Raw genomic sequence first — 72,089 nt, 5'->3', positions numbered from 1 at the left:
AGGCTTATAGCAATACAGAATTATGATGCATATGAAAACATTTTTCTTGTTCAATTTTTTCCTACTGTTGATTCTTCACCCGAATAGGGCCCCTGTTCTGGTGGGCAATTATCCACATTATTTCCTCTTGAAAAAAATCAGTGAATCTATCGTTGAAAAAAAAGTTTTGGATCAATCTGATCTTTCTATTTTCCCATCATCCAGATCTTTTTTACAATACAAACAGATTGGATTGCAAATATGCATCACGAAAACATTACGATGGGCCCTTTGCAATTTTTAATAGTGAGGCATTCAATCACCATTGTTTCCTGTGGTGTGGTCCACCTGAGATTCTGATTTCGAGAGAGCAACCAGCAGCATCACCACCACCAGCGCACTACTCCATGCATTCCTCATTCTTCTTGGGATGAGAAGGTAGCTGATGGAGTTGCTGCTCTACAACTCTCAAATACCTTACCAACCTCTCTCACTATTGTATACAATTTCAAGAGTCCTCAAATCCCCAAAATCCTAAAATCCCTAAATCCCCCATTTTGGGGTCCACATTCAAATCGAGAATCTACAAACTACTAACTCCCAATTTCCTAATTCGGCATTAATATTGAGAGAGATTGAGAGAGAGAGAGATATACCTCACTGTCATGAATGAACTTCAACCGAGCTGACGGAGAGAGAGAGAGAGAGGGCGTGCGTGGGTAGGGCGCTCGGCAATGGTCCGCAAGAGAGATCAGAGCGAGAGGAAGAGATAGACAGAGAGAGAGAGGAGGCGAGAGAGACAGAGAGAGGAGAGGGCAGAGAGATCAGAGAGAGAGGAAGAGAGAGATGGAGGGCGAGAGGACGGAGAGGGAGTGAGAGAGAGAGATAGAGAGGAGACTGCCGCAGATTAAGGCAGCCTCTCTCACGCACGCTTTCAAAAGCAAGGGGTTGAGTAGCGAGTTGGCTAATGAAGTGACGTCACCAAGTTCTGTGGGCCCCCCTATGATGTATGTGTTGTATCCACACCGTCCATCCATTTTGAGATATTATTTTAGGACATGAGCCAAAGAACGAGGTAGATAAAAAGATGTATTGGACCTCAACACAGAAAACAGTGGGGAGAGTGATTCCCACCATTGAAACTATCCTAAGGCCCACCATAATTTTTATTTGAAATCCAACCTGTTCAAAAGCTAAAAAAAGGCATGAAATAAGGCAAAACATGAATATCAGCTTTATTTAAAACTTTCGTGGCCCTTAGAAGTTTTTAATGTTGGCTGTCACTGTTCCCATTGTTTTCTGTGTTGTGTTCACTGGAGCTTTAGATTTATCTTTGGATATTTCCCTAAAATGATCTCTCTAAATGGATGAAAGGTGTGGATATAAAACATACATGTCGTCATGAGTTTTTAAACACTTGGATCTGTTCTTCTCTTTAGATGGTCTTCTATGAATACATGACAAATGAGAGTTCTTATGTATGTCATATAGTTACTAGCATCAACCTGTACCCTCAGACCTTTTTCTGATGTCTTATCTGAAATGATTTTAGGAAACAGGATGGGTGCCTCAATATCTTATTGCTCAGGATAAATATATATGAAAATATTGTAGGTGTTGTTCTGCTTTATCTTAAAAGGTTTAGCATCTGCAATTCTGTCCATGTTCTGTTCTCGTTACTTTTTCTTATTTAAATGGTTATCTTTAACTTTTACAATTAGCTTTTAATTGCTTTTGTTTGATAGTAGCTGAACTATATATTTTAGTTACTTTGAATTGCAGTCACTTGTATGGAGAATTTATCTTTGACTATTCTTGGGTTGATGCCTACTACAGGTTTTTGGCGCTCAATATTATCCAAAGTTATAATGTTGTGTTCTTTTCTCTTTGGTAGATGCAAATGATTGCGATGGGAGGCGCGCCATATTTTGTGTTTGCCATACAATCTATTTATAAGACGCGCTCCACAAAGATGGATTGACATCCAAGAGATCAGACCATTCCAAAACTCAAATAAGCCACACTACGTAATTTTAGCGGATTTGGGCATGCATGATGATTTTATATAGTGTGACCCACCCGAGTTTTGGGACCTGCCTAATTTTTATCCCCACTGTTTTCGGTGGTGGGGCCACTTGAGATTTGGATTTGACTTGTTCTTTTGATCATCCCATAAAATGATCTCTCCAAATGAATGGATGGTGTTGATATAATACATATATCATGGTGGGGCACACAGATCTGACTCCTTTCTTGGATCAACTATTAAAATAATCCGTTTAAATGAATGGACGAAGTGGATAAATAACATACATCACAGTGTGCCCCACAAGACTTAAAAACTAGGAGACAGATTGGCTACTCCATCATTAAAAAGAGCTCATTGGAAGAAGAGCCCCAACTTCGACCAATCACCTGAGTAATGAGCGCGAATTGACTGAATAGACAAACAATCAAGCATACAACCAAACCTCACTCTATCTGGATGCCAGTGGTCATGGTCACGGTTTGAATCAGACCCAATCAATTGTGACATGCCTGCAATATACACATATTTTGTGTAGCCGAATTCCATACCAACACATATTTTATAGAAAAATCACACTGATTGGATCAACGGTCATCCTTGATTTGGATTTATTTTCTATAACCATCCTTTTTTCTAAGCCACGAATCTGATGGCTACCATTGCTTAAGGAAAGTTCTTTAAAATCACGAGCACTCCATGAGGGGCTCTAGTAAATAGATGGACCAACTTCTTGATTGGACTTTTTCGTGTAAACAATCTAAATCATCCATGTTAAAGGCCATTAACCGAATGATTAATATTTGTGGGATTGGTCTAATGTTTAGCATGCTAGATGCTGAAATGTGTGTGGGACCCAGTGGATAGTTGGGATCAATGGATTATACTATGAAATGTGAGTGGGACTCAATGGACAGTGGATTTGACTAAGTGTCCCAATACAATTAGGCGTGCTATACCTTACACTGCTCTTGTGAGCTATCCGGATCCAAGCTATTTAACAATGGGCTATAACGGCTACAGTAACAGTAATTAAAGAAAAGTTAATTTAACAAGTTAAGAGAAGAAATTTTTCCTTCTTAGTTTATTTTATTTTCATGTTGTTGCATATGGATACATACTTCTGAAAAAGGAAAAAAAAAAAAAAAAAACCAACAACACCTTCTAACTGGTCCTGAGTAGAAATTAATTCGTAAAAATAAAAAAAAAAATTATGGATTTAACAAAAACTATACTTTTCTTTCTTCATCCTTATTCTTTTTCATTAAATATAAATCTTGAAAATATCAAAAGGAAATTACCGAGGATTTTAATGATGGATATCCAATCACTATTGTTTTCATGTGGTGTGGTCCACCTGATATTTATATACCTCTCATTTTTAGGCCCCACCATGATGTATGTTTTATATCCACACCTTCCACCATTATTCCACACTGTTTCGTGTGGCATGGTCCATCTGAGTTCTGGATTTACCGAAAATTCGAGATTAACCCACATTGTTCATGAATTTTTCGAGATCATTTTAGAGATTTATCCCAAAAATGATTCATATCCAAAGATTAATTAAATGAACCACACCACAAATAAGGGGAACAATTAAGGAGGGTTTTAAACTTGGTGACGTCACCGTAGGGCGTCCAAGAGGGAAACAGAGTGGCTGGTGGTCAGTGCTCTGTGGGTCCCACCATGATGTATGTGTTTCATCCATGCCATCCATCCATTTTTACATATCATATTAGGGCTTGATACCAAAAATGAGATGGATATAAATCTCAAGTGGACCACACCACATGAAAACAATAGTGATTGGATATCCACCATTAAAACCCTCCTAAGGCTCACTGTACTTTTTGTTTGACATACAATCTGTTGATTAGGTCATACAGGCCCAGATGATGGGAAAAAATAAAAACCAACTTGATCCATTCATTAATGGTGGCAAATAAACCTTACATTGGACCCTAGGAAGTTTTTAATGGTGTGGTCCACCTGAGATTTATGTGATATGTCCATACCTTACAAGATCCTCCAAATTTCCAAGAATATTTGATATTATTAGTCTTAATTTCATTTTTAAATCCCAATTAAATAATTTTATTTAGTATCATTTTTAAATCCTAATTTCATTTATTCCGTGGGGCCCACATGATGTATGTGTTTAATCCATGCCTTCCCCATGAGGTCAAGTTGTGTGGGCTCAACCATGACGTGTGTCAAACATCAACACCATGCATTTGATGGGTCCCCTTTAAATTATGGGATATCCCAAAAATCAGCCATATACGGAACTCCAGTGGGCCATACCATCTAAAATCATGTGAAGACATGCCTAAAACATATAAAAGCACTTGATGGGCCCCACCTGAAATTTGGATGCATCTTAAACTTGGTATGACCCCTCGTCCAAGTGGCACACACATAATGGATGGGCTGGATTTGTGGACCACATATCTGTGGGCCCAAAAAATAATTATGAACCTTTTAATGGAGGGTAATCCCTCTCAACTTTTGTATGTGGTGTGGCCCACACAAGTCATAGATTGATTTGATTTTTAATCCTTGGGCCCAACATAGGATGATGCATCTGACTGATGGGGTAGATGTTTGACACGCATCATGGTGGGGCCCACAGAGCCATACCAGACCCCGCCCCAAATTTGGGCGCGCTCTGAAAACAGAGGCCGGCCCAAAAAAAACCCCCAAATCTCTCTCTCTCTCTCTCTCTCTCTCTCTCTCTCTCTCTCTCTCTCTCTCGCCCGCGCGCGCGCACGCTCCGTTCCTTAACCCTATCTCTCTCCCGATCTTGCTCCAACTCTCTCATCTTCCTCCCTCTCTCTATTCAGTCCCCAATCTCTCTCTCTCTCTCTCAGATTCAGCACCTCAGAAAACCTCAGAGGACCCTTCATCATCTCGATTGGAGTTCCATCATTCACTTGTCTCGGTGCATCTGGAACTACTAGTTTCCCTCTTTGTTGCTAGATTGAGAGGCGTCATTGCAAGAAAGAACTCCAAGAAAAAAAAGGTATATGCTTCTTTCTGACATTGGATTTTCTGTTTTAGATTTGTTTTCTTCATGAAATGCATGGATTTGGTTTCATTTGTGGTGGTTTCTGTCTCTATTGGCGGTGAGATCTGGATGATTGGATTCGTGTTGTGGTCTGATATGAGTGGATTTGATGTGATCTGGTATGAAATTTGTGATTTTCGTTTGTTTTGAGGGAAAAATCTGAAATGTGCTTCAAAAATGCTGGACTTTGTATGGAAATATGAAATGAGCTGATGGAACTGAGTAGTGTTTTTTGTTTGGGTGGTAAATGTACTGGTGGGCCCACATTTCTGGATCCCAGGCTGTTCTCTGAAAGAGGTTTCTGTTGGAGAATTGAATTGGAAAGGCTTTTTCTCAGTGTTGGTGTTTGTTACCAGCACTGAGGAGCTGCTATGAACACTATCAGCATATGAAAATTCTGATTTGTCAAAAAATTCCAAGCTAATTTCAACACTATCAGCACTGAGGAGCTGCTATGAACACTATCATGATGTATGGTATTATGTGGATATATGACTCGTCCGAGTCAACTTGGGCTCGGTAGAGTCCAATCCAGTTTGGCACTGCTAGTCAGTATTGAGAACAGCAACAATATCATCAAAAGCAGATTGTTTGGCCTTTTTTCAATGTGAAGCATGAATTATTGTTGTATTATCTTTCTTAACAGGGTCTTTGGTTGCACCAAATATCATCAAAAGCATCCTTAACCTATTGAAGGATCATGATTTCATCTTCCTGTGTGAGAGATTTTAGGTGCATTGGCCACGGATAGTCGGCCAAACAATATCAATGGCAAATAATTTATAAACTAGTTAATGCATGACTTCTTACTTTATTGTGGCGGTATTTTGTTGGGTCACAATTTATGGATTTTGTTCATATTCGAAGCCATGTTAGTCTGCATTTATCATGGAAGCCATTACTTCCAAATCTCACAATTAAGGAGTAAGATTTATCCACACTACTTGGAACATTTTCAAATATGCTGCCAAAGGGTTTTTATGTAGAATCTAGGAACATGTGTTTATGATACTTAAATCAATCCACTTGGATGTGTGGTAATGATGCAAATATCAGCCCACTAGAACATGTGTTTGTTTCTAATGCTTAAATCAGTCCACTTGTCCACTAGGAATATGACACCCATACACATATACTCCAATTGTACACGTGGCATAACATATAAACACAAATTAACCACAGACTGCTTAATAAAAAATTTAGTGTCATGCATGCATTGGATGTGCAAATATTGAATTCTTAATAACTAACTTAGCATTTGTGTTTAGCATGAGATATGTTTGCTATTACATGTGACGTAGTTCGAAATTGATTGTTTAATTTGACTAATATGGATTTGCTTTGTATCTAAATTTGAATTTACATTATTTTTCATTCGGTTATTGTTGATATGAAGAATGTATTTCTTGTAACAGAATTTTTTTAGGATAAATTATTCATATATCATTTTTTTATCATAAATTATTCATATTACAGTTTATAGTTGTGACTTGTAATTTATAGATTTGTAAGTTAGATAATTAGTTACTCGTTTGAGGATTTCTATGTGGCCATACATATATATGGTGTGTTTTTGGTGGCATAGAAATTGCTCAAATTGTCCCATTTTGGACAGTTCAATGTTAGATGGATAGTATGCTTTCATATAATATATTTAAATGTTCATGCCTGATCCGCGGTTCATCTCCTCGTTTCTCTCTAGATATGTTTCTTTCGTTCTGTATCCAATGCCAAATATCTTTACATTGTTTTAGATATTTAGCAACAGAATGTAACGTAAGATCAACTTATCTGGAGAGGCATGGGGAGATGCTGCCGGATTTTCGGCATGGACGTTTAAGTGAGAATATGAAAGTATTACAATCTATCTAACCTTGGACGAGTAACTAATTTAGGATTTAATTGTATCATCTCGAAATTGATGGAGTAGACCCGGATGTGCGTTGAGCTATCCGGATGTTGAGCGGGGGTCCCTGAAAGATGGGAACTGTTGTTATGACTATGATGAAGCTGTCCATTTCCTATGGACAACATTAGAAGGGCCTGGTAAATTGGAGACGGCCGTGTTTATATCTGTATTTGCTTGAAATTAATGGAGTAGACCCGGATGTGTGTTGGAGTTATCCGGATCTTGAGTGGGGGTCCCTGGAAGATGGGAACTACTGTTATGACTATGATGAACTGTCCATTTCCTATGGACAGCATTGGAAGGGCCTGAAAAATTGGATACGGCCGTGTTTATAGCTGTATTTGCTTGAAATTAATGGAGCAGACCCGGATGTGCGTCGAAGCTATCCGGATCTTGAGCGGGGGTCCCTGGAAGATGGGAACCACTGTAATGAATATGATGAAGCTGTCCATTTCCTATGGACAGCATTGGAAGGGCCTAGAAAATTGGAGACGGCCGTGTTTATATCTGTATTTGCTTGAAATTAATGGAGTAGATCCAGATGTGCGTCGGAGCTATCTAAATGTTGAACAACCGCTGTTATGACCATGATGAAGCTGTTCATTTCCTATGGACAGCATTGGAAGGGCCTGGCAAATTGAAGACGGCCGTGTTTAAATCTGTTTTTGCAGGGACCACACCCTGAACCTATTCTCAAATCCGTAAACCTAAACCTAAACCTTAATGTATTCTCAAATCCCTAAACCTAAACCTACACCTAATCCTAATCTCAACTCCAATTCCCTAAACCTAAACGTAAACTTGAAAACCCAAACCTAAACCTGGTCCCGAACCCCAACCCGATTTCTTAAACATAAACCTTGACTTATTCTCAATTCCTTAAAGCTATAACCTATAACCTAACCTAAACCTATAACTATAACCTAAACCTAAACCTACACCTAATCCTAATCTCAACTCCCTAGCCTAAACCTAAACCTAAACTTGAAAACCCAAACCTAAACCCGATCCCGAACCCGAACCCGATTTCCTAAACCTAAACCTTGACCTATTCTCAATTCCCCAAAGCTATAACCTATAACCTAACCTATACCTATACTTATAACCTAAACCAATCCTCGAATCCCAAAACCTATAACTAAAACCTAAACTTTAACCAAAAACCTATAACCTAACCTAACCTAAACCTATAAACTTCACCTAAACCTAAACCTATTACCTTAACCTAAACCTAAACCTATAACCTAAACCTATTCTCAAGTCCCTATCCCTAAACCTAAACCTATAACCTAAACCTATTATCAAATCCAAAAACCTAAACCTAGACCTTAATGTATTCTCAAATGCCTAAACCTAAACCTACACCTAATCCTAATCGCAACTCCCTAGCCTAAACATAAACCTAAACTTGAAAACCCAAACCTAAACCTGGTCTCGAACCCAAACCCGATTTCCTAAACCTAAACCTTGACCTATTCTCAATTCCCTAAAGCTATAACCTATAACCTAACCTAAACCTATTCTCAAATCCCAAAACCTATAACTATAACCAAAACCTTAACCAAAAACCTATAACCTAACCTAACCTAAACCTATAAACTTCACCAAAACCTAAACCTATAACCTTAACCTAAACCTAAACCTATAACCTAAACCTATTCTCAAGCCCCTATCCCAAAACCTAAACCTATAACCTAAACCTATTCTCAAATCCCAAAACCTAAACCTAAACCTTAATGTACTCTCAAATGCCTAAACCTAAACCTACACCTAATCCTAATCTCAACTCCCTAGCTTAAACCTAAACCTAAACTTGAAAACCCAAACCTAAACCCGATCCCAAACCCGAACCCGATTTCCTAAACCTAAACCTTGACCTATTCTCAATTTCCTAAAGCTATAACCTATAACCTAACCTAAGCCTATACTTATAACTTAAACCTATTCTCAAATCCGAAAACCTATAACTATAACCTAAACCTTAACCAAAAACCTCTAACCTAACCTAACCTAAACCTATAAACTTCACCTAAACCTAAACCTATAACCTTAACCTAAACCTAAACCTATAACCTAAACCTATTCTCAAGTCCCTATCCCTAAACCTAAACCTATTATCAAATCCCAAATCCTAAACCTAAACCTTAATGTATTCTCAAATGGCGAAACCTAAACCTACACCTAATCCTAATCTCAACTCCCTACCCTAAACCTAAACCTAAACTTGAAAACTCAAACATAAACCCGATCCCGAACCCGAACCCAATTTCCTAAACCTAAACCTTAACCTATTCTCAATTCCCTAAAGCTATAACCTATAACCTAACCTAAACCTATTCTCAAATCCCAAAACCTATAACTATAACCTAAACCTTAACCAAAAACCTATAACCTAACCTAACCTAAACCTATAAGCTTCACCTAAACCTAAACCTATAACCTTAACCTAAACCTAAACCTATAACTATTCTCAAGTCCCTATCCCTAAACCTAAACCTATAACCTAAACCTATTCTCAAATCCCAAAACCTAAACCTAAACCTAAACTTGAAAACCCAAACCTAAACTCGATCCCGAACCCCAACCCGATTTCTTAAACCTAAACCTTGACCTTTTCTCAATTCCCTAAAGCTATAACCTATAACCTAACCTAAACCTATCCTCAAATCCCAAAACCTATAACTATAACCTAAACCTTAACCAAAAACCTATAACCTAACCTAACCTAAACCTATAAACTTCACCTAAACCTAAACCTATAACCTTAACCTAAACCTAAACCTATAACCTAAACCTATACCCAAATCCCTATCCCTAAACCTAAACCTATAACCTAAACCTAATCTCAAGTCCCTATCCCAAAACCTAAACCTAAACCGTCATGTACTCTCAAATGCCTAAACCCAAACCTACACCTAATCCTAATCTCAACTCCCTAGCCTAAACGTAAACCTACACTTGAAAACCCAAACCTAAACCTGATCCCGAACCCGAACCCGATTTCCTAAACCTGAACCTTGACCTATTCTCAATTCCCTAAAGCTATAACCCATAACCTAACCTAAACCTATTCTCAAATCCCAAAACCTATAACTATAACCTAAACCTTAACCAAAAACCTATAACCTAACCAAACCTCAACCTATAAACTTCACCTAAACCTAAACCTATAACCTTAACCTAAACCTAAACCTATAACCTAAACCTATTCTCAAGTCCCTATCCCTAAACCTAAACCTATTCTCAAATCCCAAAACCTAAACCTAAACCTTAATGTATTCTCAAATGCCTAAACCTAAACCTACACCTAATCCTAATCTCAACTCCCTAGCCTAAACCTAAACCTAAACTTGAAAACCGAAACCTAAACCCGGTCCCGAAGCCGAACCCGATTTCCTAAACCTAAACCTTGACCTATTCTCAATTCCTTAAAGCTATAACCTATAACCTAACCTAAACCTATACTTATAACCTAAACCTATCCTCAAATCCCAAAACCTATAACTATAACCTAAACCTTAACCAAAAACCTATAACCTAACCTAACCTAAACCTATAAACTTCACCTAAACCTAAACCTATAACCTTAACCTAAACCTAAACCTATAACCTAAACCTATACCCAAATCCCTATCCCAAAACCTAAACCTATAACCTAAACCTATTCTCAAATCCCAAAACCTAAACCTAAACCTTAATGTATTCTTAAATGCCTAAACCTAAACTTACACCTAATCATAATCTCAACTCCCTAGCCTAAACCTAAATGTAAACTTGAAAACCCAAACTTAAACCCGGTCCTGAACCCGAACCTGATTTCCTAAACCTAAACCTTGACCTATTCTCAATTTCCTATAGCTATAACCTATAACCTAACCTAAACCTATAACTATAACCTAAACCTATTCACAAATCCTAAAGCCTATATCTATAACCTAAACCTTAACCAAAAACCTATAACATAGGCTAAACCTAAACCTATAAACTTAACCTAAACCTAAACTTAAACCTATAACCTTAACCTTAACATATAACCTTAACTTAAACCTAAACTTATAACCTAAACCTATTCTCAAATCCCTAAACCTAAACCTAAACCTATAACCTAAAGCTATTCTCAAATCCCAAAACCTATAACCTAAACCTTAATGTATTCTCAAATGCCTAAACCTAAACCTACACCTAATCCTAATCTCAACTCCCTAGCCTAAACCTAAACCTAAACTTGTAAACCCAAACCTAAACCCAGTCCCGAACCTGAACCCGATTTCTTAAACCTAAACCTTGACCTATTCTCATTTCCCTAAAGCTATAACCTATAACCTAACCTAAACCTATAACTATAACCTAAACCTAAACCTATAACCTTAAGCCTAACATATAAACTTAACCTAAACCTAAACCTATAACCTAAACCTATTCTCAAATCCCTAAACCTAAACCTAAACCTAAACCTATAACCTAAACCTATTCTCAAATCCTAAAACCTATATCTATAACCTAAACCTTAACCAAAAACCTATAACATAGCCTAAACCTAAACCTATAAACTTAACCTAAACCTAAACCTATAACCTTAACCTTAACATATAACCTTAACTTAAACCAAAACTTATAACCCAAACTTATTCTCAAATCCCTAAACCTAAACCTACAACCTAAACCTATTCTCAAATCCCAAAACCTATAACCTAAACCTTAATGTATTCTCAAATGCCTAAACCTAAACCTACACCTAATCCTAATCTCAACTCCCTATCCTAAACTTAAACCTAAACTTGAAAACTCAAACCTAAACCCGGTCCCGAAACCGAACCCGATTTCCTAAACCTAAACCTTGACCTATTCTCATTTCCCTAAAGCTATAACCTATAACCTAACCTAAACCTATAACCTTAAGCCTAACATATAAACTTAACCTAAACCTAAAACTTTAACCTAAACCTATTCTCAAATCCCTAAACCTAAACCTAAAACTAAACCTATAACCTAAACCTATTCTCAAATCCCAAAACCTACAACTATAACCTAAACCTAAACCTATAACATATAACCTAACCTAAACCTAAACCTATAAACTTAACCTAAACCTAAACCTATAACCTTAACCTAAACCTATAACTATAACCCAAACCTATTCTCAAATCCCTAAACCTAAACCTAAACCTATAACCTAAACTTATTCTCAAATCCCAAAACCTATAACCTAAACCTTAATGCATTCTCAAATGCCTAAACCTAAACTTACACCTAATCCTAATCTCAACTCCCTAGCTTAAACCTAAACCTAAACTTGAAAACCCAACCAAAACCCGGTCCCGAACCCGAACCCGATTTCCTAAACCTAAACCTTGACCTATTCTCATTTCCCTAAAGCTATAACCTATAACCTAACCTAAACCTATAACTATAACCTAAACCTAAACCTATAACTATAACCTAAACCTAAACCTATAACCTTAAGCCTAACATATAACCTGAACCTAAACCTAAACCTATAACCTAAACCTATTCTCAAATCCCTAAACCTAAACCTAAACCTAAACCTATTCCCAAATCCCAAAACCTATAACTATAACCTAAACCTAAACCTATAACCTATAACCTAACCTAAACCTAAACCTATAAACTTAACCTAAACCTAAACCTATAACCTTAACCTTAATATAAACCTATAACTATAACCCAAACCTATTCTCAAATCCCTAAACCTAAACCTAAACCTATAACCTATACCTATTCTCAAAACCCTAAACCTAAACCTAAACCTTAATGAATTCTCAAATGCCTAAACCTAAACCTACACCTAATCCTAATCTCAACTCCCTAGCCTAAACCTAAACCTAAACTTGAAAACCCAAACCTAAACCTGGTCCCGAACCCGAACCCAATTTCCTAAACCTAAACCTTGACCTATTCTCATTTCCCTAAAGCTATAACCTATAACCTAACCTAAACCTATAACTATAACCCAAACCTATTCTCAAATCCCTAAACCTAAACCAAAACCTATAACCTATACCTATTCTCAAATCCCTAAACCTAAACCTACACCTAATCCTAATCTCAACTCCCTAGCCTAAACATAAACCTAAACTTGAAAACCCAAACATAAACCCGGTCCCGAACCCGAACCCGATTTCCTAAACCGAAACCTTGACCTATTCTCAATGCCCTAAATCTATAACCTATAACCTAACCTAAACTTATACTTATAACCTAAACCTATTCTCAAATCCTAAAACTTATAACTATAACCTAAACCTTAACCAATAACCTATAATATAGCCTAAACCTAAACCTATAAACTTAACCTAACCTAAACCTATAACCTTAACCTTAACATATAACCTAACATAAACCTATACTTATAACCTAAACCTATTCTCAAATCCCAAAACCTATAACTACAACCTAAACCTATACCTATAACCTTAACCTAAACCTAAACCTATAACCTAAACCTATTCTCAAATCCCTAAACCTAAACCTAAACCTATAACCTAAACCTATTCTTAAATCCCTAAACCTAAACCTAAACCTAAACCTTAATGTTTTCTCAAATACTAAACCTAAACCTAAACCTATAACCTAAACTCAAATCCCTAAACCTAAACCTACACCTAATCCTAATCTCAACTCCAATTCCCTAAACTTAAACCTAAACTTATACCTAGTCTCTATTCCCTAAACCTAAACATATAACCTAAACCTATAACCTAGCCTAATCTTAAAGCTATTTCCGTAAACTGACTTTAGTCATTTCATTGTAGACATGGATAAGAGTTGGATGCGAGCTAAGAACAGGTTTGGCCCAGAGTATAAGCAAGGGGTTCAAGAGTTCATGAAATTTGTGTGAAATCGGGCAGATTCAAGGAATAGGATTAGGTGTCCATGTCGAAAATACAAGAACATGATATATAAGACTTTAGACAAAGTAGAGGATGATTTGTTCATAGTTGGGATTGACCAGGGTTACACTTGGTGGATCTATCATGGTGAAGATATGACCCATAGAGTTGAGCCCTCCAAAGTCCTTGCTGACCCAATTGTGTCGGATGACGAGGATGAAGTCGTTGACGAAATGCAAGATATCATAAGGGATGTGTTCAGGGAAATAGCTGCAGATACTGATTTTGCAGCGACAAGCAGTAGCCAAGATATTCCTCCAATGGGTGATGTCGAATCAGAAAAGTTTAGTAGGTTGTTGAGGGAGGCAGAACGTCCACTTTATCCGGGGTGTCAAAACTTCTCCAATTTGAATTTTCTTACAAAGTTACTTCATTTGAAGACTAAATTGTTGGAGTAACAAATCGTTTGACATGTTGCTTGAGTTGTTGAAAGAAGTGTTACCGGACGGTGAGACATTGCCAAAGTCTCATTACGAGGCAAAAACATTGATGCGAGACTTGGGCCTTGGTTATAAACTCATACATGCATGTATAAATGATTATTTATTATATTGGAAAAAGCACGATAAGGCTGAAGAGTGTCAAGAATGTGGAGAGTCTAGGTGGAAGAATGACAGAGCCAGGGGTAAGAAAATCCCGCGAAAGGTGTTAAGATACTTCCCATTGAAACCCAGATTGCAAAGATTGTTTATGTCTCGTAAGACGGCTAAAGATATGAGGTGGTATAAGGAGAAACACGTTCATGATGATAGTACATTGAGGCACCCTGTGGACGCTGAAGCCTGGTAAAATTTTGACAAGCAACATGGCTGGTTTGCAGAAGATTCTCGCAATGTTCGACTAGGCCTTGCAAGTGATGGTTTTAATCCATTTAGTAATATGAGTAGCTCGTATAGTATGTGGTCAGTGGTACTTATGCCCTACAATTTACCTCCTTGGTTGTGTATGAAGGAGTCATTTTTCATGATGTCATTGCTTATTCCTAGACCCAGGTCACCTGGGAATGACATTGATGTGCATTTATGACCGTTAGTAGATGAGTTAAACGAGTTGTGGAGTCAAGGTGTACAAACGTATGATACATTTGCAGGACAGACATTTCGATTGCATGCAGCAGTCTTGTGGACAATAAATGACTTTTCGCATATGAAAATTTATCTGGGTGGTGCACGAAGGGCAAGTTGGCTTGTCCTACATGTGGTATTGAGACTTGTTCATTGTCATTGAAGCATGGTAGGAAAACATGTTATATAGGCAATCGTCGCTTCCTTCCGAGCGATCATAGTTGGCGTAGGAAGACGATGATCTTTGATGGCAAACAAGATCATAGGCCACCTCCGAAAGAGCTATCTAGAGAAGACGTGATGCAACAACTGAGTAACATTTCACAGGTTAGATTTGGTAAGACATCGCACTTGAAGAAGAGGAAACGTACAGTATTGGACTATAATTGGAGAAAGAAGAGCATCTTTTTTGAGTTGCCCTATTGGAGTGATCTGAAATTGCGACACAACTTGGATGTCATGCATATTGAGAAAAATATATGTGACAATGTCTTTGGAACATTGATGAACATAGAGAAGAAAACAAAAGACAGTTTAAAGACTCGATTGGATCTACAAGAAATGGGTTTAAGGAAAGAGTTGCACTTGTAACCACATGGAAATTCGTATACTATACCAGCAGCCTGCTACACGTTGACAAAACTAGAGAGAAAGCGTTTATGTGAATGGTTGAGATCGGTGAAGTTTCCCGATGGGTATGCATCAAACATATCTCGGCGCATAAACGTTACGGACTGTAAGGTTACAGGAATGAAAAGTCATGATTGTCACGTCCTTCTGCAACGCCTACTGCCGGTTGCGATTCGTAGATTCTTGAGCAAGGATATCAGTGCGGTACTGATTGAGTTGGGGATATTCTTTAAGGATTTGTGTTTGAGATCATTGAATGTAGATGTTATTAAACGACTGGAGAGGGACATTGCCGTAATCCTTTACAAACTTGAAAGAATATTTCCACCTACATTTTTCGATGTCATGGTACACCTAGCGATACACTTACCGCACGAGGCGAAGCTTGCAGGCCCAGTACAATATCGTTGGATGTATCCAATTGAAAGGTGGTACCAATATGTTAAAATTTTTATTCATTCAATAAACTACATATATCCATGTTTTCATACGTATAACATAGTGGTTTTGTGTATAGATACCTTCACACACTGAAACAATTTGTGAGGAATAAGGCACGACCGGAGGGGTCGATAGCTAAAGTGTACATTGATAATGAGTGCCTTACATTTTGCTCCATGTATCTTCGTGGCATAGAGACTAGATTCAACTGAGAAGATCGGAATGCCGATGAAGGGCATGAGCATGAACAAGGACCCATATCTGTATTTCCACATAACGTTCGTCCTTTAGGATCCCCGACGTTTCGGGATATGGACCTTGGGGATCTAGCAAAGGCGCGGTGGTATGTGTTACATAATTGTGAAGAAATAGAGTCGTACTTGGAATAAGTCTTCCCTCGATTATTATTTTCTCTACATACGATGATCTTAATGTTTCTTGCTGATGACGTGCCATTTATGTGTAGCGAACACATAGACGAGATGAAATCCAAATTTCCCACAAATTATGATCGAATGCATCAAGATCATTTTCTAGAATGGTTCGCCAACCGTGTAAGATTTCACATTGTATCTCACCACACTTAGCATTTTCGTTGTATTGCACATTATTTCAACTTATGAAAATCCCTAAACAATTATATTCTGTACATGATAATAGATGAAGATATTGCGCACAAGCAACTCTGCGGATGCGTCTGATGCGTTATACTCACTGGCATGTGGCCCTGATAGACGTGTATCTAGATATACAGGTTGTATTGTAAATGGGATTCGATTCCACACCGAAGAATGTGAGAAGTACATGACCACACAAAATAGTGGGGTGGTTGTGAAGGGAATAAATGAGGAGGATGAAATTGACTTTTATGGCATTTTGACGGATATTATTGAGCTGAGTTATTCTATAAGAAAGCAGGTGTACTTATTTAGATGTGATTGGTGGAACATTAGAAATAAGAAGTTGGGAATTCAGACTGACAACTACTTTACGAGCGTAAATTTATCTCGGAAGTGGTTTAAGGACGACCCATTTGTCCTCGCCAGCCAAGCCGAACAAGTATTTTATCTCGTTGATACCAAGTTAGGCACGTGGTGCAGAAAATAAAGCCCAGGAACGTATTTGACGTTCCCATACCAGAAGTTGAAGATAGCGAGTGTAAGACCCGTAACCTAGCCTGTACCATTCCATAAACTTCTACGGTTCCCTCTAGTCGAGTTTCGGCGACCCGGGACGAGTAGATAACATTGGCGCATGCTCTTGAGTCACATCCTGTAAACCCGAGCCGACTCAAAATGAGACCTATGTCATTTTGATCGTGCCGTCGCCGCGGTTCCGACGATGCGTCTTGTGCGTCAATACGATGCTCAGATTATAAGATCCGGCCCGTGCATTATCTAGGACGTTGATCGCTTGATTGTGGGACCCACCTATCCCTATTGTTGTACTTCCCTAAAAACATTAATTACTATGATGTCACCCTAGGGGTGACATCACCCTACCATACCACCTTACCTTCCCTTTTCCCCATAAGTCAACTCATTAATTCCCATTACCTCACCATCCCTCTCTCCCATCACTCCCTTACATCATTTCTCTCTTTCACTTCTCTCCATTCCAAGCAATCCCTCCATGGAGCAACCCACGTCCATGGCTCCCATGAGAGAGCTAGTGTGGCCCACCTCCCTATCTCCCATCTCCACCATCCAATGATCATCTCCGCCATTGAAATTGTTTCTTTGGGGCTCTATCATGCATTGGCGGAAGAAGGAAGAAGAGATTTCGAGGTGGGTGCTCCTTTCTTTTCCTCTCATTTTTTTTGTGATGTGTGGCCCACTTGGATGAATCCCATCTTGAGGTATGTTTTATCCCAACCGTACAAGTCATGTGGACCCTACTTTATAGTGATGGAAACACACAAATATCAAGTTGATTTAAATATGGTGGGCCACGTTCATGTGGGACCCACCTTGGTGACACGTGGACCACCTACACGTAGGACCCACTATGATGATTGTGTTATACCTATGCTGTCCAACGTCCAAGGGACGCTGGACAGAGAGTGGCTAAAGTGGTGTGCGTGCACTGAAATGGTGGTGTACTAATAAGCAAAGGAGAGGAAGAAGAATAGTATTTGGAGGTGGGCTGCTCATGCAGGCCCCACCTTGATGTATGTATAAAATCCACGCCGTCCATTTCACTTCTCATCTCATTTTAGGCGTTGAGCCAAAAGATGAGGCTAATCTGACAATCAAGCGGGCCATACTGTAGGAAATGGAAATTTTTATCGTTGAAAACTCACCCAACGATTCTACATGCTGAAAAATACTCAATATTGGTCTTGTTTGGTCAATATTGAGCCGTGAGATGCAATGGTCAGGATAGATTTTCCTGATGAGGGCCCCACCTAAGAAATTCCCTAGAAAAATTGGATTTAGAGAACAAAAAACGCAGGCAGCGCCTGCGGCTGCATGGGCGGGCGGATGGCCTGGTTGGACCTCATGGCTCCAGCCGTGGGCCTCACGTGATGCATTTTGAACATCGAAACCGTGCATTTGATGGGTCCCCATGGACCAGCCGTCCATCCCAAAAATTAGCTGTATACGGAACTCAGGTGGGCCATACCATCTAAAATCATGTGATAACATGCCTAAAAATATAAAATCATCTGGTGGGGCCTCCTTGAGTTTTGGATGTGATTGAAACTTGGTTTGGACCCCTAACTTTATGGGACAGATATAATGGACGGAGTAGATCTGGTTAATGTGGGTCCCACCTAGGATTAAAAAAAAATATAAATATATATGCATGCATGTACATTGACGTCCAGACTCTCTGGACGTCCAACGTTAAGTAGGGAGGATCCCATTGGCCCCAATGGTGGACCCTACCATGATGTATGTTCTACATCCACGCCATTCATTTGATAGGTCCCTTTATTTGATACGTTGGTTCTAAAAATCAGTTATAAAACGTTCTCGTATGGCCCACACCATCATCTTTCATGCGGTGGTATGTCAAGCCACATGGAATCAACTGCTGGGGTCCACATGCAGCTTGGATCATGAAACTCGGTTTGGACCCTTAAATTGGTGGGACACACACAATGAATGGGTTGGATTTGTGAACTACATCATGGTGGACCCCAAGATCACATAATCGTACCAAAAGTTTGGTGGACAAATAAATATTACAGTGGCTTAGTCCACGTGACTTTATAAAGAGGTTGTATGGCAAGTAAACATTGCGGTGGGCCCTTGGCCCATGTGACCCTATCACCAGATTGGATGCAAGTAAATGTTGTAGTGGGTCCAATGTCGTGTGACCCTATCAACAGGTTAAAATAATAATAATAAGAATAATAATAATAAATAAATAAATAAATATTGTAGTGGGCCCCGTGTCTATATGACCTTATTAACAAAGTTGGATGCAAATAAATATTACGGTGGCCTGTTGAATGCAAATAAATATTACAAAGGGCCTAGGTTGGATGCAAATAAATATTATAATGGGGGCCCTATGCCCATGTGACCCTATCACCACATTAGTTTGGAGGGACAATAAACATCATGTTGGCCCTAGGGTGGATGGACAGTATGTTGGGCCCTAGGATGGGTGGAAAATAAACATTTTGGTGGGTCTTACTTAAGACCCATTTATGCATGTGTTGTGTCCACAATTGTGGACCTCCATAGCGGGATATGTGACTTATCTATGCCTTCCATCCCAATGGGACGCACCACGATGCATGTGTTTCATCCAACCGTCCAACCATTTTTGGAAAAATGATTTTAAGGTTTAGGATGAAAATAATACGATTTATTTATCAAGTGGACCATAGTGCACGGTGAGGATTGAACGGCTATCTTTGAAATCTTGAGACCTTATGATTAGATTAGATGGGAAATAAATGTTATGGCGGGCCTTGAAAATTTTAGTAGTGAAAATCATTATCACCACTTATATTTGAGTGTGGCCCATTTGATATATATGGGGCCCATTGGTGTGGCCCATTTGATGTATGTATGACCATGTTATGAGGCCTACTTTGATGTATGTTGTGGCCCATTTGTCAGGCCCACTTTGATGTATTTTTATCCACGCCATCCAGGGTAGGCACCCCATTATGATATATATCAGGGCTCAAGGGTCGAGGCCCATTAGTGCTGCCTATTTGATACAACCCACTTGATGTGTACGAGGCCCATTAGTGCGGCCCATTGATGCAAGGCCTATTGTGACATGTATTGGGCCCATGACGCGTGACCCATTTGAAGCGTATAAGACCCATGGGTAGGGCTCACATATTATGTATTTGAAGCCCATGAGCAGGGCCCACCTGAGGTTTATATATGGGCCCCATTAATGTGGCCCACTTGTATTTGAGGCCCACGGGTTGCGGCCCATGGGTCGTGGCCCATTGTGATATATACTCGGCCCATACGTCGTGGCCCATTGAGATGTGTTTCCGACCCATTTAGTGAGGCCATTGTGAAATATTCCTACTCTTGTGATAAGGCCCATTAAGATGTATTTCTGGCTCATTGATGCGGCCCACTTGTTGAATTGAGGCCCATTGGTGTGGCGTGCGGCCCAATGTATCGACCCACCGTGATGTGTAGGTCCACGTGCTGTATGTGTAAGGCCCACCTGTGATGACTATTTGAGGCCCACTTGTTGGATATTTGGGCCCATCTTATGTTTGACTCTATGTGGACCACTCCTTGGGAGCAATGTTGGTTAAATGTCCACATTGCTGGGCAGTGATGGTTGGATGTCCACATTGTGACCCTTCCTTAAGCCTTATCAAGCCCATTCTCATCATTCTCTTAGTGGGTTAACCCAAATAAGTGGGCCCCATTTACCATGGACGGATGGCTCCATGCTACCAGATTTGATAAAACCATGGTCGAGGGCTGATCTTTATATTATGATTGATCAGATGTTCATCTATGGACCCAGTCTTGTCTATGTGACCGGTCGTCGGTGTTGATTATCGAAGCTGATTGTTGGTGCTAATTATCGATGTAGATTATCGGTGTTGATTTGTCGAGGTCGATTGTCTTGGCCGGTTCCGATTGTCGAGGCCGATTCTGAGTATCGAATTCGATTGCCATGGCCGATTGTCGAGACCTGCATGATGTATATGTGACCCGTAGTTGAGGGCCATTGTGATATGTATTAAGCCTATGATGCATGGTCCATTTAATGAATTCAAGACCCATGTGTAGGGCCCACATGTCCTGTGTTTGAGGCCTATGGGCAAGGCCCATTGTGATGTATTCATGGCCCATGGGCAAGGCCCATTGTGATATGTATTAGACCCATGAGCAGTGTGTCCACCTGTTGTGTATATGTGGCCTTTGAGTAAGACTCATTGTGTTGTATATTAGGCCCTTGTGTGAGGCCGTGGGCCCATTATATGTTTGACTCTATGTAGGCCATTCCTTGGGGGCAATGTTGGTTAAGTGTCCACATTTTCGAGGTCTATTGTCGATGCTGGTTGTGGATACCGGCTATGAGTATGTGACAGCATAGCATCATGATACATGCCCATACGTATTATCTGCATGTTTGTTATGAGAGGTGGTTGATCATTGCATATGTCATTGAGCGTGTTGTTATGAGACTCCCTGATAGGTGGAGGTTATCTCACATGAGCACACGGTATGTGCAGGACTGATGCATGACTGGATTGTATGACTCATGCATCTCGTATTATGATTACTTATGCCCTAGCGACATCAGGGTTGTAGCCTCCACAGGCATATCATGGATGGCCAAATAGGACACCGAAAATGTTTGGTTCTAATATATGGGCGCCATAGATGTCCCTGGGTGAAAATTCCTAAACCTCCGTAACCAGGAGACGCCCCAACGTCGAGACCGAGTGGATACATGAGTGCCCGAGTGCCGAATACCAGGGGGCCGCGTCTCCCACTATGTCGTGGTCGGTTGGGAGGGGGTGTGGCCTTACTCGCCCGAGGGTAGGGGGCAATACTAGGCTGAGTTTGACCAGCTCATGAATGGGTCCGCTATCGACGTGCCGGATAGGTATTGACAGACTATTGGCAAGGCAGATAGTGAGGTTTCTTATACTCACTTGGACTGTGCGGCTGGGAGAGCGGCAGTGCCATTTGGAGTGTACTAAACTCCGATGATGATCCTAGAGATGAACTATACTGATATGTGGATTTAGTGAGTAGGAGTTGCATACTCATTCATGCATTCATTCATTCACTATCCACTCGGGTTGGTGGTATGCAACTAGTTGTTACGTGTGCCTTCGCACTGGCCAGGATTTCGGTTGGGGCGCGCGACTAACCTGAGATCAGGAGTTTACCACTGTGAGTCTGACTATCCAAATTTAGGTATGGGACTGGTTTGGATAGAAGTCCCTTGTGATAGACCCCATAGCCTGTGATACTACGCACTACCATCCCGACTTCACACTCCAGCATGGTCATTCCATTCGCACCACATATTGCATTACATCCGCGACATACGACATCTTGGGTTACTGTGCTTTCTTCATTAATATGGTCTAGATATGGATGACGTATTTGTGAACAAATAAGGAATTATATACCCCATTGCATTCTCGGCATTTGATATTTGGCTCTTTATGACTCCTCGTTTGCGTAGCTGTTATATATTGCGTATTCTGATATTGATTGGCTCATGGACTTGCTCGTATTTCCGCTTACTCTGTTATCGTATGATCTATGATCTTGTGAGTATTTCTGTTTACTCTGATAATTCCTGCTCTTGTCAGTATTTCTGCTTACTCAGATAATTCATGATCTTGCTAGTATCTTTGCTTATTCCGATATTGTACGATTTATGGATTACCAGTACTTCCAGTTTTTATGATAATGACATTGTATTGAATACTTGGCACTTACCTTGTGCACACACTTACACCACCTCCTAAGCTTTCTATAAGCTTATGCACGATAGATGCGTGCAGGTGTTATTAGGTTGCAGCAGCGTTGAGCTTGGAGCGTGCAGTTGTATTCTGGAGCTCTGATTTCGATATATGTATTTTCCCTTTCAGCATTGTACTCAAATGATTATATTAGTGGATATGTGATGATGATGTTGCCTTTGTCAATTGGGTAATCTTGTGGTTATGCTTATTACGAGTTAAATGTATATACAAAAAAAAAAATCCTCCTTGTAGGATCCCAGGATCGGAATCTGGCATATGGACGCTAGGACTCGAGAATGGGGTACTACGGAGGCTGTCGGCACCGGATTCAGTAATCGGGATTCCTGCGAATCCGATTTCTGGGTTTGGGGCGTGACAGCGAGGACAGGAGAAATGACACGTTTATGGTTGAAGAAACATATCAAGAAGACATGTCATCTAGGGATACAGGGACTGATTCAAGTGTTGATATTGATGTGGTGCAATTAGATAGAGATGATGTGCCACCTGATCATGTTGATGCCTCAATAATACGTGCTATTGTTACAGATGATAGCGGTTTCATTGATGATGACGTTACGGACAATGAGGATGAAATACTGATTAGTGATAGTGATGGTGAAGAAATAGCTCTAAGCAATAGTGATACAGATGACGATTATTAACTGTACACATGATTTACATGTCATTTTTCAATTCGAATAATTTATATATTCCATGTATATGTGAAAATTACAAGTCATGATTAATTCTTTTTATTAAATTGTTTATAATCCACATTTGCAGTTGAGTCAATTTCTGATCATGTCCTCCTTAAACCGAAGCGTAGCAGAATCACGCAATATACTTCATCAACTGTTGCAGATAGATGTTTCGGTCCTATCTTCTTCTGGTAGGGCCATAGAGATACCTGGTCTAGTCGATGAGTGTAGAGTAGAATATATCGATGATGACTTAGATGAAAGATTATGCTATCTCAAAGAAATTCCAGGGCTGATGGAGATATATAACCGCGGGAAACGAGATATGGAAGATGCGACTCTGTTACTTGCACATCTGAATGGAATCCCAAGAGACCAGATATCTCCTATTGTGACTGGCATGTTGGCTGTAAATATGTCGAGTGCTTCACACGAAATGACATATGCTTCTGAAGTATACGATAGCTTACGCAGGGAGTACTTCGAAATATACGTATTTAATATAAAATGACAATGTATAATGAAATTTCCAATGATTATAAATTAAAGTTTACAGTTTTATTATATTCTGCTTGCATTATAGTGTAATGGTCTAATCATATTTTAATCATCTCTCTAAGCATAAACACATGCATTGTATCGTCAACACTGCTTATACAATGTTTTAATATATTCCACTTGTATTGACATTGTTTAAATTTATAAGTTCGTAGCTCGCACATATTCAGTGATGACACCAGGTGGGAGAGTACGTCGTTCGCGCACTGGATCTATCCCTTCTATTCGTGAAGTGACGGAGCCAGCATCGCCGTCACATGTTGCATCGCAGGCGTCTGATCCCTCAGTCGCACATACACCAGGCACTGCATGTAAGTCTAGGCGTATATTTCTTTTAATGATTTCTGTTTATGTTTAAACTTACATATTTCTTTTGCAACAACGTCATCGACCAGCCGACGAGGACGTGGACCCATGCGTGGGTTGCTTTTAGAGCGACTTATGCGTGAGGGTAGGGTGACGGTAGAGTTCCCACAGGACTGCATTAGACCTGTTGGGAACAATGCCATGTTGTTTACGTTGGAGGTCGGTGTCTTATGCCGATCACTGATCCCCCCACCACTCCCCGTTGGGGGGATGTGACAGATGATGTGCTGTAGCTCATCCGTCAGCGCCTTCAGGTAAATTTTAGTAAATTAAAATTTATTTTATAAAAGTTTATTTACAGTTAAGTTATTTTCTTAATAAGTTTATTATCTTAATCTATTATTTACAAAACTGCAGGATAAATTTGACTTGGATTTGAGTGTTCCGTACATCTCCCATGCTGTCGATGACATGATGAAGGAGCGGTTCAAGGATTACCGCAGTAAGTTACACCGGCAATATAAGCGGTGCATGAGTCACGAGGAGGTCGTACAGTCCGCACCGCTGCACGTGACCGATGAGGACTGGCGGATACTCTGCGATAGGTTTTCGTCTGATTCTTTTCAGGTAATATTTACATATTTATGATATCTTAACGTAATAATTAAATTCGTAATTAATAACAATGTATTATGAATAATGTGTTCAGAAGAGGAGCAAAATAAATTCTGACAATAGAGGAAAGTTAGAAGTGAACCACGTAGTTGGTTCAAAGTCATTTGTACGACTTCGTCACGAAATGGTAAGAAAGTACTGGTAATTATTACGTTTATATATTCTTTTCATGCATTTATATTAATTCTATTGTCTTTTCGATTGCGCAGCGAGATTCCGTCACTGGCCAGGAGCCCGAACCAGTAGACTTCTACAAAGGGACTCACTATCGGTAGGCGACAGGATCTTGGGTACATCCTAGAGCCAGCGAGATTTTGGTAAAGATCCTTACATTGTAAATTTTATTTGCATTAAATTATAATAATGTCATTTATTATGAAAATTCATATGTTTTCATTACAGGAGGAGATGGACACCTTACGCAGTCAGCCCACTCCCGATGGTACTCAGCGGAGTGAGCCAGAGATCCTGAGTTAGGTGCTTGGCACCCGTTCTGGATATGTGCGTGGGTTTGGCCATGGTGCCAAGCTCATGGCACCCGCTAGAGCTGCCTCCAGCCGATCCATCATCATTGGCGACAGCGCTGTACGTCGAGCTGATACTGCAGAGAGAGAGGTTCAGTAGCTACGGGTCGCCGTCGATGACATCAAAGATCAGCTGGACAGACAGAGGGAGGAGCAGACGAGGCAGAGAGAGTAGGAGAGGAGGATGGAGGAGGAGCTGGCGAGGTAGAGGGAGGAGCAGGAGAGGAGGATGGACGATCAGCTGGCGAGGCAGAGGAAGGAGCAAGAGAGGAGGATGGAGGAGATGCGGGTGGAGCATGAGCGACGGATGATGGAGATGTTTCAGGTTATCGCTGCACGCTTATCCACTGATGCCCCAGTGCCTTCGCCTTCATCTGTGTGATTTTTTTATATATTTGTTTATTATATTAAGTTTTGAATGAATGTGATGTGGATAAGATTGTTTGTGTTTGGATGAATATAGTTTATGTTTGGGTTTGGGTTAATTTAATTAGATGGATGTGAATGTGAATATGATGAAATATATATATAATAGGTGTATATCAGGATGAATATGATGAAATATATTGTTAATAGGTGTATATCAGGAATTTTATGCGGAATTTTTTTTTTTAAAAAAAAAGACTTTTAGCAACGAAAATATTCGTAGCTAAAAGTATTGTATTTTATTTTTAGCAGCGAAAATCTTCGCTGCTAAAAAGGCTTCAAAAGTTTTTTAGTGACGAAAATTTTCGTTGCTAAAGGTGTAACGAATTTTTTGGCAGCGAAAACTTTCGCTGCCAAAGCTCATGTAAAGGTTTTTACCGAGGAAAATTATCGTTGCTAGAAAGGAACGAATTTTTAGCAGCGAATATTTTCGCTGCTAAAAGTCTTGTATAGTTTTTTTTTGTGACGAAAATATTCGTCGCTAAAAATTGAACTACTTTTAGCAGCGAAACTTTTCGCTGCTAAAAGTCTTGTAAAGTTTTTTTTTTTTTTTTGCGAGGAAAATTATCGTTGCTAAAAAGGAACTAATTTTTAGCAGCAAAACTTTTCACTGCAAAAAGTCTTGTATAGTTTTTTTTGCGACGAAAATATTCGTTGCTAAAACCTGAACTACTTTTAGCAGCGAAAATTTTCGCTGTTAAAAGTCTTGTACAGTTTTTTTTGCGACGAAAATTATCGTCGCTAGAAAGGAACAAATTTTTTGGCAGCGAAACTTTTCGCTGCTAAAAGTCTTGTATAGTTTTTTTTGCGACGAAAATTTTGGTCGCTAAAAACTGAACTACTTTTTGTAGGAAAAATTTTTGCTGTTAAAAAGCCTTGTACAGTTTTTTTTTGCGACGAAAATAGTCGCCGCGAAAAGTAATGAATTTTTAGCAGTGAAAATTTTTGTTGCTAAAAGTCATGTATATGTTGTTTGCGACGAAAATATTCATCACTAAAAACTGAATAATACTTTTAGCAGTGAAAAGTTTCACTGCTAAAAGTCTTGTACAGTTTTTTTGGCGATGAAACATTTCATCGCTAAAAGTAAAGAATTTTTAGCAGCGAAAATTTTCGCTGCTAAAAGTCTTGTACAGTTTTTTTAGCGACGAAAATTTTCATCACTAAAAGCAAGCTAAAAGCCTTGCTTTAGCGACGATTTCAATTTTTCACTGTTAAAATCCATGCACGTCGGTCTTTTAGCGACGAAGTTAACGACGAAAATTTTTGTCACTAAATGTATTTAGCTACGAAAATCTGACTTTTAGCGATGAAAATTTTCGTCGCTAAAAGGGGTATTTCTTGTAGTGGACCCCCGATTTTCAGGGCATTGCACTTAAGAATGATAAGAATTAAATGAAAAACTCTGAAATTCGAGTACTATTTATAGCTGAAAAATCGGTTCGCACGATGGGCCTTGGGTTAGCTACGACTCACTTTATCCAAACAGATTTTTAAAAATTCTGGCGTGATAAGATTTTTCAGTTGCACAACTGGCCTTGTGGGTCCCACGACTAGTCGTGGACACCACACGACTGGTCGTGTGAGTCTAGATTACTCGTTGGAAAATGAGTCAAGCACTATTCACATGACTGGTCAAGTAGTTTCCATGACTGGTTGTATACAAATAGAAAATTTTCAAAAATTTATAACAAATCCTAAACTGGTCGAAAAAATTCTAGGACTGATCAAGCCAGTGCTAGGGCTAGTCGAAAGAATAGAATTTTACACTTATAAAATGACCAAAATGACCGACCGAAAGTGTAAAATGATCTAATCATGATCTAAGGTCAATCTAAGTCAATCATACCTTACTTGTGATGTAGAACATATGAATCATCAAACTATCAATCACTTCAACAACTTTAAATTTTACGCTTGAACTCAACATACCGAACACAGTCCTCAAGTAGGTCTTGAGTTCTTGGACTTTTCTGGTTTCATATCTTGAACTGCAATGTTCTTGAACACTAAGTCTTCACTTTCTTCCAATTTGAAGATCTCGGCAAGTTCGTCATAGATATCGGCAAGATAAATTCAGCACGAACAGAACAAATGTCGAAGATTCAATGTGAACAAATACACAAGCTTGATACACATCAAGATACAAACTTGAATTGGTTAAGCACACCAAAATTTGACAATACTCAAGGTTTATCATGATAACACTTTCAATCTCCCCCTTTGTCAAATTTGTGACAAAACCAAAATTACAATATGCACAATAGATATTCAATCAACACATTCCACAAGCATATTCTGATATGATCCATAATCAATAATATAATCAACAATAATCAACTCTCCCCCTTAATCCACTACTCTTTGTAAAAAAAATTAGTCACATTCATCATAGCTATCATATCCTCATTTCATTGAACAATGGTCTCCCCCTTTTTATCTCAACATGACAAAGGAAGCGAATAATGATAGAGGAAGATAATAAGAGAGTAAGTAGAATCAATAACTACTCATCCAAATTAAATAAAACAAAGTATCTGAACTGATATCATAGATAAGAGTTTAAACAATATAATCCAAGCAGTCATAGAGAAAAGAGTTAGAATAAAGTTATTACAGATACCATCAAATCAAAAGATAACTAATCAGATCCTGAAAAGGGAACAAGAATAGATGAATCAATTTGATGTAAACCCTTATTAATGCACCTCATGTATTTGCACATATAAGCAAATTTAGAATCCTAGGTTACTTGAATCTAAGTCACCTGTTCCTCAAGAGTATGCAACCTCTCATCAAAACTAGAAGCCTGATAATCAGGGTCAGCCTCAGAATCTGATTCAAGTTTATCAAATAAATCATCCATATTAATGTCTTCTCGAGGTAAAGCATTAGCATCTTTAGCTTCTTCATCTCCTCCAGCATTCCTATCAACTCGACCAGTTGCTAAGTCCAAGTTCATCTTGATAATATTAGAGTTGTTAAATGGACGGAGATTAATAAAACCTTCCCCAACAGGCATAGCTATTAAAGCATGATCAGGTAAGGCAGTCATAAGACAAGCGAAAGGAATATCGCTGTGACCAGGGTGACGATAAAAATGAATAATATAATGACAGATAAGAAACAGAAGACAAATATGGATGTCAGTTACAACTAAATGCATAATGAGGGCAATAAAAGAGGTCAACTCAGTCTTGTTACCTGAGCGAGGATAGACATTTGAAATAAAAATATAATGCAAGACACTATATTTGGGCAGCATATATTTAGAGCTGAGCGCCGTACCGCCATTCCATTCTACATTCATGTTACAAAGAACTCTTATAATTAATTGTTTAGTATTTTCAGAAGGTTTAGCTTGCAAAGTGGATATGGGTACACCATCATCAACAACAGGTATATTCATGATTGCTGAAATCAAATGACAGTCTGCCTTAATTAGACCTTCTCTAGTTGACACAGTAAATGTCAAATTATCTTAAGAGAACTCAGTAATACAAGCATACATGCCCTGCGCAATGGATCGGTATGCAGGACCGCCCCAAGATAGTATGTTTTTCCAGCCTACAGCTTGAAGGAGAGGGACAATGTTGAAGCTCTCAATATGATCAACAATGACAACACGCTCAACAATAACATTTCTAAGATGAAAATCCTACATACTCTTGGGATCCTCTTCGGGAGGCTGAAGATGACGCACGGTGGTGGGTGCGGAACAGGAAGAAGAGGGACCGTGAGTGGTTCACTTCTTATTTCTTCCTTTCATTGTAACAAAATAGCAAAGAAACAAATGTTTGCAAAAAGGAATTAAAGGATTCCAAATAAATCAGATTTTAAGGAAGAGACACTATCAAACCACCATAAATCTTGAAACAAGAAGCATAATCAAAATTAAAGATGATCAAAGAACTTACATTCACAAGGAAATAAAAAATGATGCACAAACCGGAGAGTAATTGGAGATGGGTTCGACCAGTCATGGATGGGTTTGATGGAGAAGAAGGAAGTGAAGAAAAAATCACTTTTCCCCAAATAAAAACCCCATTCACGCGTTTCACGACTGGTCATGTACATACTCGATCGTTCGTTCCACGACTGGTCGAGTGTGTACTCGACTGGTCGTGCAACACAGAAAATGTGTAATTTTACATATATTTAAATAAAATAAAAATACAAAATAATATATACAAGCATGATGATACAAATGAGCACAAATCATCAGTTCATATTACACATACCAAGATCAAATTTCAATTTTGAAAATCAATTTTTGTCAAACGGTTTTGTGAATATATCAACTAGTTGATTTTTGGTCTAAATATATTCTAATGAAATTATGTTTTCTTCCACCAATTCACGAATATAATGGTACCTAATGTCAATGTGCTTAGTTCGTGAATACTGAATATGATTTTTAGAAATATTAATTGCGCTTGTATTATCACAATATAACATCATAGATTCTTGTATAATTCCGTAATCACTTAGCATTCTCTTCATCCATACTAGTTGAGTGCATGCATTACCTGCGGCAATATATTCAGCCTTAGCAGTAGAGAGCGATACAGAACTTTGTTTCTTACTTAACCAGAAAACTGGACAGTTCCCGACATAGAAACAACCACCACTGGTTGATTTACGATCATCAATGTTACCAGCCCAATCAGCATCCATGTAACTAGCTAATTGCACACTAGTATCATGTGGATACCAGAGACCAAGATTAGCTGAACTAGCGACATACCACAAAATTTGCTTAACAACAATGAAGTGGGACTCTTTAGGGTCCGATTGATATTTGGCACAAATACCAACGCTAAAAGCAATATCCGATCGACTCGCAGTTAAATAAAGTAAACTTCATATCATACTGCGATACAACTTAGGATCCACACTCTTACATGTTGAATCCTTAGAGAGTTTCAGAGTGGTACTATTGGAGTATCAAAATTATTTACACTCTCAAATCTGAACCTTTTAACTAAGTTCAAAGCATATTTGGTTTGAGAGATGAAGAATCCATCAGGAAGCTGTTTGACTTGCAACCTATGAAATAATTTAATTCTCCAACCATGCTCATTTTGAATTTGAATTTCATAAGATCTGCAAACTCAACAATCATCTTAGCACAGGTAGATCCATAGATAATGTTATCAACATATATTTGCACAATTAAAATATGATCTTTATGTTTCTTAACAAATAATGTTTTATCTACACTCCCCATTACAAATTCATGACATAACAAGAATTTAGTTAATTTCTTGTACCGTGCCCTGGGAGCTTGTTTCAATCCATAGAGTGCCTTTTTTAAGCGATAAACATGATTAACGTGTTTAGGGTCTTCAAAATCCTTTGGTTGTTCAACGTATACTTCTTCATGCAAATCACTATTTAAAAATGCACTCTTAACATCCATTTGATATATTTTAAATTTTTTAAAGCACGCAATGGATATAAATAGTCTGATTGATTCAAGACGAGCTACTGGGGCAAAGGTTTCATCATAATCAATACCTTCAATTTGAGTGTATCCTTATACAACCAGCCTACCCTTGTTTCTAATTATGTTACCAAGTTCATCAGACTTATTCTTAAAAATTCATTTTGTTTCGATAATATTTTTATCTGTTGGTCTTCGAACTAAATACCAAACATCATTTCTTATAAACTGATTGAGCTCTTCTTGCATAGCTATAATCCAGTTTTCATCAGTAAGGGCTTCTTTTACGTTAGCCGGTTCCATCTGAGATGTAAAACACATGTAGTTACACATATCTTCTAATTGTTTACGAGTGCGTATACCAGTGAGGAGATTTTCAAGGATTTGATCAGTAGGATGATCTTTATTTTATCGTAGTTCAGTGTTATTTTAATTAGATGAAGAGTCTGGTTTATCAATTTAAAGAACTTCATCATCTTCTGAACTTGAGACAGGTGTATTCAAAAGATCATCAATAACCACATTAATAAATTCTTGTATTACACCGGTCCTTTTGTTAAGTACTCGATATGCTCGACTATTCAGAGCATACCCTAAAAATACCCTTCATCACTTTTAGTGTCAAATTTACCCAGATGTTTTCAGTCACGCAAGATATAACATTTACTGTCGAAAACTCGAAAGTATTTGATAGAAGGCTTCTTATTAAACCACATCTCATATGTCACGCCCTAAACCCGGAAATCGGATTCACAGGAATCCCGATCGCCGAATCCGGTGCCGACAGCCTCCATAGTACCCCATTCTCAGTTCCTATCGTCCATACGCCAGATTTCGATCCTAGGGTCCTACAAGGAGGTTTTTTTTTTTTTTTTACGTTTAACTCGTAATAAGCATAACCACAAGATTACCCAATTCACAAAGGCAACATCATCATCACATATCCACTAATATAACAATTTGAGTACAATGCTGAAAGGGAAATACATAAATCTAAAATCAAGCACCAGAAGGCCGCCGCACGCTCCAAGTTCAACACTGCTGCAACCTAACATCACCTGCACGCATCTATCGTGCATAAGCTTATAGAAAGCTTAGAGGGTCGTGTAAGTTTGTGCACAAGGTAAGTGTCAAGTATTCAATATCAGAGTAATTAGATTAAGCGGAAGTACTAACGAGTCCATGGATCATACAATATCAGGGTACACAATACAAATTAACTATCCAAATGAGGAGTCAAAGCAAGCCAAATATTAGATGCCAAGGATACAATGCCATAAATCACACAATATCAAAAGTACTGATAATCCATAAATTGTATAATGTCGAAATAAGCAGAAATACTTACAAGAGCATGAATTATCATAGTAAACGGAATATTGACAAGATCATAAATCATATGATAACAGAGTAAGCGAAAATACGGACAAGTCCATGAGTCAATCAATGTCAGAATATACAATGTAGAACAACTATGCAAATGATGAATCATAGATAGCCAAATATCAGATGCAATACAACATACATTCCTGATGAGTAACACAAATAGCGTCAGCCGTACCTAGGCCATATAAATGGAGAGACATAGTAACTCAAAATGCCGTGTGCCGTAGATGTTATGCAATATGCGGTGCGAATGGAATGACCATACTGGAGTGTGAAGTCGGTATGATAGTACGTAGTATCGCAGGCTATAGGGTCCATCACAAGGGACTTCTATCTAAACCAGTCCCATACCTAAATTTGGATAGTCAGACTCAATGTAGTAAACTCCTGATCTCAGGTTAGTCACGCACCCCAACCGAAATCCTGGCCATTACGAAGGCACATGTAATAAATAGTTGCGCACCACCAACCCGAGTGGATAGTGAATGAATGAATGCATGAATGAGTATGCAAATCCTGCTCACTAAATCCACATATCAGTACAGTTCATCTCTGAGATCATCACCGGGGTCTATTACACTCTACGCCAGCTTGTCGCCCCTATTCGAGCACACAACTGGGTAAGTGGAAGTGACCTCACTATCCGTCTGCCAATATCGTGCCCGGCTCGTCGATAACGGACCCATTCCTCAAACTAGTCAAACTCAACCTAGACATTGCCCCCTCACTCAGGCGGGTAAGGTCACACCCCCTCCCAACCAACCACAACACAGTGGGAGACGCGGCTTACTGGTATACGTCCCTCATGCGCTCATATATATATCCACTCGGTCTCGACGTTGGGGCGTCTCCTAGCCATGGAGGTTTAGGGATTTTCACCCATGGACATCTATGGTGCCCCTATGCTAGAACCAAACATTTTCAGTGTCCCATCTGGCTATCCACGATATGCCTGTGGAGGCGATGGCCCTGATGTCGCTAGGGCGTACCGTAATCATAACACAATGCAAGATGCATAAGTCATACAATCCAGTCATGCATCAATCCTGCGCATACAGTGCGCTTATGTGAGATAACCTCGGCCTATCAGGGAGTCTTATATCATCCTGTCCAATGACATATGCAATGGTCAATCACATCTGATAACAAACATGCAGATGATGGGTATGGGCATGTTCCATGATGCTATGCAGTCACATACTCATAATCGGTATCAATAACGATTGACCTCGACAATATGGACATTTAACCAACATTGCTCCCAAGGAATGACACACGTAGAGCCTAACATATAATGTGCCCACGACCTCACACAAAGGCCTAATATACAACACAGTGGGCCTTACCCAAGGACCACATATACACAACAGGTGGGCCCTGCTCATTGGCCTTAAATACATGACATGTGGGCCCTACACATGGGTCTCGAATACATCAAATGGGCCATGCATCATGGGCATATCACAATGGGCCTTGCCCATAGGCCACGAATACATCATAATGGGCCCTAATTACGGGTCGCATATACATCATATAGGTCTCGACAATCGGCCTTGGCCTTGACAATCAAAATTGACACTCAGAATTGGCCTCGATACTCAGCCTCAATAGTTGGAATCGATCGATAATCGGCCTCAACAATCGGCCGATCAAGGCCTAAGGGAAGGTCACAATGTGGACATTAAACCATCATTGCCCAACAATGTGGCCATTTAACCATCATTGTTCCCAAGGAGTGGCCCACATAGAGCCAAACGTATCATAAGCCCATGGCCTCACACAAGGGCCTAATACACAACAAGTGGGTCGCATCCACGGGCCTCATACAAGGGCTACATATACGTCACTTGGGCCTCACCAAATGGGCCGAAAATACATCATGTTGGGCCTCATCATATGGGCCTTATATAAATCAAATTAGGCCGTTCGGATCAAACATATATATCACGTGGATCTCGGCACATGGGTCATGATTACATCACATCGGGCCTCGTCATATGGGCCTCACATACATCACAATGGGTTGTAATACTTGGATCTCATATACATCAAATGGGCCCGCACTATCATATACATCAAAGGGGCCGCACTATATATCAATGTGGGCCTCAGGGATGGGCCATAAATATATCAATGTGGGCCATAAAAACATCATATTAGGCCTCGACAAAGGCCACAAATACATAATAGGTGGGCCCTGCACATTGGCCCTTAAATACACCACATGGGCCATACAAGCATCAAGTGGGCCGCATTACATGGGCCTCGTACACAACACGTCAGGCCTAATATACATCACAGGTGGGCCCTACACATTGGCCCTAATATACATCATAAGTGGGCCCTGCACATTGGCCTCATGGATGGGTCGCAAATACATCAAGGCGGGCCTCATGGACGTCCACAAATAAATCAAGATGTGCCTAATCACATGGGCCTCATGTGTCAAGGTGGGGCTCAACGGACGGGCCACAAATAAATCAATGTGGGCCTCATCACGTCCCAAAAAAAAGATCATAATGAAGGATCATTTGGACCATACCACAAATAGCAATTGAGATAATAATTTCCACTGTTAAACAATCACAAGGCCCACTATACAGTTTATTTTCCAACCAACCTAATCATAAGGTCATAAAGGCCTGGATTGAGAGGGAAAATAAATATCATATTGGTCCAAACTTTGAAGTCCAAGGGTTTAATGGTGGACGTTCAAACCCATTATTTCCTGTAACGTGGTCCACCTGATCCTAGATCTGTCTCATTTTTAGTCTCAAGTCTTAAGATGAGCTTTCAAAATGGTTGGACAATTTGGATGCAACACATACATCATGCTGGGCCCCACTATCCAAACAGCGGATGGTAGCCAAAAACTTGATGTTTTATTTAAACCAACATGATTTAAATGATTTTTAAACTCGCAAGTATACGAATCAGATGTAGATACAGTACGTATTACGAGATCGTTCCCACGAGGACTGGTCGTCACAATTCAAATCTATGATTCTCCTTAACTAATCCAACAATTAATGGAATGAATTACTAAGCCCAATTTTATGAAAAACAATTAATTAAGAACAGGGAAGAAAATTCAATCAGAGAGAGAGCACTAGGACTTTCGAATCCACCCCTAATTATCCTAACCCTTGTTTTGTCTGTTGATTCACCTTGATCTAGATTGATACCACTTAAATAGAGAAAGCACAATCTGTGTCCTTAATCAGGCATACAGACTGTCTAATTCCTTTAAGCAATGCCATGAATGACATATCCCATATCCTTGGTCGGGCATAAGGGATGTACAATTCATTAAAGCATCATGTTTCTTCCTCTATAGGAAACCTGTTCTTGATCAGACACAAGCACCTATAATAAGCATCCAAACAACATCCATATATATACTTTGGTCAAGTTCATCGATGGAGAAGTATAGAATTTAAACCCATAAGCCCACTTAAAGAAAGAAACAAATTAATTGAAATTCAAAGTAAATCAACCAATACAAGAGCTAATCAAATTAGGGGCTTCATCTCAGTCCTAGCTGAGAGATTTTTGACCCATAAAATCCATAAAAAAATATTAAATAAAATTCATTAAAAAACGTCAAACCAAACAATCTCTCTCTCTTCTTTCTTCTCTTTCTTCTCTTTCTTCTCTCCCTTGCTTCAGATCTGGAATCCCCTGGTTCTGAATGCCTTTCCCACGTCCAAAACTCCCCTTTTATAGCTGCTGGATGGCTGGGGTTGGTGGCAGAGTTGTAGAAGGACTCGGAGTATAAATTTTCGCAGCCGTGATCGGTGGGCCCCACAGAGGTATTTTCTGAAAAATCCACCCTGTCCATTGGATTCAGAACAAAATTTCAGTCAAGAATGGGTGGATTCGAAGGTCCATTAGCGCGGCCCACAGAAGAAATCTCAAAAAACTCGGTTTTAAATGTCCCGGGGCAGTCTACTTTTGGCCTCTGTACCGCACACGTGTGTACGCATGGGCGAGGAATATCAACATGGTTTTGAAGCTCTCGAAGCCCTCTACACGATGGATGGATCAGATCTTCCGGAAGGTTGACGAGTGGGGCCCACTAATTTCCATAAAAACTGGCAGCGTCCGTGCGTTTCGCGGACGCCAAACCGACGCTGCGATGATGGTTGGGTCCATTATTGGACTTTTCACAGGAATCCACGCCGTCCATTGGTTTCAGCTCGAAAAATCAGTAGGAATTGACTGATTTTGGGGTGGATTCGGTGCAGCCCACGCGGCTTTCTGTCTTGCCGTCCAACCTGCGTTTGAACGGCTAGGCTCTGATCTATGCGTTCATTTGAATTTTTGCCACCTAGGCAATGGTAATGGCTGCCCCAGGAAGTGGATGGACGGTTTGGATTGTCCATTTGGACACTAGGTGGGCCCCACAACCGATGACCGCGGTTCGGTTCCGCGGACGCTGCAGCGGCGAGAGAGAGAGACGGGTCAGCGCTCTCGCTGACTGTCCCAGCGGTGCGGTGCGCAGCTGGTGAAAACGTGCAGTGTGCACACTCCTCATACACAGGGCCCACTGTGATGTTTACGAGAAATCTACACCATCCATCCTCTTTATCATGGTAATTTAACTGTCAATACCAAGGTTGAGGCAGTTCCAAATATCAGGTGGGCCCCAAATTGGAGATTAATAGGCTGATCTGTCCGTTGGACCACTTCCCGAGATCTTCAATGGCTGAAATTTAATATGTACAGTTAATTTACGGCCCTCATCTCATGTATGAAGTTTCGAACTGATCGGATAGCGGGAACCATGTGATCTTGCATTCTGGACCCTTTTCGGGCCCCTTTGGCTTGCTTTCCTCAGATCCCAGGCGTGTAAAATCTTCATTATTGGTTCTCTGGAGTCCATCCCGTGCTCTGGAGACTTTGGATCATGAAATCCATGCCTTTAACATCAATTTTCAATTAACGCTCCTGACTTCATCCTGTAACAAAAATACAATTAAAATACTCCATTAAGCATTATCATATATGTAAAATCTGGTAATGATTAGGGTCTAATATGCAATATTCGACCCTGATCACAACCCCCAACCAGCATTTTGCTAGTCCCGAGCAAAACATGCGAAAAATAATTTCAGAAATAAAAGACAATTCCTGTAAACTCAAGTGACTTGTGAACAGATAGCTGAGATGTGAAAATTCTAAGATTCATGATTGGTGTGTGGAATTTTTCTCTTGGAATCAAGCTCTCGACAGATTTCATAATTAATTTCAAACTATTAATCCATTAATTGGAACAATTTTGAACATCGAGCTCCATGAATGTAAAGTGTAATCTCGACTTACAAACATTAAGAGATCCAATTGTCAATCTCATGATATCATTGGTAATTCGTGACAACCAAGCTTGAAACCAACACTTATCTCACAGATTAACTTTTCATTTTACCAGCCTTTGATTTTCTTTATGAGCAGTAACGCAAATGAGGGGAATCAAATTCTTACCTATAGGGAGCAAACCTATGGCGAAAACTTGTCGCCTAACTTTTTTTTTTTTTCATATGTCAACTATGGAGAATCAAATCTGCACCTATAGGGAGCAAACCTATGGTGAAGATTATGTGACTTAGCCTTTTAATTCTTCTTTTTACCAAGTTAATCATTCAGTTATCGAACCGAAAACTTAATGTGTAAGCGAGATGTGATATGTGAAATCATGGCTCAATCAATGTTTACAACTTCTAATCATGGATTAACAATTCAAAATTGACTGTGAAATCAAGCAGATGGCCGAATCCAAGAGTCATAAGTTACCAACATCACATATCTTATAATGTTAAAATCACAACTATCCTTCAAAATCACTTTGAATTCAATAGAAATTTCAGAAAAAATTTTAAAATTTTCACAAATTTTTCACAAATTTTGCTCAAGACCAAGAAAATACTAATTAGGTAACCTAATCTCCCACCCTCAACCTAAAATCTACATTGTCCTCAATGTAAAAGAAATAATCATGCGATGCACATGGGACAACGAATAATAAAAGAGGAATGAGGGAAAGATAGTACCTGGACGGAGAATCAAGAGGTTTCCCAAAATTATCAATGTAAGAGCAAGTTAGGGCAAGAGAGAAATTAACAAAAATAACAAAAAGAAAAAGAAAAGAAGATCCTACCTATACCACTTTCACAGGTGCTCTCGATTGCATTTAGCGCATGCAACAAGCCTTTAAACCCCTAGGTTACCCCTAGTGGACGAGTTGTAGTCTCGTGAGGGTTTGCAGTAATGTTACCCACAAACATTGAAGTAACTAACTAAGAAAAATGAAAATGAATGAAATAAAAAGCAATACAATAAAGCAAAACGCTGGGTTGCCTCCCATGAGCGCTAAATTTAACGTCTTCGGCCAGACAAGAACGGACCATGAATGAAATAATCTTTATAACCAGGGTCCGCCAAAGAAATTACCTCAACACTTTCATTAACCGATCCCAGACAAGTGATGTGAGTTCCCATGAACTGTGCTATCTGAAATAAGGCAACTGACACTGTCGTCAAATAATTTAAGGACTTCTGCTCGAACGACTTCTTCTATGTTAGGATCACGCTTCCTTTGCATGTTATGCAATATTACCACAGCATGATCCATCCATGCAGGGGGGCATACTCCCTGGATTTTTTTCTATCTTCCGTTCAATTGCTGCCTTATATGCTCTAAGAACATTAAGCAGCCTGCTCGCCTTTGTCTTCTCAGAGTTACAAACTGTGCTGTCAGGAAGAGTCTCAGAGGGATGAAGAGGTTTCACTTTCGCTCTCCATTTTTCAGTCTCCAATATAGGAGTAGAGTCGAGCAATGCATTGACTTCATGGATGGGACTATCAATGTCAAAATCCATGCCCGATTGTGCTAAGCAGGTCTCAAGAGGATCTTCAAAAGATGTACGGAAGGAGTCCTGCACAAGGCTCTCGATCATGTCCACTTCAAATATGTCATCCAAATCTGAGGATTGTTGTCCTGTATTAAAAACATTGAGTTTAATATTCATGTTACCAAAGGACAATTTCATAACTCCATTCCTGCAATTGATAATAGCATTAGATGTGGCCAAAAATGGACGACCCAAAATGACTGGGATCTGACTATGAAGATTCTGGACAGGCTGAGTATCTATAACTATGAAATCCACTGGAAAATAAAATTTATCAACCTGGATTAACACATCTTCAATAATACCCCAGGGCACCTTGACAGATCTATCGGCTAGTTGTAATGTTACCTTAGTCGGTTTCAACTCACCAAGTCCTAGCTGCTCATAAACCGAATATGGAACAAATTGACACTCGCCCCTAAATCAAGTAATGCCTTCCCGATCTTATGATCTCCGATGCCGCAAGAAATGGTGGGAGCTCATGGATCCCTAAATTTAGGAGGGGTGTTATGTTGAATCATGGAGCTGAGCTGCTCTGCAAGGAAGACTTTCTTATGAACATTTTGCTTACGCTTTTGAGTGCATAAATCTTTAAGAAACTTAGCGTAAGCAGGGACTTGCTTGATAGCGTCAAGCAACGGGATGTTGACTTGCACTTTTGAAACACATCCAAGATTTCATCAAAGTTATTTCTTTTCTTTATTGGTGCCAGACGTTGAGGAAAGGGTGCTTTGGGCACATAAGGTGGCACATTAGTGGCTCTTGGAGAGTCAGAGAGCTTTTGGACTTTGGATGCATTGGTATGGCTCTCTGCTTCATCTTGATCTTGTTTTAGAATTTGATTCATCCCCAGGCATCTCTATTCTGTTATCAATCTGCGTGCCTGACCTAAGGGTAGTGATCGATTTGGCCTGTTCATGATATTGCCCTTGGTTGGAATTAGAGCCAATCTCATACTTGTCCCTTTGGATTAGCCTCGGGTTGGCTAGGGAACTTGCCCTTCTCTCTCTCACTCAATGTGGCAGCTAGTTGACCCATTTGTACTTCCAACTTGGCAATGGATTGTGCATTTGCATGTAAGCTTTGCTGGTTGGCCAGTAAGGTTTGTTGGGTGTCTTTTTGGAATTGGAGAGAACTCTGCATGAAAAGATGGAGTGTATCCTCAAGAGATGGTTTCCTTGATTGTGTAGGCAGTTGTTGATATTGTGGAAACTGTTGAGGTTGTTGACTGCCAACTTGGAGGTGCGGTTGCATGGGAGGATTTCTAGATGGTCCTCCTTGTTGTGGTCCTTTTGCCCAAGAGAAATTTGGATGTCTAGCCCACCCTGGGTTGTATGTGTTCGAGTAAGGATCATTCCCAGATTTTTGAAAAGTGTTCATAGCATGAACTTGTTCAGAGAGAAGTTCTGGGAATGCTGCACCAGATGGACAAGACTGCATAGGATGGGCAGGACTAGAACATGTGGCATATGCCTCGACTTGAGCTGTTTATGGTGGTTCATTATTTAATACCAGAGCATCAACTTTCTTTGTCAGGTTATCAAGCTTGGCGCTCAGCTCTGGCATGACTCCTATCTCATATATACCACCTCTCTTTTGTGGTTGGGGACTTCTGTCACCTCTATTTGAATAATCCCATTGCTGGGAATTTTTGCACAAGGTTTCAAAGAAGTTCCACGCTTCGACATCACTTTTGGTCATGAATGACCCTCCACTGGTGGCATCAACCATGCGACGGTTCTGTGGTGTCAGACCGTCATAGAAGTATTGAACTTGTTGCCACTTCTCAAAACCATGGTGAGGACATTTAAGAAGCAAGTCCTTCCATCTTTCCCAACATTCATGAAAGTGCTCGCCCTCTTTTTGTGTGAAGTTAGTAATTTCTCTACGGAGGGCATTGGTTTTGTGAACGGGGAAGAACTTGTTTAAGAACTTCTTAGACAGTTGGTCCCATGTAGTGATAGATCCAACTTCTAGAGAATTCAACCATGCTTTCGCCTTATCCTTCAAAGAAAAAGGAAACAGGCGTAGGCGGATCGAATCGTCTGGAGAAGTTTTGGAACTTAAAGGTGGAGCAAATGTTTAAGAATTCTTTCACATGATGATATGGGTCCTCCTTGTCCAATCCATAAAAGGATGGCAACAATTGTATGACTCCGGGTTTAAGTTCAAAGTGTGTTGCCGTAGTGGTTGGCAACACTATGCATGAAGGCGCATTAAATTGGACAGAGCTGAATAATCTTTGAGAGCTTTAACTTCAGTCTCATTCACCATTTCAACAGGATTATTTCTCAATCTTTCACGAATTGTTCTTTCAATCTCAGGATCAAACGGTGCTAGTTCTATATTCAGAGAGATCTACGTCCTAGCATAAACTATGTTATTGCAATGTAAGAAAGAAAACTAAACTAAGAAGCAACCTAAGAGAAATAAAACTAGACCTAGAAACTATGAGATTCTAAAACAAGTTAAAACTATGTAAATAAGAATGGGAAGAAAGAACCCGGAAAAGGAGATGATTGATGTCTGAAGAATAGGGAGCTCCTCCTTCACTTCCAATTTGGAGATCTATGTTAGAATCTAACTTAGAAATTTATGTCAGGATCCTACAAAACAGGAAATAGGTTAGTTTCTAAAATCAAGAAAAGAACTCTAAGTTAGAAAAAATCCTAAGCTATGAATTATGATAAGAGAGAATCCCAAATTCAATTTGGAACGAACGGCGCCAAAAACTTGATGTTTTATTTAAACCAACATGATTTAAATGATTTTTAAACTCACAAGTATACGAATCAGATGTAGATACGGTACGTATTACGAGATCGTTCCCACGAGGACTGGTCGTCACAATTCAAATCTATGATTCTCCTTAACTAATCCAACAATTAATGGAATGAATTACTAAGCACAATTTTATGAAAAACAATTAATTAAGAACAGGGAAGAAAATTCAATCAGAGAGAGAGAGCACTAGGACTTTCGAATCCACCCCTAATTATCATAACCCTTGTTTTGTCTGTTGATTCACCTTGATCTAGATTGATACCACTTAAATAGAGAAAGCACAATCTGTGTCCTTAATCGGGCATACAGACTGTCTAATTCCTTTAAGCAATGCCATGAATGACATATCCCATATCCTTGGTCGGGCATAAGGGATGTACAATTCATTAAAGCATCCTGTTTCTTTCTCTATAGGAAACCTGTTCTTGATCAGACACAAGCACCTATAATAAGCATCCAAACAACATCCATATATATACTTTGGTCAAGTTCATCGATGGAGAAGTATAGAATTTAAACCCATAAAGCCCACTTAAAGAAAGAAACAAATTAATTGAAATTCAAAGTAAATCAACCAATACAAGAGCTAATCAAATTAGGGGCTTCATCTCAGCCCTAGCTGAGAGATTAGTGACCCATAAAATCCATAAAAAAATATTAAATAAAATTCATAAAAAAACGTCAAACCAAACAATCTCTCTCTCTCTTCTTTCTTCTCTTTCTTCTCTTTCTTCTCTCCCTTGCTTCAGATCTGGAATCCCCTAGTTCTGAATGCCTTTCCCACGTCCAAAACTCCCCTTTTATAGCTGCTGGATGGCTGGGGTCGGTGGCAGAGTCGTAGAAGGACTCGGAGTACAAATTTTCACAGCCGTGATCGGTGGGCCCCACAGAGGTATTTTCTGGAAAATCCACCCCGTCCATTGGATTCAGAACGAAATTTCAGTCAAGAATGGGTGGATTCGAAGGTCCATTAGCGCGGCCCACAAGAAATCTCAAAAAACTCAGTTTTGAACGTCCCGGGGCAGTCTACTTTTGGCCTCTGTATCGCACACGTGTGTACGCATGGGCGAGGAATATCAACATGGTTTTGAAGCTCTCGAAGCCCCTACACGATGGACGGATTAGATCTTCGGAAGGTTGACGAGTGGGGCCCACTAATTTCCGCAAAAGCTGGCAGCGTCCGTGCGTGCGGACGCCAAACCGACACTGCGATGATGGTTGGGTCCATTATTGGACTTTTCACAGAATCCACGCCGTCCATTGGTTTCATCGAAAAATCGGTAGGAATTGATGGTTTTGGGGTGGATTCTGCACCACGCGGCTTCCGCCGTCCAACCTGCGTTTGAACGGCTAGGCTCTGATCTATGCGTTCATTTGAATTTTTGCCACCTAGGCAATGGTAATGGCTGCCCCAGGAAGTGGATGGACGGTTTGGATTGTCCATTTGGACACTAGGTGGGCCCCACAACCGACGACCACGGTTCGGTTCCGCGGACGCTGCAGCGGCGAGAGAGAGAGACGGGTCAGCGCTCTCGCTGACCGGTGAAAACGTGCAGTGTGCACACTCCTCATACACAGGGCCCACCGTGATGTTTACGAGAAATCTACACCATCCATCCTCTTTATCATGGTAATTTAACCGTCAATACCAAGGTTGAGGCAGTTCCAAATATCAGGTGGGCCCCAAATTGGAGATTAATAGGCTGATCTATCCGTTGGACCACTTCCTGAGATCTTCAATGGCTGAAATTTAATATGTACGGTTAATTTCCGGCCCTCATCTCATGTATGAAGTTTCGAACTGATCGGATAGCGGGAACCATGTGATCTTGCATTCTGGACCCTTTTCGGGCCCCTTTGGCTTGCTTTTCTCAGATCCCAGGCGTGTAAAATCTTCATTATTGGTTCTCTGGAGTCCATCCCGTGCTCTGGAGACTTTGGATCATGAAATCCATGCCTTTAACATCAATTTTCAATTAACGCTCCTGACTTCATCCTGTAACAAAAATACAATTAAAATACTCCATTAAGCATTATCATATACGTAAAATCTGGTAATGATTAGGGTCTAATATGCAATATTCGACCCTGATCAATGGTGTGGATGAAGCACATACATCTAGGGCAGGTCCCACCGTCAGAATGGCATGGATGTACACGTACATCGCATGGGACCTACAGAGCTCTCTGGCGTTAAAGGAGCAGCTTCATAGTTGTCGCACGTGCAACTTTGCTGCCTATTTTAAAAGCAGAGGTGGGTCCCAACATAGGGCCCACCACAACATTTTATAAATATATAAGTATGATATATATATATATATATATATATTAATATATATGTATTGTTCAGGCCCTGCACGGCCTGGACAGACACATACATCAACGTGGATCCACACATGGGGTGGGTCCCACCGTCCAAGGACAGTGGACACCTCACGTGCATTATGGTGTGGCCCATGTGAATGGGTAGACGGCGTGGATGGGTCCCACGAACCTAAATTGAAGAGGAAAAACAAATATCATAATGATCCAAAACTTCTGGACCCAGAAAAGGGTTTCAATGGTAGACGTTCAACATCACTGCTTCCTGCCGTGTGGGCCACCCCAAGTGATAATCTAATTCGTTCACCATCCTGGCCACCTCAAATGAGGTCAAATAGACTCTGATTAGGACTGGTTTGGACGACAAGGGACTCCAAAGAGGGCCCTAGAGTGTTTCAACAGATGGCCATTAATACCCTTAGTACGGCCCACTCGAGACTCATATTTGCCTCAAAATTTGGCACATGGCCTAAAATTATAAGGAGGAGATGGTGGACGGTGTGGATTAAACAAATTCATCATGGTGGGGTCCACGTGTGGTGGCAACCCAGTAAGTTTCCACCCTCACCGTCACTGGACAATAGTCCAGGGACTTACTTTTCTTTTCTTCTTCTTCTCTTTCTTCCTTTATTTTTTTATTTTATTCTACTATATGGGCCCACTAGTGGATAATCCAAACCGTCTGTTATATCGACCAGCTCTCTATGGACCAAAGGAGTCTAATGATCGATAGGTCCACCACTTATACATACAATAGTATGCATTAGAAGGTTCCAATAGTAGGACTTTGTTTCCCTCAGTGCGGTCCACTAAGAACTATGATTTGTCTCATTTTTCGACTCATACCCTAAAACTACACGGGGAAGGTGGTGGATGGCATGGATTAAACAAATACATCAAGATAGGGCCCATGGTTGGGACGCTCCCACCCACGTCCACATGGTTGACATGAGGGGTGCTCCCACTACCACCATCGGTTATGGTGTGGTCTCCATGATGGTTGGATCGAGTAGATTTTTAGGCTCTATGGCTATAATGTACCAGAAAATGGACGTATGGTGTGGATCTAAGAAATACATCAATGTGGGTCCCATGAGTGAAAACTCACTCCAAACCTCTCATGCAAAAAGTGAGGAATGACGTGGGTAGCCCAACCCCTTCACATTTGTGGTATGGCCCACCAGTGATTCGGATTAGCTTCATTTTTCGGCTCAATGCCTAAAATGAGCTGAGAAATTGGATGGACGGCGTGGATTTGATCCTTGCATTAAGGTGGGACCTGCACGAGCAGTCCACACATTAATGTTAGCCACATCATGCCGTTCACACTTCATTATGGGGCCATGTCCAGCGTCCTTAGACGCTGGACAGTTTGGATACCACACAACATCATGGTGGGTCTCACATGTACGTGGCCCACCTGATGGTATAATATACATATAATATATTTATTATATTATATTTAAAAGGAAGAAAAAAAAAGAATGGCTGGGTGGTACACACTCCACCGCCAGTTCTCACTTCTCAGCTAGCTACACCCCACTGTCAGTTAACACAACACTATTAGCCACCACCACTGATGGATGGTGTGGCGTATACCTCATCAAGGTGGGTCCCACATGGACATGGCCCACCTGATTTGAATCAATCTGATACTTTTGTTTTTCGACCACCATAAGATAGGGTCCACATGATTTGGACAGTTTGGATAAGACATACATCAAGGTGGGGTCCATCCGAGTGGGCCACACACCACACAAAAATGGTAAAAAGAGAGAAGCACCCACCTCTAGATCGACTCATTCTTCAATCCTTTGGGTCCTCAGGGCTTCTAGGATCCTTTTCAATGGTGGAGATGGGCTTCTAATGGCAGGATTGAAGGGGATCTAAGGTGAAAGAGGTCTAGCCATGGAGATGGGTTGGGACGTCCATGGCTCTTGCAAAGGTTGGAGAATAAGGAAGAAAGAGGGAGGGAGAGAGAGGTTATTTTGACTTGTTATAATGGTGTAAGGCCATCATTAATACCTAGGTAAGGGTAGATGTTGACTTTTGGGAAAAGGTGAGGGAATGATTACCTAGCACATCACCCCATGATAGCTTAGAAAATTGTGTCATTGCAATAGGTGGGTCCCGCAATGTGCAGTCAACAGTCATTACAATGCATGGGCCACAACTAGTGATCCGAGCATTGCATTGACACACGAGACGCGACGTTGGAACTGCGGTGACAATGCGGTCATGACGGTCCAAGTTTCGACTTGAGCTGACTCAGATATACTGGACACAACTCAAGATCGCACGCATATGCCAATAACAGATCGCGGGTCGCTGGAATTCGACCGGAAGGACCACGGAAGCCTACAGAACGATACAGTCTAGGACACGGGTCTTACATCATAAGCCATTTTATTATTAGATTTTCTAATGCAGACATGGTTTATTATATAACAAGTAGTATTTACGGCTTTAGCCCAGAGATTTTTAGGAAGCTTCATACTATTTAACATTACATTAGCCATTTCTTGAAGCACCCTATTTTTCCTTTCCACTATCCCATTTTGATGTAGTGTTTTGGGAGCAGAATATTCATGTGATATTCCCTGGTCACTATAAAATTTCTCAAAATGGTTATTTTCAAATTCAGACCCATGATCACTACGGATCTTAGTGACTGGTAACTCCTTTTCATTTTGGATACGTTTAAGTATCCTTTTTTACTTCGTCAAGAGTTTTAGATTTCTCTCTTAAGAAGACTACCCCAGTATACCTAGCAAAGTCATTTACAATGAGCAGAATATACTTCTTACCACCTTGACTCTCCGTTCTAGTTGGTCCAATGAGATCCATGTGGAGGAGTTTGAGTGGTTTAGATGTGGCATTGGAGTTTATCTTTTTATGAGCACTCCTGGTTTATTTACCAATTTGGCACTCACCACATATCTTCTCCACTTTCTTTATTTTGGGTAGACCTCTTACCAATTCACTTTTGCTTAATCTATACAAGTTGCGGTAGTGTACATGTCCTAGGCGCTTATGCCATCGTTCGGTCTCATCAGTATGGACCATGTAACATGATAGCTTAGATGAGCTTGAGTTACTAACTATATAGTAGTTCTCAAAAGTTCTATGACCAGTTAATATTACAGAACCATTCTTATTTAAGATTTCACATTTTTTTTTGAAAATTTTACACTATGATTATTATCGCAAATTTGAAAAATGCTTAATAACTTATGTTTTAAACCTTCTACATATAAAACGTTCTTAAATAGAGGGAGGTTAGGGAGTTGAACCATACCTTGGCCAACAATTTTGCAGTTGTTACCATCGCCGAATGTGAGTGAACCATCAGTCATGTCTTTAAGACAGGTGAAGAGACTTTTGTCACCCGTCATATGTCTGGAGCAACCACTATCCAGGTACTACTTTGAATGGCTCGTGGCTTTGAATGCGGTGTGGGCAACCAAACAAGCAACCTTAGGGACCCACTTCGTTACAGTTGGGTTTAGGAGCATAGTTGGTCTTTTTCTGTTTATAATTTTTATACGTCCTACCCACTGAGTTAGATTTTAAGAGCTCCTTAAGGAAGTCTATAATTTTCTCAGCTAAAGGATTACGATTCTGATTTTTATAGTTAATATGGATGTTTTTAGGATTTAAAGACTGAAAAGTTTTAGTCGTTTTAGACACATTTTGATTCAGACTTCTCCCTTTTGAGTTAGAAGACTCTCCTTTAACAAATTTAAGAGGAGTATTCTTATATTTGGGAGGAGTATTTTTATCGTATCCCAATCCAGATCAATTACCACATTTTCTAGATCTGGATAGAAGTTTTTCTAATTTAGGGTCACCTTGGGCATACCTCCAAGTATCCTTCAAACTCAAAAGTGAAGAGACTTCTAGTTTTAAGTTTTCATTTTTAGATTTTAAGTTTTCAACTTGAAATGTTTTGAAATCTAAGTCACACTTAGTTTATTCAAAGCAATCTGAAAGGTGTGATTTTTCTAAAACCAGATTATCAAAATTCTCTTTCAATTTTAAGAACTTTTCTTTTTGTAGTTTTAATTTAATAGATATTTTACAAGTTTCCCTATATAGGGCATTATAAGCATCCTGAAGATCTTTTTCATTTTCATGATCACTTACTAGATTTTCTTCACTGGTTGTATCATTATTTGAGAAAGTGAACTTGGTTAAAGTCATTACGGCTTTAACAACATTACCCTACTCGGTTTCAGAATCTTCTGACTCGGAAAAGGCTTCAGAGCAGGAAGATTCATCCCATGTAACCAACATACCTTTCTTTTTTAGGTTTGTCCTTTTTAAGACATTTGTTTACTAGATGCCCATATTCATGGCAATTGTAGCATTAGCTGTCTTTTAAAGATTTTCAGTTTTTAGATCTTGATCTTTTCTTTTAAACAGGTTTTTGAACATCAACTCTATTTTTACTTTTTAAAATCTTATAAAACTTTTTAGCTAAAAGGGCCATATCATCTTCTGAAGTTTCTAAATCAGAATTATTATTTTCATGAGAAATACTTGTAGAAGATTTAAGGGTGTTAGATTTACCTTTCAGAGCTTTAAATTTTAACTTGTAGATTTGTAAACAACCAACTTATTCTTCAACCTGCATATAGTCTGTATCATGAAGTTTCTGAATGGCCGTGACTTTTGAATTGAACCTTTCAGGTAGTGAGCGTAGTATCTTTGCACAGACTTTGCTTTCTGGGATGCTATCTCCAAGACCCCACACAAAGTTGACTATGTCATTCAACTTAGTATAGAAGACCATGAATGTTTCACTTTCTTGCATATGTATTTCTTCAAATCTAGTGGTGAAGATTTGTAGTTTAGACTTCTTAACAGTAGTTGTACCCTTGTGTGTCATTTTTAAGATATCCCAGGCCTGTTTTACAGTATCACAAGATATAATTTGTTTGAATTCATCTGACGATAGTGTGCAAGTGATTGCATTTAAAGCCTCGGCATTGGAACTACTCTCAGTTCTCTGAAGAGTGGTCCAAGTGCTATAAGGAGCAACTTTTAGAGTTTTAGTTCCATCAAGGCTTAGAACTTCAATAGTAGGTGGAGTCCGTTTAGTTACTGTGGCTTGCCACACATTCTCATCAATAGACCTAAAAAATATTCTCATTCTGGCTTTTTAATAAGCATAATTAGAGCCATCAAAAGGTGGAGGCCTAGTGATAGAAAGGCTATCAAACTTTGACATCTTAAATGCTTAGATCGGTTAGCTCAGGAATTAAATCCAAATAAACAAGCTATTAAGCTCTTATACCACTTGAAAAGGCCGAGCAGAAAAGTCCTAGAGGGGGAGGGGGGTGAATAGGATTATGCCAAATAAAAATAATAAGCAGAATAACAACAACAAGATAGCCAAATAAAATGCAATTAACCAAAAGAAATAACAACCTCAATAGTCAAGTATTGAGAGGTTGATACAAACTTGGTTCTAAAGACAACCTAACACTAAAAACCAATGGTTTATGGCAAGACAACCTTACTAGAATGTGGATGAGTATAAAAAACTCAAACTGGAGAGGATATGAAAGAAATATAAACTAATCTACTACAACATTCACCATACAATGTTAAAATGTAAAGATTACAATATTCACATCCACAAATACATCCCACAATCTTTAACCATAAAAGATAAAGAAATAAACCACACATCTACCAAACACAAAGAATTATAGTGGTTTGCTTGTGTGTATACCAACTGTTAAATAACAACCACACTACTACTCCACTCCTAATAACCACTCCCTTGGGATATTAGCGTTTACTAATCAAAATAGGTTTTTCAAGGTTCACCTAAAACCTTCACAATTGTGTCTTTCAAGTAGGCTTACACAATTCAAAAACCCCGCGCTCCGAGTTTTCTGGATTACCTCAGATAAACCACAAATGGAGATTTTTTGAAACAATCTCACCAACCAAACAAATAGAATTGAATTATAGAAAAGGTAAAATACTTATCTATATGATGATTTTGAAGCAGCCTGATAGAACCAACTTGATGACAACGTAGATGTTCAACGTTTAGTCTACAAGAATATCCCTTTTCAATATAAGAATGGAATAGAGAATCAAAATCAAAATACAAGGGCTACTTTAAAGAATCTAAAATATGCATAAAATATCTTAGAATGTACTCAAAATTAACTCAGAGTGATTGCTTAAGAATGATAAGAATTGAATGGAAAACTCTGAAATTCGAGCACTATTTATAGGTGAAAATTGGTTCGCATGACTGGCCTCGGGTTAGCTACGACTGGCCTTATCCAAACAGATTTTTAAAAATTCTGGCGCGATAAGATTTTTCAGTTGCACGACTGGCCTTGTGGGTCCCACAACTGGTCAAGTGGCCTGCTCGACTGGTCGTGGACACCACACGACTGGTCGTGTGAGTGCAAATTACTCGCTGGAAAACGAGTCGAGCATTGCACGACTGGTCGAGCACTATTCACACGACTGGTCAAGCAGTTTCCAGGATTGGTCGTAGACCAACAAAAAAATTCTAAAATTTTATAACAAATCCTGGACTGGTCGAGAAAATTCTAGGACTGGTCGATCCAGTGCTAGGGCTAGTCAAAAGAACATAAATTTACACTTATAAAATGACCAAAATGACCAATCGAAAGTATGAAATGATCTAATTATGATCTAATGTCAATCTAAGTCAATCATACCTTACTTGTGAGATAGAACATATGAACCATCAAACTATCAATCACTTCAACAGCTTTAAATTTTATGCTCGAACTCAACATACCGAACACAGTCTTAAGTAGGTATTGAGTTCTTGGACTTTTCTAGTTCTAAATCTTGAACCGCAATGTTCTTGGACACTAAGTCTTCACTTTCTTCTAGTTTGAAAATCTTGGCAAGTTCGTCGTAGATATCGGCAAGATAAATTCAGCATGAACAGAATGAATGTCGAGGATTCAATGTGAACAGATACACAAGCTCGATACACATCAAGATACAAGATTGAATTGGTTTGACACACCAAAATTTGACAATACTTAGGGTTTATCAATATAACACTTTCAGATACTCAAAGCTATTACAGATCTACTGTAATTAGAGTCACAATAAACCATTAAAAATTGAAAGTATTCCTTAAATATTGAACTATAATCAAGAGAATTCAACATAAACATAAATCAAAGCAATAGAAACATCCCATCATGATACAAGCTTCACCTCTTAGCCCTAGCTAAGAGGTTTAGCCAACCATAGACATGATTGGATTTAAAACCCTAGAAGATAGTATGAAAAATGAAGGAAGAAAGAAGAAAAATGCTTGGTGATGGCTCCCGGTCCTTGTGCATCACTCCTCCAAAGCCTAGATAGAGATACTCATGGATGCCTTAGGGACTCCTATTTATAGTTGAGCAACACCTCCTTTCGCAAAGTCTTGAAAAAATCTGGAAACTACCTCAAATTTACGCACTTCGCATAATTCTGCATAACTTCGCACAATTTGTCCGATGACATCGAATTGGCTTCGATGTCATCGAAGGTGCCTTTTTTATATGTTTTTTCATACTTTTATAGCTTCATCTAGACTCTGTAACCTTCTATGTCATTGAACCTACCTTCGATGTCATCGAAGAAGTCTTCTATGTCATTGAGCTTTATTCGACGAATTGATAGTGCGTCCAAAACAGTCCAGAGAGTTAATCCAATTTCTTTAATAAATTTAATGTCATCGAAGAGGCCTTTGATGTCATCGAGGTGGTCTTTTATATTATCGAGGGGGCCTTCGAGTAATTGAATATGGTGCCCAATGTGTCCAATAAGTTTTACCGAAAATCCATAGAAAATTCAATGTCATCGAACTAGCTTCGATGCCATCAAGCAACACTTTGAGTCATCGAACAAGTCCTTGAGTCATCGAAAAAGTGTCTTTAATTTTTCCAGTGACCAAATCGATTTTCTTTCATAAATTTGATGTCATCGAATGGTAGCTTTAATGTCATTGAATGGTGATCAATGACATAGTTAATGTGACTTCTACACTTGTTGTTCCTTCTCCACTTGGTTTTCTTGAATCTTGGGACCTTCAAATCTTCAATCGTTGTCTGCTAAGATCCACTCTTTACCTTGGTGATCTTTGAGCGTCAAATTCATGCTTTTAACACTTTTTCCAATCCAAGCTCTTAAATTCAACTTGTAACACAAATGTGAATAAAATAGAACATTAAGCAGCATTATGTTCACGAAACCAAGATATAAATGAGGTTCAATATGCAATATTTGACCCTTAAAACAATCCCCAACCAGCATTTTGCTAGTCCCAAGTAAAGTATACGCAAAATAAATCTCAATGCTTAATGTCAAAAATCTCTTTCAAAAAATAATCTTTTGTGCACTCAAGTATGAATAGGTAGAAATAAGATACAAAAGTGAGATTTTGAAAACCTAGAACTAAATCACATAAGCAACCAATTAAATAAGTTCTTTATTTATTAAATCAGAGCATAGTTTACCTATCATATTTTTCAATGTGTTCAGTGAAAATCAACTTACTTCCCATATGAATACTATCATTTCATTATGTTACTCAAACTCATCACTTCAAGACTAGTTTGAAACTTAAGTACTGATTCCGAACTCATCCCCTTCTCCTTCATTTTCTAGTTTTTGAATTTATATCAATGGTCAATTTTTATTCATTCTTTATTTTTGTATTCTTTTCCATATTTTTCATTCTTTTCATTCTTTTTCATGACCTCTTTGTCGATCTCTTGTTTTTTTTAATTGGTTCTTTTCTTCTTTTAAGGTGGATAAAATTCTCCAGACTCAATTCTCACCATCTATCAATGATTCACATACTAACAATCAGAACTTCTAGCATATCTTACAGAAAACAACTTGAATGTTTCTTGTGATTTAGATTAACATAATATTCAAACCTCCTCTTAATCAATTGTGCACAAGAACTTAGGTGATAGGTTACTTGATTAAAATCTAGCAATTCAAATTTCAATCTTTATTTTCTCATACTCAAAGCACTCTTAAGTACACAATTCATCACTTCCTAAATAGATTTCAACTTGAAACATTGAAAATTTATAAATTTTTTGCTCAAAACTGAGAAAACACTAATTAGTTTACCTAATCCCCCATCCCTAACCAAAAAATCTACATTATCCTCAATGTAAAATAAATAAGCATGTACTGCAAAAGAGGCAATGAAAAGAAAAGGGAAGTGATGGAAAGGTAATACTTGAAGAAGGAATTTTGAGGCTTTTCCAATGATCTCAGTGTGAAGATGGGTTAACACAAAACAAAACTCAACACAGTAAAGCAAACTATCATAAACAGTGAAAGCAAACTACTTTAGTCCTATGAAAGCGATAAACCTACCTATACCTCCATCAGACTAGGAGATCAATCCTGGTACACAGGATCAGTCAAAGGTGTGGACATATCCTCTTAATCAAATTTCTCAATAAATGGCTTTCATCGATGTCCATTCACTTTGAAAATATTGCCATTGTTTGGATTCTGAATCTCGATGGCCCCATGAGGAGAGACTTTAGTAATTGTGAAAGGGCTGGTCCAACGAGATCGGAGTTCACCCAGAAAAAGATGTAACTAAGAATTATATAAAAGGACTTTCTGACCTGGTGTGAATGATTTCTGAAGAATGTATTGGTCATGAAGCACCTTTATCTTGTCCTTGTAAATTCTCGAGTTCTCATATGCATCATTTCGGATCTCTTCAAGTTCATTCAATTGAAGTTTGCATAGCAAGCCAGCGTTGCCCAAATTGAAATTCAGATTTTTAATAGCCCAGTAGGCCCTATGTTCTAACCCCACATGCAAGTGGCAAGCCTTCCCATATACAAGTCTAAAGGGAGACATTCTAATAGGAGTCTTGAATGTAATATGGTAAGCCCATAAGGTATTGATCAAGTGGATTAACCAATCCTTATGGTTTACGTTAGGGTTAACCATTTTCTCTAAGATATGTTTCATTTTTCTATTAGAAATCTCAGCTTGCCCACTTGTTTGTGGGTGCTATAGAGTGCTTACTATGTGAAAAATGCCATATTTCTTCATTAAGTTCACAAATGACCTATTACAAAAATGTGAACCTCTATCACCAGTAATGGCTCGATGCGTTCCGAATCGGGAAAGGATGTTCTCTTTTAAGAATTTAATGACCATTTGATGATCATTGTTCCAACATGGGATCACTTCAACCCATTTAATGACATAATCTATTGCTAGCAAAATATACAAATTTTTAAAAGATTGGGGGAATGGTCCTATGAAATCAATGCCCCAACAATCAAATGCTTCAATGATTAAAATGAGGTTCAAAGGCATCATATTTCGATGGGACAATGCTCCCAATTTCTGATAATGCTCACAAGCTTTGCAAAACTCATGAGTGTCCTTGAACATAATGGGCCTTAAAAGCCACATTGCAGAATTTTGGTCATGGTCTTTTTAGCAGAATAGTGACCACCACAGGCCTAAGAATGACAGAAGGAGATTACACGTTGGTGTTTATTGTCTGACACACGTCTACTTAAGATTTGGTCTAGGTAATATTTAAACAAATATGGATCATCCCAGAAGAATTTACTTACCTCAGTAAAGAATTTCTTCTTATCTTATGTAGTCCAATGTGTTGGTATGAAACCCATGGCAAGATAATTAGAAATATCCACAAACCAAGGTGAATGGGAAACTTTAAATTGTTGTTCATCAGGGAACATGTTATTTATATGCATTGTCTCAAGGAAATCAGAGGGATTAAGGCAGGAAAGATGATCAACCACTACATTCTCTACTTCCTTTTTATTTTTTATTTCCAAATCAAATTCTTGGAGTAGGAGGATTCATCTTATCAAGCGAGTCTTAACATCATTCTTGGAAAGAAGATACTTGAGTGTCGCATGATCAACGTAGATGATGATCTTGGATCCGATCAAGTAGGACCTAAATTTTTCCAAAGCGAACACTACGGCTAAGAGTTCTTTTTCCTTAATGAATAAAATAGGGCTTCTTTTCTTTTCTTTGGCTTAAAACCACCCCAAGAGCATAGTCAGACGCATCACACATAATATCAAAAGGAAGGTCCCAATCAGGTGGCTACATGATAGGTCCAGTAGTTAACATGCCCTTGAGCTTAGAAAAAGCTTCCTGGCATTACTTAGTCCACTTGTATGGTGTATCCTTTTGAAGTAGATTGCATAAAGGATGAGAGAGGTGACCAAAGTCCTTTATGAATCTTTTGTAAAATCTGGAGTGTCCTAAGAAGGATAGCATGTCTCGTCTGTTCTTGGGTGGAGGTAAGTTAGAGATAAGATCAATCTTTGGCTTATCTATCTCAATTCCCTTGGACGAGATGATGTGTCCAAGGACAATTTCCTTGAGAACTATGAAATGACACTTCTCTCAATTCATTACCAAATTCTTTTCCTCATATCGCTTCAACACACATTTAAGATTCTCCAAACAATCGCTGAAGGATGGACTAAAGACAGAGAAGTTATCCATAAAGACCTCTAAATATTGCCCCCACCATGTCAAAAAAAATACTCATCATGCATCACTGAAAATTGGCGGGGGTATTACATAGTCCGAACAGCATCCTTCGGTAAGGTGCCAAATGGACATGTGAATGTGGTCTTTTCCTGATCTTTAGGGGCTATCCCTAGCTAGTTGTAGCCCGAATGTCCGTCAAGAAAATAGAAATAGGAATGACTGGCTAGCCTTTCCAAGATTTGATTAATGAAGGGCAAAGGAAAGTGGTTATTCCTTGTGATGGTATTCAACTTGTTGAAATCAATACACATTCTCCAACTAATAGTGAGTCTAGTTGGCACGAGTTCATTGTCAGCATTGGCTACGATGGTGATTCTGGACTTCTTAGGAATCACATGAGTTGGACTCACTTATTGGTTATCAGATGTAGGGTATATGATACCCACGTCCAATGGCTTGAGAACCTCGGCCTTAACTACTTCCTTCATGTTTGAATTTAATTTACATTGTGGTTTTCAGGAGGTCTTCACATTATTCTTTAGATAAATGCAGTGAGTACAAATTAAGGGTCTATTCCCTTGAGGTCTATAATCAACCATCCAAGAGCTCCTTTATACTCAATGAGAGTAGAGATAAGCAAACTCTCCTATTCCGGCTTATGGTGGGGAGAAATCACCACCGGTTATGTCTCATCTTGACCTAAATAAACACATTTCAATTCAAGGGGTAAAGGTTTTAGGTCAAGCTTCGGTGCCTTGAGGTTAGACGGTAGAGGCACTACATCAGTTTGGAGAATTTTTTAAATTGTGGCCTCCACCGACTAACTTTAAGTACCGACACAGTATCAAGCATGACACCCGTCTCCCTAATCAGATCATCATCTAAATCATGGAAGTGAGCCAAACACGTCTCTAGAGAGTCAGAGGACAAGGTCATCAGAGTTTTATCCTCCACGAAAGAATCAATCAAGTTAACATCATAGGTATCATCATCATCCTCCGACTGTTTACTCATATTGAAAAAGATATTGAGCTCCGTTGTCATATTCTCAAAAGACAAATTCATGACTCCAATCCTATAATTGATGATTGCATTTGATGTGACAAGGAATGGGCGACCATGAATGATGGGAATTTGAGTGCTCATGTCCACTATGAGTTGAGTATCCAGAATAACAAAATCTATTGGGTAGTAGAATTTGTCAACCTGAACCAACATATCCTCAATTATCCCTCTCGGTACACGAACTGAGTGATTAACTAGTTGTATTATAATCCAGGTGGGTTTTAATTCACCTAGACGCAGTTGTTCATAGACCAAGTATGTGATTAAATTTACGCTTGCTCCTAAGTCAAGAAGTGCATGCTCAATCCAGTAATTCTGAATTATACAAGTGATAGTTGGGCTAGCGGGATCTTTATACTTTTGTGTCACATCTTTCTTTAGGATTGCACTCACTTTTTCTGTTAAAAAGATTTTTTTTTTTATAAATATTTTGCCGTCTTTTGGTTATACACAAGTCTTTTAGAAATTTGGCATATGAAGGTATTTGTTTAATGACATCCAGTAGTGGAATGCTGACCTTCACATATTTCAGAACCTTTAGAATGTCCAGAGAGTTAGAGAGAGGTTTTGGTGCAATCAATCATTAGGAAAATGGAGCAATCAGCTTAACTTGAGGTTCCAGTTGTAACTTATGTGGAGTGTTGCTAAATCTATCAGTTTCATCTACTTCCAAGTCCTTAGACTTTTCAGCCCTTACTATAATAGATTTGTCAATTGTTTTCGCACTCCTAGGAGTGGTGATAGACTTATCTTTGCTCCATTTAATTTGAAGAGCCTAGGTTACTAACTCCATATTATCGTTTTGGATTGGGAAGAGGTTGAGTTGAAAGGCTTCCTTTTTACCTAATCACTTTTTTGTCTCAAGCCCTTGTATGGTCGTTGTAAGGTCTTGAAAGGCTTGTTGCATACCCTGATTGAAGTGCTCTTGAGTTTGAAGATGCTTTATAACAGGATCCTTTTGAGGTTTCCCTTGATTTAGAATTTGATTAGGGAATCCTCGAGGAGAAGCAATTGTCCATTTCTCCAACTGAAATTTGGATGATTTCTCCAACTAGGATTATATGTATTTGAAGTGGATCTATTGAAAGGACTTTGGTAATTATTCATGGCATTAGATTGCTCACTCAGTACCTCTTGAAAATTAGGTATTGTTGGACAATTTTCAGTTGTGTGAATGTTGCGAGCGCAAATACCGTAAACAGTTTCCGTATCTTTACTTCTTTACTTTCAGTTGTGCGAGAATATAGCACGTCTCGCACTTGGCAGATCTATTGACGGGGCACCTCCCCTGAACGATAGCCAGACGGACCCTCGTTTTGGCCTGAATTTTGAGACAATGCCGGATTTTCAGCCGGCCACTGGCCTCACCAATGGACCAACACCTTGTGCACCATCGGTTCTGGAATGGAACCGTTCATCTACATCGATGCCACACATGTCTCAGGCGGCTTCTCCTCCTGATAAGTTGGAGCTGATGATGCTCCAAATGTAACAACAACAACAAGTTTTGGCTACCATTGTGGGGGCCATTGCCCAGAACATGAATGCAGCCCCACCTATGCAGCTTGCTGTAGCTATGAGCATGAGTGACTTGTTCGAGCACTTTCAGTGCCTTCGCCCTCCTACTTTTACGGGTACCCACCAACCCGAGGAGGCAAAGTATTGGTTGGATCGTATATCCAAGATGCTAAAGCTACTACATTGTACTAAGGTAGATCAGGTTAGAAATTCGGGGGTCGAGCATAACTCAGCTCCTGAGTTTCAAAACATCACTTATACAACATATGTAATGATGGATGTATGTTGTCTGTATTAGTGCATAAGACATGAAGTAGATTTAGCCAAATTGCAAACATAATCTAAGGACAGGTGAAATATGCAAGTGGAAGATTGAAGAAATATATATATATATATATATATAAGTCCCTGAGATATGTATGCTCTGTTAGGTCATAATTACAAGTGTTTGTTTCAACATACAAGTATCAAAACGAAATAAACCATTACAAAAGAAACCCTGAATCCCCGTAGCTCAGGAAACGGCTCACATGAACCCGCTTGAGAATTGCATATAGGAGAATGCCTCCTCATCATCCTCATACTCCTGCTCTGCCTCGAGGGTCGCATCATCATCTGCATCTAAGACAGAGTCTGGTTGGTGTTTAAACACCATCCCAGAATGTGGGAGTAAGTAATCAACTCAGTGGAACTATACAGTAAAAGTTAACATGTTATCAATCCAATCAAGCAGTAATGATAAAGCAATACAATCAAACATGTCCTAATTACTCTTGTTAATGTAAGGATGTATGTAGGAATGATGCGTACCCTCGCCTGTACTCCCTCAACGTCTTCATCTTACGGTACGCATGATAACCTCCCGCAGTGCTCCACAACGCCAAGGCACATGCAATGCGGTGCATGAACATGATTACCAAGTTGTTATTAGTCTTTTTCATACAGCATGATTGGGAAGCTAAGGTACCTTCCTTATATCCATTCCCAAATAGTGATCCATTCTAGGGTCATCAGTCCTAGGCAATCTCATACGATATTATGGTTCTAGGTCGCTGCAAAGGGCTCGTTACCAATTAATGCATGCCTAATCATACCTTAGTTGCTACAATAAGGCTCGTCGCCTCAATGCAGTATCAAGGTATGCTCGAGGTCACTACAAAGGGCTCGTCACCAATCAATGCAGGCCGACAGCACGAATATAGTGTCTCATACCACCATAATCGGCTCACGAGTCTGGATTGCTCACTGGTCACTATGGGGAGGCTCGTCACCCCAGCATAGGCTAACAGCTCGACCACAGTGTCCCATACCACCATGCCCGACTCATGAGTCTTAGCGGATCGAAGTACCATGGTTAATGGGATTGCACTGGTAAGTTTGGTACCCTATATTCAACAGTAGCATACATACATGGTGAACATCCACCAGGACAGTCGGGTTATTTGACAAGCTCAACTAGCACGAGCTTACGTTGAGTTGAACGACATGAAGTGTGTAAAAACTCCGTGTGGCCAAACCACTACTAACAACCCTAATACGGTTCGGGTTCGTCAAACACATCCTACGTGACGAATGAATCTCAACCACAATCTTAATGCCTGTTACCGATTGCCTGGACCATAACATGGCCCCATACACATTCAACCATAATAGAAAACATGTTATAAGATGCAAGATAATGAGAATCCATACACATGCATTTCATAAGTAAAGAGGTAAAATTAACAACTTGCATGGAGGAAATCATACACATAGTCAATATGGATAGTTAGACTAAGTAATTCATGGAGGAATTAGTATACATAAGTAAGGTAATTGGGATTCCATATCTCAACCGCCTCATAATTCACACCTTACTAAAGTGTGAATTAGTAATCGAGTTGAGATTACTAAAGTGTGAATTAGTAAACTCAACTGCCTCACAGATCGCATTTAAAGTGATTGGTGCTAATTTCACAGGTAATCAAGTTTAATACTAGTTAATTCACACTTAATTTCTAAAGGATTGAGTCCTAAGTGAATTCTGGTTGAGGTGGTGCTCGGGTCTTTGTACGGAATTTTTCGGGATGTTACACGGGTGGAGCTAGTTAGGTATATGTTTGAGGAGGCTAGTCTTTGGTGAGACAACATCCTACGAACTGTTCCCTCAGGATACATATGGATGTGGGACGCGTTTGAAGCCCGCTTCCATGAAAAGTATTTCCCCCTCACATATCATAATGAGGAGGGTGAATTTCTCCACCTTCAACAAGGGGGGATGACAGTAGCCGAGTACGAGAATCGCGTACTATGAATTCTCCACCACTTTTAAGCACTATGAGTTTCTCATGATGTCGTTCGGACTAGCAAATGCACCAGCTGTGTTCATGGATCTCATGAACCAGGTGTTTTGACCATATCTATACCGATTCGTCATCGTGTTTATAGATGACATTTTGATATACTCTAAGAGTCAGAAAGATCACAAAGAACACCTGCAAGCAGTCTTCGATACTCTCAGGAAGAATCAGTTGTTTGCGTAATACCGAAAATACGACTTCTAGAAGGAGGAAGTCAAGTTTCTAGGATACGTGGTGTCTAAGGAAGGAATTACCGTAGGCCTTGCTAAAGTGACTGCGGTGCAAGACTGGGAGTAGACCAGTTCTGTTACAGAAGTGAGGAGTTTCCTCGGACTTGCTGGCTACTATCGCCACTTCATTAAAGATTTTTTCAAGATAGCTAGACCGTTATTGCAACTCACTCGAAAGTATCTTAAGTTTGTTTAGAATGAGAAAGCAGAAGCATACTTTCAGGAATTAAAGGACAAGCTGACGTCCGCACTCGTGCTAGTATTGCCAGAGCTGGGGATCAGATATAATATATACACCAACGCGTCTCATGTTGGTTTGGGTTGTGTTCTTATACAAAAGGATAGAGTGATTGCCTATTCATTGCGACAGTTGAGGAAACACGAGGAAAACTACCCCATGCATGACCTAAAATTAGCAGCGGTCATTTTTGCATTAAAGCTTTGGAGACATTACCTCTATGGAGAGGAGTTTGAGATCTTTTGTGACCACAAGAGCCTCAAGTACATCTTCATGCAGAGAGACCTGAATATAAGGTAACGACGTTGGATGGAAACCTTAAAAGACTTCAAGTTTGAGATCTCCTACCTTCCTGACAAGGCCAACCTTGTGGCCGACGCTTTGAGCCGCAAGAAGACAGTAGAATTTATAGCTCCGCTGATGATAGAAGAATGGAATATCTTGGAGTTTGTGTGAGACTTTGAACTGAAGCTTACAGTAGAGGAGCCATTCAAGAACATTGCACACATCCATGTACAACCACTTATTGATGACCGAATCAATGTGGCTCTGAAAGAAGATGAACTATTGGTGAAGATGAGAGAACAGGCAGGTGAGAGTGAAGAATCTAAATGGAGAGTCAGCTCAGATAGAGGTTTACGATATCGTGGTTGCCTATGCGTCCCCGAACCATCATGACTTAAGAAGGAAAGTTTTAGAGGCTGCTCACAATTCAAAGTTAGCAATGCATCCAGATAGTACGAAGATGTATAGAGACATGAAGCGTTCTTACTGGTGGGACAACATGAAGGCCCAGATAGTAGACTTCGTGTCCTGTTATCTCACGTTGCCAGCAAGTCAAGGTCGAGCATCACCAATCTCCTGGTTTACTTCAGCCCATGCCCATAGCTAAATGGAAAAGAGATTTCATATCTATGGACTTCATTTTCGGGTTACCAAAGACGAGAAAGGGGCATGACTCTGTTTGGGTGATTGTAGACCGATTGACAAAATCGGCTCATTTCCTCCCGGTTAGAGTTTTAAACTCAATAGACGATTTAGCCAAGCTGTATATCAAGGAGATTGTATGACTGCATGGAGTTCCTATGGAGATTGTGTCAGATCGAGACACACGATTCACGTCTATATTCTTGACTCGAATCTAAGAAGCAATAGGAGTACAACTGAAGTTCAGTATCATGTTCCACCCACAGACCGATGGACAGATGGAATGAGTGATTTAAATATTAGAAGATATGTTGCGAGCGTGTGTGCTTGATTTCAAGGATGGTTGGGATGACTGTCTTCCCTATGCTGAGTTTTCTTATAACAACAGCTTCCAAGCGAGCATTAGCATGCCTCCCTATGAAGCATTGTATGGGCGCCCATGTCGAGCACCACATTGTTGGGCAGAAGTTGGCAAGAAGAGCTTGGTTGACCCAGATCTAGTTTAGGTAACCTCAGAGAAGATCGATATTATCAGGTGTCGACTTCTTATAGCCCAGAGCAGACAAAAGAGTTACGCCGATACCAAATAGCGACAGTTAGAATTTGTAGTTGGGGACCATGTATTCCTGAAAGTTTTCCTAATGGAGTCATTCGTTTTGGCAAGAATGGGAAGCTTACGCCGAGATTCATTGGTCCATTCCAGATTTTAAACCGAGTGGGTATGGTGGCATACCGTCTCGCCTTACCGACACCACTCGCAAGCGTGCACATATTTCATGTATCGATGCTAAAGAAATATGTTCCTGATCCTATTCACATTATCAAGTGGGAACAAGTATAACTAAGTGAAGATGCTACCTATATACTTCGACCAACACATATTCTAGATAGGAAGGAACAAGTGCTACGTAACAAAGTTATCCCACTTGTGAAAGTATTGTGGATTCACCACATTGAGGAAGAGGCTACTTGGGAAATGGAAGCGGAAGTCCTTAGGAACTACTCTCAGATCCTCGAGGTGTATGAAAAGGTACTAATTTTGGGGACAAAATTTTTCTTTAAGGGGGTTAGATTGTAACATCTCGAAAAAATTCGTACAAAGGCTCGAGTACCACCTCAGGTAGAAATTCCTAAGGATCGTATCCTTTAGAAATCTAGGCAAAATTAGTTAAATACTAAACTAAATAGGCGGTGAATTTAGCTTGAACCACTATCTATATAAATGGCAAGACCTAAAACTATCAAAAGCAATGAATCAACACTACTTAATAACCTAGGAGAAATCTTAAAAGCCAGTTGCTCTCGGGAGCACATTGAAACTCCGAATCGGACCTAAACCGCACGTCGAAAGTTCAATGACCGCAAAACTATCGGGTTATGTCTGCCTTACTGGGCTTAATGACCAAAGCGGGAATCGAGCCTAAATAGTATCCAAAAACGCATTACTTGAGCCCTGAGTGAAGTGTGTGAGAAACGTGAATATCCTTAGAAAAGGTATTGAAACTTAAGTGAATTGGGCCATTTGCTTGCGGGCAAAATTAAAGATTTCAAACCGTCAGTTCTGACCGAACGTCACCCATGGATTAGGGAAATTTCCCTGCACATATCTATATACTTGTGGCCCTGATAGAGCGACAACGACTGTTGATTTGACACGGGTCCTCCACGGTCGATTTGTTAATCCAATCATACCAAAATATAACCTGGCTTAGATCCATGGTCAAAGAATTTGTTCCATGCCATAGGTGAGTAATGGACCTCCAGTTGAGTCCCGTTTACCCGTAACAGGCATCCTTCAGCGGTAACCTAACTATACCATGGCCCTGGGGCCATTTACACCAGTTTTAGGCCTATATAATGCCCTTAAACCACCCCATTCCCATTTCATACGAATTTCTCTAACCCTAGGAGAAAGAAGAGAGAAAAGAGGAGAAAAGAGTGAGGAGAAGAGGGAGAGAGATAGGGAGATCATTGCTGGGATTCACTCCCACTACTCCACGGGCTGAATCACCTCCTGTTTCGCTACACCATCATTTTCAACTACGATTTGGGTAAGAAATCCTTACCCTAATGTCGCTGTAGAAATCCAGGTTGGTAGTTTGTCGACCTACCTAACTTATTACATCGTGTAGGTGTTTGTTGTCTCGTTTTTGGAAATGTACAGTCTGAACCGGGTCCGAATCGAGCTTTTCGACAAAAGGTGTAGACTATAAACATTTAGGTTATGGTTTTCAAGGCTTTCAATGTCTGATAATGATTTATGTCTGACTTGACTGCTGTCATATCGTCTTAGACATGTCAATTTTGATATATTACACATGTATGAACTATGTTGTATGAAAATGTATTCCATGTGTTTGTTGAAATGTTTGAATGAATGTGAAATCCTGATTTGTGCTTGTCATGATTACCAATCTAAAATCCATGTGTGTTATATGCTTTATAACCGATGTTATGAAATGAATTGTTATAGTGAATGCCGTAACTAGTTTAGTCTATGTATTTAGTAAGGTGTAGTTTAAGTGTTTGATAAAATGTCTGAATGAAAAAAATGTTAATGGTTAGTATTTATTAAGTGTAATAAGATAGGATTCTTAATTTCCTTAATCATATGTATGGCTTCTTTCATGAAATCATATCGCCGCTACGCGACTTATGGATTTAATGCAAGTGTTTGGCAACATGTTCCATGTGATTGATAAAATGCTCAAATAAGTGTTATATTTGGATTTTTTGTTAAATGCTTATATGATTATCACATGTATCCACATGCTATATCTGAGTAATATTGGGATGAGAACGTAGTCCAGGTAGTCGGTAACAATTCCCGTTTGAGTGGTCGAACTAGTCTCGCCACATTGATACGTTCGGTGAATCCTGGTTGTATGACGATTGTCAACAATGGTTAGGCCACGGGGAGTGCTTACGCGCTCCATGTTGATTAATTCAGCGTGTGCTCATACCAATCAAACTGTTTAATAAACCGACTGGCTTATTGTGTGTTTACCATGTAAGGACATTCAATGCTTGAATCTAAGGTACCACTTACCATTGTAAAGACCCGTTTTAACTATGATACTATGATCTGCTAAGACTCATGAACCGGGCATGGTGGTATGGGACACCATGGTCGAGCTGTCAGTTTACGCTGGGGTGACGAGCCTCCCCGTAGTGACCAGTGAGCAACCCAAACTTGTGTACCGAATATGTTGGTATGGGATACTGTATTCGAGCTGTTGGCCTACGCTGAGGTGACGAGCCTCCCCGTAGTGACCTCGAGTATACACTCTCGAACTTGCCTATCCACTACTTTTCATTAGGAGTGATGCCCTACAACTTGCCTATCGTATGTGATTAACTAGGATTGATGACCCTAGATGGATCTTTCAGTTGGGTAAATGATATAAAGGGAGGTACCTTAGCTTCCCAAATCTGTTATATGAATAAGCCTAATTAAGTACTCGGCTAACACAATCATGCACCGCATTGCATGTGCTTTGGTGAGGAAGTGCACTTTAGGGAGTTTTCCATGCGCGAATGTTTGATGTAGTCACTTGAGGGAGTGTCATGCGAGGGCATGCATCATTACTGCATACCATCCTTGCATTAATAAGAGTAGTTAGGGAATGATTGTTGTACTACTTTATCATTACTGCTTGATTGATCTGATAACATGTTAACCTTTACCTTATAGTACCACTGAGTTGATCACTCACTCCCACTCTGGGATGGTGTTTTAAAACACCAACCAGAATCTGTTATAGATGCAGGTGATGTGGATGTATATGCAGCAGAGTTGGAGTTCGAAGATGAGGAGGAAGACTTCTCCTATGTTCAGCTCTCTAGCAGGTCTATGTAGACCTCTTGCTGCTTCGATGGGATTTCAAGGATACATGGATTAGTTGGACACTTACATTTTGTCATTTTGTATATTTTGAGTTAAAACACACACACACACACACACACACACACACACACACACACACATATATATATATATATATATTTGGCCCAGTAATATACTCATACTATGGAGGTTGTGAAACATGTACATATACCTCATATATTTATCGCAGTCTTTCGCTTGCTTAATTACATTAACTCTAGAGTATGATATGCCAATTTTGTATAATCCCTCTCATGTTTAATGCACTAATATGGACAATATTTAAACATCATTATCTATGTTGTGTAAGTGATGCGTTAGATCTCGGGAGTTGAGCTTTGCTCGACCCTCGAAATCCGGGACGTTACAGCAAGTGGGACCCACTAATCAATGGTAGGGATCTCATCTTGGTCCCTAAGTGTGGCCAATGGCCCATCTTGATTGCTAAATCGAGGGCCCACACATGGATGGGACCCATCTTGATGTATGTTTTGATCATCTTGAGGGACTCACAGTGGCAGAGCCCCTCCACTAGCCGTCTCTCCCTCTCTCTCTCTCTCTCATTTCCCTGATGTGGTGGCCCACCTGATGTGAGTGTACATGGTATCCAGACCGTCCAGCAAGTGGGACGGTCTAGCTATCCAAAAACCTGGACGATGGCTTGCCCGCTTGCAGCCCTGTCTTTCATGGCTTACATGCAAAGAAAAATAAAAATATGAGCCTAGTCTGGGGGCTGTGTGGCCCACTCAGGTGGACCAAACATGGTATATGTGTAACATCCAACAGTCTAGCAATGGGACGTCCACTATCTAGCAAATCAACCCATGTTGCTGTTCATTTCTAGGCCTGTGTGGACGATCAGTTACACAGGTTGGATGAGGAAGAAAGCACAAATATTAGCTTGATTTTCATGCTCAATGGGCCACCATATGAACCCCACTTTGATGTATGTATTTCATTTATTCATTCTAGCAAATGGACTGTGTTGCTGGACATTGTGGGCCTGCATGACTGGCTGGTCACGCAGAACCCTCTAGGTGGAGTGATATCCCCAATATTAGCTTGATTTTCTTATTGTAGTAGGGAGGTCCCCAGACGTGTGGACCCCAACTTGATGTATGATTGGACCCGCACCGTCCAACAGGGTTTAGTGGGACCCACCTGCATGTGTGTTATCCATACCGTCTAGCTGGGACGGTGGGACCCACTAATGCCTGTGTTTCATCCTCACCATCCAGCATGGGATGGTGGGAACCACCTGATGTATGTATTCCATATCCACATTGTCCATTGCGTGTGAGGCCCATCTGCCATGTGCGGGACCCACCCTAATGTGTTTTTCCAGTGGACCGCCCAGCAGGCCCTCCATGATGTATTTTTATCCAGGCCGTCCAGGGCCAGCAGCAGCCCCACCTTGATGTATCTTATCCATGTCGTCCAGGGCCAGCTGTCCCACTATGATGTTTGTGATATATCTACATTGTTCTCCATTTTTATGGCCCACCTGGATAGAGCCCACACTCTGGTGGGATGTCTACCAGTGGAACCCACCTTGTGTATGTGTATGTCCAGCCATCTAGCCCCTTTGGAACGTCCAACAGGGTTGGGACACTGCAGGACTGGCCATCAGCAATAGGCCCACCCTGATGTATGTGTTGTATTCATGTTATTCATCTGGTGGGGCCCACTGTGATGTGTATGAGCCACCATGAGGAGAGTATTTTATCCAGATACTCCATCTACCGGACATCCAGCAGGTCCAGGAAGATGAGAGGACTGGACATCTAGCAAGGGCCCAACTTACTGCATATTATTGTCTATTATGAAGTTCTGAGGCCCACTATGTTGAAAGAGTAATGTATACACACTATGCATCCATTTATTGAGACCATGGGTCCCCACCAGAACCTTGTAAGTCCCACCTTCCATTTGTATGAATTAGAACCTGACTATATAGAATTTTGGGTGTCTAATAGGCCCAGGATGGGGTGGATGTCCAGCTTTAGAGCCCACATAATGCATGAGCTGTCCATCCTTTATGCTAGATTTTGTGGGCTATTTTGTAAGCCAACTATGATGGATGTGCTATATATATATATATATATATATATATATATATATATATATATCCTACCCAACCATTTTCCTAGGCTATGGGTTGCCCCATGTAGCCCACCTTGATATATGTAGACCATGGGCCATCCCTTGAAGCCCATCATGATGTATGAGTTAATATGTAAGTTGGCCATTTATTTTCTAGCTATTGTAAGGGCCACAAGCCCCATTGTGAGATAGTTCTATAGTGGGCCGTACTTTAGGAGGCAATGGAGGTTAAAAGTCCACATTGCAAACTCCCTGGGGCCCATTGCTAAGCCGTTCCCCATCTATCTTTATTGGGTTATCCCAAATCATAGGGCACCCATTGATATTAGCATGATCCATCTCACACTATTGGGCTAACCCCAAACGATTGCGCCCCCCCCCCGCTAGTGGGATTATCCAAACCTTGAAGCCCACCTTGTGTAGTTACTGGGCCCCCATGAGAAAGCCCAGCTTACTATATGCTAGGGAGGGTGAGAGAGCCCTCTTATTGTACTTATGCTCATTCCCTTAACTCCCTTTGTGTATGTGGCATTGGGTTGATATATCCTCTGTTTAGAACATCCTTCTATGGACCCCACCTTGGATACATGCTGATTATTGTTTATGTTTGATAATCATGCATAGCATACATCATGACACATGCCCATATGCATTATTTGTGTACATGTTATGAGGATTGATTGATCATAGCATACGCCATTGGGCTGAGATGTGCCTGTTATGAGGATTGATTAATCATAGCATATGCCATTGGACTGAGATGTGCGTGTTATGAGGATTGATTGATCATAGCATATGGCATTGGGCTGAGTTGTTTATGGAACTCCTTGAGAGACGGAGTTGCCCCACATGAGCGTGTGGTATGCACAGGTTTGATGCATGATTGGATGGTGTGACTCATGCATCTTACATTTTGTGTGATATGATTACTGTACGCCCTATTGACATCAGGGTCGTGGCCTCCATAGGCATATCGTGGATGGCAGGATTGGACACTGGAAATGTTTTGGTTCGAGCATTGGGGCATTTAGGATGTCCCTGGGTGAAAGTCCCTAAACCCTTATGGTACTAGGAGGTTACTCCAACGTCGAGACCAAGTGCATGTATGAACACTGAGTGCCGAATACCAGTAGGCCACGTCACCCACTGTGTCGTGGTTGGTTGGAAGGGGGTGTGACCTAGCTTGCCTTGGTGAAGGGAATAGCTAGGTTGAGTTTGACTAGCTTGAGGAATGGGTCCACTATCGACGAGCTAGGTAGATATTGGCAAACTACTGGCCAGGTGGATAGTGAGGTCTCTTCCACTTGCCTAGTTGTTCGCTTTTTGTTAGGCGGAAATCTAGTGTATAGTATACCAGACCTCGGTGATGTTCCAGAAGTGAACTGTACTGATATGTGGATCAGTTGAGGACTAGTGTGCTTGCGTTGCATCTCGCATATAATATTTGGCTACGTAGGCCTTGCATTACATGACCTTGGTACGTCTGATAGCATTCATAGACTTGCCAGCATTTTTCCTATTCATGGACTTGCCAGCATTTTTTCCATTAGTGGACTTACCAACACCTTACGCGTTACTCTTATATTATATGCTTGGCATGTATATTACGCACATACTTACACCACCCTCTAAGCTTCTTGTAAGCTTATGCATGATAGATGCATGCAGGTGATGCTAGGATGCAGCCGAGTTGAGGCTGGAGCGTGCGGCTGAGCTTCTGAGTTTTGATATTTGTCTTGTATTTTCTCTTTATGTATTGTACTCTAAAGTTTTTTTTTATCATAGTGGATATGTGGTGATGTTATTGTTTGTATCTGAGTTATACTTATGCTTATGCTTCTTACAAAAAAAATTCATGTTGAAAATCCTCGTTATAGGATCCCAAGATTGGAATTTGGTATATGGGTGCTGTGAGCTGAGAATGGTGTACTACAGAGGTTGTCGGCGCCAGATTCGATTATCAGGAAATTTGTGACCCTGGTTTCTGAGTTTGCGGTGCCACAAATAAGACTTACTAACTTCACAATCTCAACACATGAAAAGAAGATACTCAAAGCTATTGCAAATCTACTGTAATTTGAGTCACAATAGACCATTAAAAACTGAAAGTATTCTTAAAATCTCAAACTAGAATCAAGAGAATTCAACATAAACATGAATCAAAGTAATAAAAACATCCCATCATGTTACAAGCTACACCTCTTAGCCCTAACTAAGAGGTTTAGCCAACCATATACATGATTGAATTTAAAACCTTAGAAGAAAGCATGGAAAACTAAGGAAGAAAGAAGAAAAATTCTTGGCAACGGCTCTCTGCCCTTGTGATTCACTCCTCCAAACCCTAGATAGATGCCCTGGGGACTCCTATTTATAATCGAGTAACACCTCCTTACGCACCGTCTTAAAAAATTGAAAAACTGCCTCACATTTACACACTCCGCGTAATTCTACATAACTTCGCGCAATTCGTTTGTTGACATCGAAGCCAACATCGAACTAGTTTTGATGTCATCAAATGTGTCTTTTTTACGTGCTTTTTCCGTACTTTTTCGGTACTTTTATAGCATCATCAGGACTTTTAACCTTCTATGTCATCGAACCTACCTTCGATGCCATCAAAGAGGCCTTTGATGTCATCGAGTGTTGTTCGAGGAATCGATAATGCGCCCAATACAGTCAAGAGAATGAATCCAATTTCCTTAATAAATTCGATGCCATCGAAGAGGCCTTCGATGTCACCGAGCAAGTCTTCGATATCATCAAGGGGGCATTCAAGTAATCGAACATGGTGCTCAATGTGTCTTGCGAGTTTTACTGAAAATCCACAGAAAATTCGATGTCATCGAACTGGCTTCGATGCCATCGAGCAACGCTTCGAGTCATCGAACAAGTACTCGAGTCATTGAAAAAGTGTCTTCAATTTGTCCAACAACCAAATCGATTTTCTTTCATAAATTCGATGTCATCGGCCCGTGTCGATGTCATCAAATGGTAGCTTCGATGACACATCAATGTGACTTTTGCACTTGTTGTTCCTTCTCCACTTAGTTTTCTTAAATCTTAGGACCTTGAAATCTTCAATTGTTGTCTCCTAAGATCCATTCTTTGCCTTGGTGATATTTGAGCGTCAAATCCATGCTTTTAACACTTTTTCCAATCTAAGCTCTTAAATTCACCTTGCGACACAAACATGAATAAAATTGGACATTAAGTAGTATCATGTTCATAAAACAACGATGTAA

General features: G+C 39.8%; 1 protein-coding gene and 1 non-coding gene across 2 annotated transcripts; both read left to right on the top strand.

Moving 5' to 3' along the window:
* Positions 1-24,952: 24,952 nt before the first annotated feature.
* Positions 24,953-25,843, top strand: LOC131250033 (uncharacterized). The gene is made up of 4 exons (XM_058250713.1): positions 24,953-25,156; positions 25,239-25,331; positions 25,414-25,521; positions 25,607-25,843. The coding sequence occupies exons 1-3, from the start codon at positions 25,001-25,003 to the stop codon at positions 25,477-25,479; spliced, it is 315 nt and encodes a 104-aa protein (XP_058106696.1). The 5' UTR covers positions 24,953-25,000; the 3' UTR covers positions 25,480-25,521; positions 25,607-25,843.
* Positions 25,844-41,686: 15,843 nt separating this feature from the next.
* On the top strand, positions 41,687-41,793 carry LOC131250209 (small nucleolar RNA R71). Its single transcript, XR_009173137.1, has one exon. It is a non-coding gene; the product is annotated as a small nucleolar RNA R71 (small nucleolar RNA).
* Positions 41,794-72,089: the final 30,296 nt, after the last annotated feature.

The sequence above is a fragment of the Magnolia sinica genome, chromosome 6 (genome assembly GCF_029962835.1).
Source record: "Magnolia sinica isolate HGM2019 chromosome 6, MsV1, whole genome shotgun sequence".
In the NCBI taxonomy this organism is placed as follows: Eukaryota; Viridiplantae; Streptophyta; class Magnoliopsida; order Magnoliales; family Magnoliaceae; genus Magnolia; species Magnolia sinica.
The sequence above is the reverse complement of the archived record's forward strand: the minus strand, read 5'-3'. Positions and strand labels throughout refer to the sequence as shown.

Bases quoted from the DNA above. Each gene is read 5' to 3' on its own strand.
- LOC131250033 (XM_058250713.1), top strand. From the start codon at position 25,001: ATGATGAAGGAGCGGTTCAAGGATTACCGCAGTAAGTTACACCGGCAA. The intron at 25,157-25,238 runs GTAATATTTACA...TAATGTGTTCAG, and splicing joins TTTCGTCTGATTCTTTTCAG to AAGAGGAGCAAAATAAATTC. The intron at 25,332-25,413 runs GTAAGAAAGTAC...TCGATTGCGCAG, and splicing joins TACGACTTCGTCACGAAATG to CGAGATTCCGTCACTGGCCA.